The 72089-nt window shown below is 36.2% G+C and overlaps 1 pseudogene; it reads right to left on the bottom strand.

The window, feature by feature from the left end:
• Window positions 1-27787: 27787 nt before the first annotated feature.
• Window positions 27788-28687, bottom strand: LOC117072894 (annotated as a pseudogene).
• Window positions 28688-72089: the final 43402 nt, after the last annotated feature.

The following is a 72089-nucleotide window of genomic DNA, read 5'->3' as shown; positions in this document are numbered from 1 at the left end:
CAAAAATTAACCGGGGGGGGGGTGCGGTGGTGGTGGTGCATGCCTGTAGTCCTAGCTACTTGGGAGGCTGAGTCAGAAGAATCACTTGAACCCGGGAGGTGGAAGTTGCAGTGAGCCGAGACCATGCCATTGCACCTCAGCCTAGGTGACAGAGTGAGACTCCATCTCAAACAAACAAACGAAACAGAAGCCTGTAACCTATCTTTATTTTTACTTTTCTGAATAAATATCCATTTGCTTCCAAATTATTTACACTATACAACACACTTCCCCCGCTAATTTGGAATGCCATCTTTATAATTATGAAATTTTTATATTTATTCTTTTTTTCTCTCATTTTCCTTTATTTCCATCCATGCTCATTTATGTCAGCAGCACTTTTAATTATTGAAGCTATAAAATATGTGTTGTTATGAGAAACGGTTGTTTCCTCCCTATGTTCTTATTTTTCAGAGTTTTATTCTCTTACAGAATCTTCCATTTGTGACTTTAGCTTTATAGATATAAACACACATAAATGTGAGTTCATGGCATAATGTATTAATTAATTTTGGAAAATTGCATGTTTATAATTTCAAAATTTTAGGTATGAATGCAGCCAATAAATCGAGTTATTCAAAGTGTGTACATTCCTTTATGTTTCACAGGAAAGTTTTATAATTTTTGGTAACAGATGAGCCCAGTTAGCTTTATTGCTTGACTTGTAAAAGCTTTTTACTTGCTGCTATTAATGAGATTTGTTCCTTCGTTGCATTCTAATGCATTATTTTTGATATACAAAAATCTGGTTGTTAGTGTTCTCATTTTTGTTATTGTTGTTTTTCTGAATTTTTAAAACTTTAAAAAAATTCCATACATATATATATATATATATATATATATAATAACTTCAAAAGCATATAAAAATGCATGCTCATTGAAGGAATTTGAGGGAATTTTTAAATGTATAGAACACTCTAAATAAACATAAGCATATCCATTCCATGAAATGTCTGTGCAGTCAATATTTCCCTCTTGCCCTTTATCTATGTGTATACGTGTCTAAATACTCAAAGTGATATCATATTGGATATAAGATTTTGTGTCTTAATTTTCCAATTAACAAGAACTTTTACCCACATTAATCATTATTTATTACAAACATGATTTGTAAGGGCAAAATATATTCTAGATTATGACTGTAACAAGTTATTTTTGTTTGGACAGTTTAATTTCAAATTTAATATGATAATTAATATTTTAGTCTCATTGTACATACATTTTTATTTAGATTCCAAGTTTTCTTCAGTTTCACTTCATAGAAATGACATTACTAGATTAGAGGTTTGCAGATTAATTTTAGGCTGCGTGGAGAAATTAAGCCTGAGAGAGGTAAACTACCAGATTTTGTGAAGTAAAGGGAGAATCTCTCTGTAAGTCCTGGAAGAAGTCATAGAAACCAGCAGAAAGGATGCATAGAATTATCCAGAACCCATGCTAGAGTAGAACTTGGAGACAGAGAATAAGACAAACTTCATTTACCTAAAAATGTGGAAATAAGCATCTTAGCCTATACCAGACCTGAAAATCGGAAGTAGAGGGAGGAAGACGTGGTTGGGTCCTAATGATGATGAACATAGACAGTAACACCCAGAGTCTATCCGCAGTGGGAAAGAGCCTCTTCCTGAAGGAGAAACATTGGAAACCTGTGTAAGACTCGGTGACCCAGAGCACCGGCCCCCAAGGAATGGAAAGGCATGACTAGGAAGTGCAGCTGTGCAGGGTGGCAGCATTGACAAGGTGCATTGCTCAGGAAGAGGGAGGTGCGTTGGAGACAGGACAAGACACCTTCGGTGGCTTGGTCATAAAGCAAAGGAGGAAAGCAGGCCTTACTGAATAAAGTTAGTTTCAAATAATCAGAATAAAGCTGACCAAGTTAATAACAGCAAATCAGCATCCTTTAATTAAAGCAGGTGTACCTACTGCAGCAGCAGGAGAGAGCACTCTTGAACTAAGAAACCAAGGAAGCCACATAACCCCCACCCCCACCCCCACCCCAGCACGGCTTGCTGTTGCTAGTTCAGGAACATCTTACTTAGGAATCATGAAAAGATCATCATGAACACCCCTACAAAGTCAAAGTGCAACAACCACATCGGTTTTAAAAAGAGAACCATCAGATAGAGAAAAGTTGTAACACAGGATATAAAATTGAATCAAATTTAATTAAATAAAGCAGTTTCACATAAAAAAGAATATCATGTATCTAAAATGTCAAAACTCAGCATGGAAATGGACAACTAGAAGAGAGTGAAAAGTGAGTCAACAAAATTCTTTCTTTTTTTTTTTTTTTGAGACGGAGTCTTGCAGTCTTGCTCTGTCACTCAGGCTGGAGTGCAGTGGCCGGATCTCAGCTCACTGCAAGCTCCGCGTCCCGGGTTTACGCCATTCTCCTGCCTCAGCCTCCCAAGTAGCTGGGATTACAGGTGCCCGCCACCTCGCCCGGCTAGTTTTTTGTATTTTTTAGTAGAGACGGGGTTTCACCGGGTTAGCCAGGATGGTCTCGATCTCCTGACCTCGTGATCCGCCCGTCTCAGCCTCCCAAAGTGCTGGGATTACAGGCTTGAGCCACCACGCCCGGCCCAAAATTCTTGCTATAAACTAAAAAACAAAACAGACAAAATTATCTCAGAAATAATAACTCAACTGCAAGGACCCCAAAGTAGAGTAGATATTACCAAAAGTACCAAAGGGGGATGAAGAATAGTAATGTAAAGAATTAAGAAAATAAAAATATAGTAAATAGCAGTAAACAACACCTGATATAAATTTTGTGACAGAGATAGAATATGGGGGAAGATAGCTTAAAACACATGATTAGAGTCAATGAAGAGAAAACGTAAAACAATGAGAGAACTAATATTTAAAACTGTAACTGAAGAACAGTATCTGTTAAATAAGAGACTTAACTACATATGAGAAGAACCCACTATACACTCAAGGACATTGATTCAAAAAGGTCCTTTCAAAAAACTATCCTAGCAAAGTTAGTAGACATAAAGATAAAGGGAAAAATATCTCAAGGGCCTCCAGGCAAGAAGACACATTACAGAGAAGGGAAAGAAAATCAGCATGATACCAGCTGTTTCATTAGACAACCGTGGAACGCCACCACCAAGAAGCTCAAGGAAGAAAAATGCAAGTCAAGAATTCTATATCCAGTCAAATTTCTTTGAGATTCAAAGCAATAGAAAAACAATTTAAACGTGCAAGAGCTCTGGGAATCTTGTATTACGAAATACTTCCTGAGGATTATACTAGACAACAAGCTTTATGCAAACAAGAGACAACTGAAGAAACTTGGGCAAAAAAGAACAGCAGGGAAAATGGAATGTATTTCTCTGTCAATCTAAGACTAACTTACGGTGGAGATGCTTGTAATATGATCTTGTAATGTATTATGATGCTTGTAACATATGCTTGTAATATGATCTGTCATGTATTAGTAGCCAACTTAAAATGGAAGCTAAAAAGTAGGGAAATGGGAAAATAGAAAACGCTTACTGAGTAGGTTAGAGGTGAGAATCAAATGATATTTAAGCTTGTCAAACCAAATAGGAGAAGCTTATGAAAGAAAGGAATAATAAGAATAAACATAAATTAATTGGCATGAAGGTAATGCTAAAATAAAATATCATTCTTGCTAAAGACCAAACACAAACACAAAACAACCGCCAAAAACTTGAGTAGAATAATTTAGTGATTAATTCTCATAAGTCAATCGAATGAAATATCTACTCCTTTAATCTTGAAATAGGACTCAGTGGGAAAATATAGCATAAAATATTTTGAATCTTCATTCTTTCGCTCTTGGTTTAGGCCTCTAAATGAATGTTACTGATGACTGAAAGAATGCTAGTGACTCTTCCTGGACAGTAACTTATGGTGACAGTGCTCCCTACACAGATGCCTGCTCAAAGTAAGGAGGTATAGGTCAGAAAGTTCAGTGTGCTGTGCAGAAGCAGGAAGGGAGCCATGCCCACCACACAGTTTGACCTGGATTCACTCCTTTTACTGTATTCCCTGTTCTTGTTCTGACCATGGTCTACTCCGCACCAATCCATCTTCTAAAATGTGCTATACTAGAATTTTAATATTCTTTGAAATATTACTCCTCAGGCCGGTCTCTCATTACTATCGCCTTAACTGTTTTATATTATTTAGTAAGAACAATATAACTAATACTGTGATTATTATATTTTTGTGTCCGGGTATTTTTTTAAATAACATTTTGGTTCATAAAGAAACTTCATTACTTTTTCCTTTCTCATCCAACAAAAAAAGATAGTAAACACATTCTTGAAGAAATTTTTCATATAAAAATTATAAACAAGACTGTAATCCCAGCACTTTGGGAGGCCAAGGAGGGCGGATCACCAAGTCAGGAGATCAAGACCATCCTGGCTAACGCGGTGAAACCCTGTCTCTACTAAAAATACAAAAAATTAGCTGGGCGTGGTGGTGGGCGCCTGTAGTCCCAGCTACTCAGGAGGCTGAGGCAGGAGAATGGCGTTAACCCAGGAGGCGGAGCTTGCAGTGAGCTGGGATCACGCCACTGCACTCCAGAGCCTGGGCAATGAAGCAAGACTCCTCTCAAAAAAAAAAAAAAAAAAAAAAAAAAATATATATATATATATATATACATATATATAAACAAAGGGCCAAATTTACGGCTAAAAGTTTTTCACCATTTATATTTTCACTCCAGTAAGAATAGTTTAGTTACAACTATTCACTGCAACTAATATTGCCTTTTTACCTTCACTGCATTAAAGTGTCAAAAAAAGTATTTTTTCATTTTAATCTCCATTTTTAACTACCAGTGCGGCTTAAAATTTTTTAATGTTTGTTGGCCGTCGTATTTGTTTCTCTGTGATCTGTTTCTCTCTATCCTTTGCTCAGCATAGTATTTTTCTTTTGGCATAGGAACATTTTATGTTTTAAGTTTATGCATTTTTGTCTCTCCAATTTATTACAATTAATTTCTTTAGGTTTCAGTTCATTATTTTCTAAAGTAATTTTATAAAAATTACATAAAGGACTCAAATGTCTTTAGCCAACAGATTTTAGTCATTATTTATGGAACAATCTACCCAAGAACAGTAGAATACATATTCTTTTCAAGTACCCATGGGCTGTGAACCAAAATAGACCATATCCTAAATCATGGGGGGAAAAAAACCTCTAAACAAATTTAAAATATTTGAAACAATACAGACTTTGTTCTCTGACCACAATGCAATCAAACTAGAAATAAAAAATAGAAGAATAACAGGAAAATATCCAAATACTTAGAAGCTAAACAACAGACTACCAAGTAATCCATGGGCTACAGAGGAAGTCTTAAGAGAAATAAAAAAAAATATACATTGAATTGAATGAACACGAAAATGCAACATATCAGAGCTTATGGGATGCAGGTGATAGAGTTCTGAGAGAAAAGCTTATAAAAGTAAATTCTTATGTCACAAAATAAAAGAAGTCTCAGATCAATAATCTAAGCTCCCACATCAAGATATGAAAAAGAAAAAGGAGCAAAGGAAACCTATTGCAAGCAGCAGGAGGGAAATTATAAAGTAGAAGCTGGAATTAATACAACTGATGACAGAAAACCCAAGAATCAAAGAGTTGACTTTTGAAAAACGTCAATACAATCTGCAAACCTTTTACAAGACTAGCAAGAAAAGAGTGAAGAAAAAAATTACCAATAAAACAGAAATATCCCTATAGACATTGCAGAAATCAAAAGCATAGTAACCATTTACTAGGAACAACTCTACACACATAAATAGGAACACTTGGAATGGACTATTTCCTCAAAAAACTATCATAATTTGTCCATTATGAAGTAGATGATAGACTCACCTTATGTCTACTAAGGAAGATAAATTTGCAATTTAAAAGATCCCTCCAAAACTCTCCAGTCCACATGGTTTTACTGGAGAATTCAACCAGATATTTAAAGACAAATTAACAACGTTAATTTTATACAATGTTTTCCCTAAAATAAAAGAGGAGAGAACATGCCCAAAGTCAGGTCATATACAGTATTTGCTGATATCAAAACCAGGAAAAGTCAGTATAAAAGAAGAAAATTACAGACCAGTATTCCTCATGAATATGAATCCAAAACTCTTATTTGTAAAATAAAAAGTATGGAAGCAAAATATTAGCAAGTAGAATTCAGCAATACATACAAAGAATTATCTACCATGATGAATTGAATATGGCTGGTTCAATAGTCAAAAAACCAGTCAATGTAATCCACTCTATTTACAGGCTAAAGAAGAAAAATCACATGTTCAAATGAATTGATGCTGGAAAAGGCTTTGATACAATGGAACAACAACTCATGATAAAAACTCATAGAAAATTAGAACTAAGGGAAACTTCCTTAATTGAAAAATAGCATCTTCACAATCCCTACAGTTAGAATCACACTTAATAGTGAAAGGCTGAAATGCTTTCCTCTTTTTTTTTTTTTTTTGAGACGGAGTCTTACTGTGTTACCCAGGCTAGATGAAGTGCAGTGGTTGCGATCTTGGCTCACTGCAACCTCCACCTCCCTGGTTTAAGGAATTCCCCTGACTCAACCTCCAGAGTAGCTGGGATTACAGGCACGTGCCACCATGCCCAGCGAATTTTTTTTCTTTTGTATTTTTAGTAGAGATGGGGTTTCACCGTGTTGGCCAGACTGGTCTCGAGCTCCTGACCTCAGGCAGGAGGTCCTGACCGCCTTGGCCTCCCAAAGTGTTGGATTACAGGTGTGAGCCACTGTGCCCGGCCAAATGCTTTCCCCTTAAATTTGAGAACAAGTAGGGGATGTCCATGCTCATCACCTTTATTAAATATAGTCCTAGAAATGCTAGTCAATGTAATAAGGCAACAAAAGGGAATAAAAGCAAATAGATTGAAAAGAATGAAATAAAACTGTCCGTATATGCAGATGAACTCATTGTTTATGTAAAAATGCCAAAGAATCTATCAAAACCAAAACAAAAAAATACCTTCTAGGACTAAATAATATGTTTAGTGAGATCATAGACTACAAAAAAAAAAAAAAAAGCTAAAAAAATCTATGTTTCTGTATGCTAGCAATGAACACATACAAACCAAAATCAAAGATACAATCTCATTATAATCACTCAAAAAATGAAACATTTAGGTGTATATCTAATAAAATACATCTGGACTTGTATTCAGAAAACTACCAAAGGCTGCAGAAATGAATCACAGGTCTAAATAAATGGATCTAAACATACTATGTTTATGGATCGGGGATACAACAGAGTAAAGATGTTAATTCTTTACAAATTGATAAACAACATTAATGCAATATCTATCAAATTATCAGCAAAAGTCTTTTTTAAGAAATAAGATTATTCTAAAATTGTTAAGAAAAGACAAATGAACTTGAACAGCTAAAACAATTTTGAAAAAGAATAAAGTGTGAGAGATTACTTGATTTCAAAATTTATTATGTAACTATTGTAATTAATACTGTGGTATTGGCAGAGGAATAGGCAGATCAATGGAACAGAATAGAGAAACCCAAAATAGACCCACAATAGTGCAGCCAAGTTATTTTTGATAAATGTGCGAAAACAATTTAATGTACAAAGAATATTCTTCCTAATAAATGGCGTAGGAACAATTGGATATCTATAGGTAAAACAGGGAAACTTGAACTAAAGCTGACACTATACAAAAATTAACTCAAAGTGAATCATACATTTAAATGTAAAACCTAAAACTCTAAAACTTTTAGAAGAAGACATAGGAGAAAAATCTTTGGGACTTTCTTCAGTGCTTCATGAACAGTTCTTAGATATGACACCAAAAGCACAATTTCTAAAAAGAAAAATCAATAAATTGGGCTGCATCAAAACTAAAAATTTTTCTCTGTGAAAGACTTTGTAAAGAGACTATAAAGACAAGTTACAGGCTGGGAAAAAATATGCGTCAATCATAAATCTTACAAATAACTCATATCTAAAATGTATAAGGAAATCTCAACACTTAACAGTAAAACATATCTAATTAGAAAAGGGGTAAAAGAAATGAAGAGTTATTTCACAGAGATGATAAATGAATGGCAAATAAGCATATGAGAAGACGTTCAACATCAATAGTCATCATAGAAGTTCAGGGTAAGCCTGTGATGAGATGTACCCATACAGCTATCAGAACAGCCAAAATAAAATATAGCAATAGTGCCAAATGCTGGTAAGGATGCGAAAAATGGGATCTCTCATTTGTTGCTGGTCAAAACAGAAAATGGTACAGCCACTCTTGAAATTGTTTGGCAATTTCAGCTTTTGCACTCCTGGGGATTTATCCCAGAGAAATGAAGAATGAAGACTTAGGCTTAGCCAAAACCTGTATATGACTGTTTATAGCAGCTTTATTTGTAATAGCCAAAAGCTGGACATTGTAGATGTCCTACAATAGGTGAATGGTTAAACAAACTCTGATAAATTGACACAATGGAATGCTATTCAGGAATAAAAAGGAATGCGCTACTGACATACACGACTTGGGTGAATCTCAAGAGCATCATGCTAAGTGTTAAAAGCCCATTTCTGAAGGTCACATTCTGTGGATTCCACTTCTACAGCATTCCTTAAATGACACAATTATGGATATGCAAACAGATTAGTGGTTGCCATAAATTAGGGATGGGGTGGGGGGGATGAGAGTTTGATGATTAAGGGGTGACATGAGGGAAAAATCTTTGTGGCTGTGGACCAGCTCTGTCTGCTGAGGTGGGGCTTTCACTAATCTACACAAGGGGTTACATGACATGGAACTGCACACACACAATGCCAGTGTGAATGTGCTGACTGTGATATTGTACTATAGTTATGTTAGATGTAACCATCAGGAAAATGGGGTGAAGAGTACACAGGATCGCTTTGTAACATCTGTATAACTTCTTGTGAATCTATAGTTATTTCAAAATAAAAAGTTTAAAAAATCACTTGCTGTCTTTGTAAGTAAACATTTTATCTATTGTATAAAAATATGGTTAAATGTATAATAAAATAAATAATACGTAGAAATCACAAAGTGGCCCTTGATGATCTTAAATAATGACTACTCCATTCACATTCAGTGATCTCTCTGAATTTCATTCTTCGTGCCTACCACTTTGGCTTAGCCAGGGGCAGCTGTTTTAAGACCTTGCTTATTTCTGGTCAACAGAAATGTGTTACATTTAGATAATATTGGAGCCATGGTGTGTAGTTACCACCAGAGCAATTTGTCGTGTGTTAACCAATGACGTATTACCTCTTACTGGCCTCTAGGTGTTTATTAGTTTTCAATATCTTCCTCACTTTTTACCTGTTTCAGCATTTTCAGTTTGTGTTTTTACAATTGTCTGGCTTCTCTGTTTCTTTCTTTCTTTTTTTCAGTCTTTTTTTCTCTGTACATTTCATTTGGGATAGCTTCTATTGCTATACCTTCAAGTTGATTAATCATTTTTTGTGGAGTGTCCAATCTGCAGTTAATCCTATCTAGTATATTTTTCATCTCTAGAAGTTCACTTTGAGACTTTAAAAAATACCTTCCAAATGTCTGGTTAAAAAATGCCCAGGTATTTCTCCACCTTCCTGAATATTTGGATTATATTTATAATAACTGTTTTAATGTTTCTATCTACTAATTCTCTTATCTGTGTCTTGTCTAGTTCTATTTTGATGTATTGGGATTTCTCCTCCATATGGGTCATATTTTTATTCTTTGTATATCCAGTTATTTCAGTTGGATGCCAGACATCGTATTTTTACCTTGTTGGTACAGGGTATTTTTTTAGTCCTGTAAATATTCTGAGTTTAGCTCTGAGATGCAGTCAAGTGACTCGGAAATAGTTTGATCTTTTGAGAATGAGCTTAACAACATGGTGGGACAAAAGTAGATTTAATTTAGAGCTGGTGTTTCCCATGCTCAGCAAGATCCATCTGGGTGCTCCATCCCGTGTCTTGTGTCTGCTTTTCCTAATGGGAGCATAAAGTATTCTTGTTTCTGAGTGAGCTCAAGGAATTTCCTTCTCTGCTCCTTTCTAGTGATTTCTTCCCCAGCCTTGGGCTGTTTCCTTACACACGTGTGCTGATGAGACTCAGCTGAAGGCCAAGGGCGGGTCTCTGGGGATCTCCCTCTGCAAAACTGCTCCTTGCTGTTTACCTGTCTTGGCCTCTGTGGATCTCCAAGACTATCTCCTCAACTAAGATGAATGGAGGGCCCTGCCTCGGTTGCCCCTCCTGCAGTTATTATCTAGGCTCTCTCTGGGCAATGAGGCAGGGCAATTATAGGACTCACTGTTTTATTTCTCCTCTTTAGGGATTACTGTCCTGCACTATCTGGTGTTCAGTGTCGGAGAGCTGTTGCTTCTTCCGTTATGTCTGTTTAGTTGATTGAGGTGAGAGGGTTAATTCGTTTCTGCTCGTACAAGTTGAGTTCTACGAAGTCACTTCTATCCCTTGGTCTTCACGGTCAGTCTCCATTTTATTGGAGAGAAGCTCAATCTCAGAATGAAACCCTGTTGTAATACCATTCTCTTGAGTGTCTCATGACCTTACAAGTTGAAAATCACTGCCCAAAGCCTTCACAGGTGTCCTGAGCTCATATGGTGCCTCATGGAGGGCTGGACTCAGAAAGCCTCATCCACAAACTAGGATCTGAAACAGCCTCTGCAGAGCACTGTCTCTCCCAGTTTAGCCCCTTAGTAAGTCGACCAGTTACCAATGATCCAAAAACAAACCACCCAAAGATAAGGGCCATCCAACAACGATTTCATTGTGTTCCCAGACTGTGTGTCAGAAATTCAAGCAGGGCACAGCAGGGGCATCTTGTCTCTGCTTGGTGATTTCTGGTACCTTGGTGGGAATCCTCAGTGACTGATAGCTGAGGCTGGACTTACCGGGGTGTCCTCACCTGCAAGTCTGGCAGTGGATGCCTGTTGTCCACTGGCTCCTTGGCTGAGGCTGACCTGTGGGTAAGGACGGGAGCACTGCATGTAGCCTCTCCATATTTTCCAGACTTCCTCACAGTATATGTTTCTCACATGTGGCTCAGCTCTCCAAAAACAGTGATGGGCACCCAGGTGGGAGATGCATTATTTAAAAAAAATAATATAGACTTAAGTTTCAGAGCAGTTTTAGGTTCATGAGCAGTAAGTATGAAGAGTTTCCGTAAATCTCTGCCTCTCCATCAACATTCCTACCAGAGTGGCATATTTGTTATCAGTGATGTCTTACATTGCCACAGATGGGCTTCTTTCACTCAGCAATATCCATTTAAGATTGCTCCATGTCTTTTCATGGCTTGATAGCTCACTTCCTTTTAGTACTAATGAATGTTCCATTATCTGGATGTACCACAGTTTATTTATCCAGTCATCTGTTGGAAGACACCATGGTAGCTTCTAAATTATGACAATTACGAGTAAAGCAGCTATAAACATCATGTGCAGGTTTTGTGTGCCCATGCACTTTCAAATGCTGGATCATATTGGAGGAAGTATGCTTAGTTTTGTAAGAAACTGACAAATTGTCATCCGAAGTGGCTGCACTGCTTTGCATTCTAACCAGCAATGAATGACAGTTCCTGTTGCTCACCATTCTAGCATTCAGTGACGCCAGCATTTTGGATTTTTACCATTCTAATAGATGAGTTGTGTGTGGTGTCTCATTTCAGTTTTCCTGATGAAATGTGATGGAAGCGTCTTTTCATATGCTTAATTGTCATTTTAATAACTTCTTTGGTGAGACTGCACTGTTTTTTAAGGCCCAATCTTGGAAGTCACACAGTATCAAATCTATATTGAAGCTATCAAAAGCCTGACAACATTTGATGGAGGCAAATATAGATCCACCCTGCCTGAATATGTGGCAAGTCACATTGCGGAACAACATGTGGATGTGAGGACTGAGGAAGATGTCGCGGGGAAATACAATCTACTTTCGTATCTTCAATAAGATAGAACAATGCACGTACGAGAGTTTAGAGAAACTGGGGTCAGGGCATGGAAAGAACTAAACATATTTGGAAGACTTGATTAACGTGGTCTGGGTTCCTTGACAGATCATCACTTAGAATAGTGGCTGACAGCCACAGAATCATGTTACAGATCATTTACACAACACCCCCTCTCTGGCATCAAATTACATTTTTAAGTCCACAGCACCAAAAGTAATGTCTTGAGAAAGTCATACAATCTATGTGGGCTTCCATTATTTTATTCTTAAAAAGTGTAGTGTGAACTAGAATCCTTGAAAGACCTCTTTCCATTCTAAATCTCTACTTTTTTTTTTTTTTAGGTAGATCTAAGTTACCAGGAGGCTAATTTCTCCTTCCTGTAAAGATGAAATCCACCTAAGGGTGAAGGTTACTTAGAAGGTGATAGAAAGCATTAGCTGGCCCTTTTACTAATTTTGAGGGAAACTATGGGGAAAAGAAACAAATACCCCGAATTGCTAAGCATTGGCTTCATGTCTTGTCCTCTTGCCCTAATTCCGCCCTCAGAGTGCACAGATTCATCAGGTAAAGAGAAGAGACGATTCTTTCAGTCCTGGCTTGTTCAAAGCAGTCTCAGTGATAAACAGGTCTACAGATGAGCTTTACCCATAGAAAACCGTATTCAAAAGCTCCAAGATCTTCTTATAACCACAAGGTCAACGTTTAAAAAGAAGGGAAACAAGTAGGAAAAAATCTTAATGACATCATTTCCCTGTGTGGCTCTCATTTCTTACATTGCTTTACTTTTCTGTCATTTGCACCTACTTTTCAGGTCCAAATGTCAGGTATCAGAATTCAAAGGGAAACACTTTCTCTCACTTATCTGTGTTTCTGTTCCCCAGAGTCCCAGGCCTAAATTTCAGATTCTATTTTTATAGTCCTCACAGTGGAGAGTTATGTGGAACACATTGATTGTAGCCAGTTAGGTGTTGAGAAATTTCCTTTACTAAAAGCTTTGTATGACTTGAGAAAGGAGAGAGCTGGGCAAGCAGTAAGACTCAATATTCAGGAAAAGATTTTTTTTCCAGTGTGAGCCTGCAGTTGTTACTTACAGCCTAGTGTTCTGTCTGCATCCAACAGTTTTAACAGGAGCTGCAGATGCTCCTGGAGAAAGTTCCTTACTTGATGCCTATCAGAAATTCAGACATTTCATTAGCGCTGGAGACCATTTACTCTTCTTGTAGCACAAAATAAGCAATTTTATACAATACCCACCTATTATCAGGTAACAGGTTTTCCTATTTTGTGTGTGTGTGTGTGTGATCTCAGCTTACATATCATGTCTTCAGAGAAAGCTTTCCTGCCCCTTATTCCACAGCCTCAATCCCAGTCTCGGCCCAGTTCCTCTTTTCTATGACTCTCATAGAATATTTTGAGCTTGTTTCAAGCATTTATCTGCTTATGAGTATTATTATTGGATGAATGTGTCTTCTGCACAGCCATGGAAAGCCTTGGAAAATGCCCATGCTGATGTTTGTAGCTCAGTGCATGCACAGTACATATACAAAATATAACTGTCAAATGAATGAAGAAATGATAATTTCTTCTTCCAATCTCCATTTCTTAAATCAGAAAACAGAAGTTAAAAATTTAAGACTCTTATTTTGTGATCTTGCGGTTGATGTGTGGTATAGATGGTAATGGACTTGAGGTCTCTAACAGCCCCCACCCTATTATATGCCAGTTGTACTCTGTTTCAATTGCCTTTTAACCCACTGGAAAAGGTTTGATTTTTGTTAAAGTCAAACAAGAAATAAATTGCTGCTTGTCACATATTAGTTGCAGTAGAACAAACTGAGACGTATCCCTTTGTTCAGAGTGGGACCTACTGTGCAAAGATGCCTCAGGAAAAATTGCAGTCCACACTTGCTGCAGTGTAGTGCATTCGTTTTGTTTTTTGAAACATCTTGTGACCTAGCCAGTCTCTTAATGACACAACAGATTGTCCTAGAAGTTAGCTTGCAAAGCATTTTAAGCTTTCTTCACTAGAAACTTCTAGGTATCTGTGCAGGGATAAGATAAAAACATGTTTGGATGAAGTTGTTATAAAACTTCAATAATTAACATACAAAGATATTACAGAAACAGTATGAAATACTCAAATATCTTGATATACCATTGGGTGTGTGTGTGTGTGTGTGTGTGTGTGTCTGTGAACGTTTCTCAATAAACTAACTTTTTTGGGGTAATTGTTATAATTTCCTTTTATAAAAAAGGCTTTTTGTATGTGTTTCAACTTTTGACATTCTCAGACTGATGAATATTTAATTATTACCAAATAATATTGAAAATAAATAGTTTTAAGCCTCTTCCACATGTATTTTTTGGTTCACATCTTTCATTTACACTATTAAAATAATCTACTTGGTTATTTTTAATATTTATTTTCTCTCATTTTTTAAATTAGAACATAGAGTAAACTTGACTTTGTGTGTGTGTGTGTGTGTAAAGTTCTGAGAGTTTGGCAAACATATGCAGCCATGGAACACCACAGCCATCAAGATTTAGAACAGCTCCATCTCCCTGTAAACTCTTTTGTAGTCAACCTCCAGCCTGCTCCCAGGCCTGGCCTGCATTCATGAATCTACTTTTTGCCCTGATATTTTGCTTCTGAAAGAATGACATACAAAGGAAATGATATAGTATGGAACATTTTGAGTCTAACTCCTTTTACCCAGCATAGTCCATTTGGGATTTATCCACGTTGTCGTGTGGATTGGTGTTTCATTCTTCATTACTGCTCAATTGTATTCATTGTATATATGCACCTCGGTTTGTTCATTTATTCTGCAGTTGAGGACTATAGGGGTTGCTTCTAGGTAATGAATAAAACCACCGTAACAATTTATGTACAGTTTGTTTTGTGTGTGTGAACAAAATCTTTTATTCCACCTGGATAAACACCTCACTATATTAAGTATAGTTCAATTTTGTAATGTATTGTCAAACTATTTTACAAAATATCTGTACTATCTTGCATAGTAATATGACATGATAGTGATTGCATTTCCCCAATGACTAATAATATTGAACACCTTTTTATATGCTTATTAGCTATTCATAAATCTTCTATTTGAAGTTTTAGATATTTGGACCATTGTTTAAAAAGCATTGCTTTCTTATTTCTGAGTTTTGAGGATCTTGATATATCAAATGGTTACAAGTCCTTTATCAGATATATAATTTGCAAACTTGTTTTCCCCGTCTATGGGTTTTCTGTCTTTTCAGTCTCTTAACACTGTCCTCCCAGGAAGAAATGTTCAGTTTAATGATGTCTAATTTATCACTTTTTTTTCTTTTATGGATTCTGCTTTTGGTGTTGTATCTTAAAAATCTTTGCCTAACTCAAGATCACAAATATTTTCACTCGTGTTTTCATTTAGAAGATTTAGAAGTTTACATTTTTACAGTTTATGATATATTTTAAGTTGATTGTTGTATAGGATATGAGTTAGAAATTGATGCTGTGTTTTTTGTTCGTTTGTCTTTGCATATGAGTATTCAATTGTCTCAGCACTTTTGTTGAAAAAAAAAAACTATTTTTTCTTTATTGAATTGCCTTGGCATTTTTACTGAAAAATCAATTGACTGTAAATACGTGGGTATATTTCTGGCCTTTATTTTCTGTTTTCTTTATCTACATGATTATTAATACTCTCTTACTGTATTGTCTTGACTAGAGAAATTTTATAATAGGTCTAGAAATCAAGTAGTGTGAGTCCTTCAAATTTGTTTTTATTTATTTATTTACTTATAGATGTGCCTTTTTATTTTCCTATAATTTTAAAGTTAAATCTTTGGTTTTTGTAAAAAATGCTGCTGGATTTTTTACTAAAATTGTGTTGAGTGTGTGGAGAGTTGCAGGTGAACTGATATCTTAGCAACAGTGACTTTTCCAGGTCATGGATATGGTACATCACTGTTAGGTCTTTTATTTCATTCATCAGGATTTTCGACATTTCAGTGTACAGATCCTACACATACTTTGTGATATTCATATCCAATTATTTCATGTGTTTCATGTTATTGTGAATGGTACGTTTTTAAAATTTCAACTTCTAATTATTCACTGATGGAAGGTAGAAGTACAATTCATTTTCCTGTATTCACTTGTATTCTGTGACCTGCTAAACTCACAGATTGGTTCTAGAATTTTTTCTGTAGATGCTTTACAATTTTCTGTGTAAACAGAATTTCTGGGAAAAGAAAATTTTATTTTATTTTAGTACTTATATATTATTTTAATATCTTGTCTTATTATATTGTCTAGAAATTTTAGTATTCTGCTGAATGGAGTTATAAAGGCAGATAGCCTGGCTTTATGTGATTCCTGATCATAGGAAGAAAACATTTGCTCTTTCATTACTAAGTATGGTGCTAGATGTAAGTTTTTTTTTTATAGATACCCATTTTCAGATGAGGATGGTCCTTTTTATTCTTAGTTTGTGTAAAGTTTTTCATGATAAATGAATATTTATCTTTTCTTAAGTTTCTTTCTGCATCTATTGAGATCATCATGTAGTTTTCTTATTTAGTTAGCTAATTTGATGTATTAATTTAGTTGATTTTTGAATGTTCAACCATCCTTGCCTTCCTGGAATAAACACTATTGATTTATATTTTTGTATATTGTTGGATTCAATTACCTAAAATTTTATTGTGATTTTGGCATTTGCTTTCATGAGGAAAATTGATCTGTACTTTTCTTTTAATATCTATGTCTGAATTTGATAGCAAGGTGATATTAACCTCTTTAAACAAATTTGGACATTTTCCTTCTTCTTTTAAATTTGAGGAGAGCTTATGTGAAATTGGCATTATTTCTTCTTTACACATTTGGTAGGATTTGTCAAGGAAATTATGTGGGCTTTGCATTTTCTTTCTTGGAGTATTTGTACTACAAATAGTTTTTATATATCAATTAAAATAAAAATAAAATTTTATATATCAATTAAAATAAAAATAGAATTTTATATATCAAATAAAATAAAAATAAAATTAAATACTAAGTATATTTTTATATAAGTAAAAACAAAATTATATATATGATTTATATATTTATGTCGTATGTACATAATTTCTTGAGTGAGTTTGGGAGTTTGTGTCATGAAATTTGTTCATTGAATATAATTTGTTAAATTGTTGCTTAATATATTTCCTTATTATTTCTATAACATCTATAGGGTCTATAGTGATGTCCCTTTTTTTATTCCTTACATTTGCAATCTACCTCTTTTTTCTTTTTTCTTAGTCAATATGGCTAGAGATTTAATTTCATTTCTTAGTCAACATGGCTAGAGATTTTATTTCATTGATCATTTCATTTTGAATCAAAACACATGGAAAGTGACAAAATCCTGCATTTACAACAATCCAGTCTTGTGGAAATTAAGTCTCACCAGGCAGAGAACTCACTACTGTGAGAACAGCACCAAGCCAATCATGAAGTATCTGCCCCATGGGTTAAATGCCTTTCATTAGGCTTCATCTTTCAGCATCACTAAACTGGGGTCAAATTTCCAAGTGACTTTTGGTAAGGAAAAGCAAACCATACTCAAACCAGATCACCTTACGATCTCAGCTCTCAGATATGTTCAATGACAGTTGATTTGTAGATTTTCACACATATTCTTTGTTGTGCAGGTGGAGTGATCCTTCTTTCATCTTTCTACATCCTAAACAGAAATTCTTATGAATTGTTCAAACTTATATGTATCAAATACCTATTATGTATTAAAAAGGAAACAGAACCCAAATGAGAAATCTAAATCAAAATAAACCCAAATGACACTTCCATGTTATCATGATCATTAATATTGTTTTATATTCTTAGAACACATTTTAAAAAAGGAGTTAAAAAGTCATGATAAATATTTTTTAAAAGCTTTTGTACTTTCTAGTTTATAGTTTCTGAATTTCTAGTTTCTTTCTCAACTGCTCTCCTTTGCAGGCCTTACATTTTGGAGTTGTTATTGTTGACACTGTTTTATTCTTTCCTATTTTAGTTTATCAAATTTTAAACCATTTTTAGAGCTATGGCAATATTCAGTAGGGTTTGATATTTAGTGTTGTTATAATCTTTTCAAATAAAGGGTTATAGCCTTATATGATAAAATACTACAGTGGTAAATGTCTATGTATGAAGGTAAATAGTCTTTTATTTGAAATGCAAGTTGAACTTTTATGTACATGTTTTCTGGAAAGATACTGCAAAGCCATCCACATAGTCTCAAAGGGCTAGGAAGTACTACAAAGGCACTGTCTTAAGTACATCTTTATTTCAAATACAACTCTTAAGTGTTACCTTTGCTCTTCTTTTATGATGCAAATTAAATAATAGGCATTAGTGCTTTTAAAAATATATGTCATCTATAGAAAAATAAGAGATATACCTTTGATTATAAAGTTACCCCACAGAAATATAGGTAGATCATACCTGGGTACCACTACTGCATATCTGAATACCGCCAGAGCCCTTTTTGTTTGTTTGTTTTCAGGATGATTATTGATTAGGGTAAGTTTTGATTACCAGGATTTTTTTTGTTAATTCTAGTGCCCCAAAGAATGGAGGCAGTTCATACATCAATACTTCCTCCAGTAATGGATTCTTGGTCCTGGACATTTTTTAAATTGTGTTTCCTGTAGTTACTTAGCTGTTGACTAGCTTTCCTTATCTAGCCTTTTTTCTAGGCCTGGACTCCACTGCTTCCATTTTGGCTTTACTCTTTGTCTCAGGAAAGAGACTATGTGCTCCATAGTGAACCATCACCAGGGAAAAGCCCAACTGCCTGCTTGTGTGGTCATTCATTCCTTTCAGCCTGTTCAGTGAAGCTGAATGTTGATGACAGAGGTTTCCAAATCATGGACAGAGTTAAAGAGGAATGCCATCTCTTCTCCAGGAACACACAATCACTTCTGCTATGGTTTGAAAGATGGTGTCCCCAGTGCAACAGTATTAAGGTGTGTGGCCTTTTGGAGGTGATAAGTTATAAAGGCTCCATCCTCCTGAATGGGAGTAACACCCTTATGAAAAGGCTGAAGACTGAAGTGAGTGCTCTCTTGCTCTTCCGTCATTTCTACCATGGGAGGATGGCATATTCCCCCTCTCTGGAACATGTAGCTACAAGGCACCACCTTGGAAGCAGAGAGCTGCCCTCATCAGACACTAGTCTGGTCAGTGCCTTGATCCTGGGCTTCCCAGACTTTAGAATCATGAGGAATAAATTATTATTGTTTATAAAATTACCAGTCTATTGCATTTTGTTATGGCAGCACAAATAGACAAAAGCAACTTTTTTTCTTTCCTCTTCAATACTACAGTCTTCAAGTGGAGTTCTAATTAAAGCTGCCCTACTTACTCCCTGGAACAACGAAGTACTAACTTTATTATTTTTTCTTGCTCTGCTGCCTCCCTGGTAGCTGGTAAACTGCTGCTTACCTTTTAGGATGCAAATTAAATCTCCTCATTCCCCTGTTCCAATAGCCTTACAATAAAATCCAGAAGCTTGACCTACATGATCACACCCTAGGACACCTTCCTAACCTCATTATCTTCCAACTGTCCCTTTGCGTTCTCTTCCGCAGATAGACTGCCTCCTCAGTGTCCACTGAGAATGCCAAGGAGATGCTTCTGATTCTTGTTCTCCTCTCTGCATGTCCCTGCAAAATCCATTTAGATAACTCTCTCTCTCTCTTTTAGGTTTCTGCTCACACGTCCCTGCTCAGATGTCTCTTATCGCTTTTCCTTTTCTCCCTCCTACTACCTTATTGAGCGTTACTTTCCCTTTTAGAGCCTAGTGCTACCTAATACCATCTCACAAATTATTTGTTTTCTAATGTCTTTCTCTCCCATCTAGAACATAAGTTTTGTGAGAGGAGAAACCTTGTTTTATTCACCGCCGTATCCAGGGAACCTGTAGTAAGTGTGGAGGTACTGATAAAATATTTGTTGGATGGGTAGATCAATAAATACATGAATGGCAGAAAAAGAATTTCCATGCAGTGGGTTGATTGGAAATTAGACAGAAGCATTCAGTTTGGTGTGACTGTTCCCTTATGCAGCCTAGCACATGCTACCCACTGACCACCAGCAGTGAGTGGGATTTCATGTGGACTAGCATCTTCCTTGCTCAAAGTGCAACACTTTCAACCCTTTCTTGCCAACTCTGCCCTTCTAATTCAGACTCTATGGAGGGTGTCTTGCCTAGATCTCCTCTACTGAGCCCTTGAAAGAAACCTGCACATTTTCTACAAGATAAAATCTGAGTTGGTCTTTTGTGTTCTTCAATCTCTTCCTTTTTATTCTATTTTAAGTATAATTAATCTCTATTCCCAATTTCTACTATTGCTGAAGGTAGTTTTCATATCAACTATTTTCTGAGAAGGGAGGTCTGAATGCTTAGAACATTTTTTTCCATTATTCCCAGAAATTTGGCTGTGTCATTGTGGCAGGCAGAGTAATGGTCCCCCAGAGATGTCCACCAGTCAATCCCCAGAACTGTGACTAGGTTACTTTATATGACAAAGATGATTTTGTAGACGTGATTAAGGATCCTGAAATGAGACAATTATCCTGGGCCTAGTGTCCTCACAAAGGTCTTTATAAGTAAAAGAAAGAGGCAGGACACACAGAAGGAGATGTAACAATAGAAGCAGAGGTCAAAGTGATGAGAGAACAGAGGCAGGAGCCAAAGAATGTGGGTAGCCCCCGGAAGCTGAAAAAGGCAAATACAACTATTTTCTCCTGAAGCCTCCAGAGGGAAAGTCTCCCTCGATTTTAACCCAGTGTCGCCATTTCAGATATTTTATCTCTGAGAACTGTAAGACAAATTTTCGTTGTGTTAAGCCACTAAGGGTGCAGTTATTTGTTACACCAGCAATAGGAACCAAAGTGCCATCATCTGGTATCCTGTAAATAATATTAGAATATCGACAGAAGGAAACACACTTCCAACTAATTCTTTCAGGAAGGAAAGGAAAATATCTTAAGTTTTTGTAGCAGTGTTTTGCCCTCCTATACCCCAGTGCCCCCCTCAATTTGTGCCCTGGTTTCCTACCAGGTTAAGAGTCATGCACAGCTCAGTCCACACTTTATTCTTGATCAATGTTCTTCCAATCCAATCTACTCTTTGCAAACCCTTACCCCAAGAAATTAATAGGTCGTGTTTTCCACATTCCCCTTCACTAACTTGGGCCTTGATTCCAGTGAACATGGCCTAGGATCCATATGCTTATCATACAATTAGTTTCAATATCAGGAATATAGATAAATAGTCCTGTTACCATATTTCATCTCTCAGATTAAAACACCATTGAATTTCACCTTGTAATTAAATTGAGCCTGGATTTGTCTTATTAGTTTGGTGCAAACCTAATTGTGGTTTTTGCCATTACTTTTAATGCAATGAGCCTTAGAAACTCACATGATTGAAGTTCTGCTTAGCTCTGCAACCTCATCTGGCTCCACTTTCTCTGTGGCTTTTGTGCCTCAACCACAGGGCCTCTCTTTCTTTTCCTTCAATATGTTAAGATCGCTCTCTACTCAGGGCCTTTGCTGATGCAATTTCCTGTGCCTAGAATGTCTTCTGCCCCATCCTTTCTCCTAGTGTATCCTTTAATACTTCAGCAGTCTCCTGAGGAAAGCCTTCCATTCCACTATTATTCAGAGGACATTAGGCCCTCTGTTACATTCTCTCTGCTCTCCATAACTTTCCTCTGAGGCACTGATCCCAGCTGTTATTTACCAACAATTAGGTTTCACTGCTTGCCTCCTCCGTTTGGTAAAGACAGGCACCTTATCTGTCCTTGCCTTTTATTTGCAGCAATTAGCAGAGGACCTGGCATCTGGAAGCATTACAAAAAATGATGATGATATGTTCTTGTGTTCCCTGCCACTGAAACTTTAAGTTACTATGGGCACAATCTAAGTTATGACATTTATTACTAAAAGATAGTACTTTACATTTCTTTTCATCTCAAGGTCTCAGATTCCTCTGTTAATGATTTCATCATGATATCCCATTATGCTAACCACTAAGCAATGTTCTCTTTTTATAATTATAAATTGAAATGACAGAAGAAATTTGAAGTAGAGGCAAAAATGTCTTTGAAAGATTCACAGGGAATGACCCAGCTCATACAGATTTAAAATACTTTCAAGTCATTCTTTTCCCCAGGACTAATTATTTTCTTCTCTATATTTGCATAATTAATAAATACGTTTTCCTCCATATATATACATATATACATGCATATGTTCTACATAAGAGAAATCCTTTATTTCAGCAATGGATTGGAATGAACACATCTATCATTTCCCCTTGTGTGGGCAATTGTGTCATTCCATAATTGGCTCTAGGCTATGGACTTCTCTGTTTAATGTTATAATACCTTACATGTGTACCATGTTTTCTTTATGCAAAAAGTATTACTTTAAACAGCCCTTTTTTTTTTTTCTTTAAACTCTTGCTTTCTAGAGGTATGTTAAATATTTGGAACTAAGTTGAAAAATCCTTAAGATGAGTTAATTTTAATATCAAGTCATATTTAACTAGATTATGATATCTTTTGTTGTACTACAAGGAATTCTCAAAGGTTATCTTTTACACGAGCTTGGCGAATTTATAAACAATGTCCTTTATAAAAGCTTTTTAAAAGAATTTCTTACTAGATCTAAAGCCAACTTTGACAGTGATGAAAGTAAATTTTCCTTGCCAACTGTTTCATTGCTTAATTTGTCTTATAATTAAAATATGTTCCCTTTTATTTAATCCATGCTTTCTCAACCACACATTCAGCCATTTTTATTTCTCTTATTTAATCTAATAATAATAATTGCTGTCTTTTCTCTGTATTAGACATTAATGGCAGTTTGGGGTAAATTTTTGTTGTAATAGCATGTCACTATTCTTCATCCAGCAAAAATTATTCTGAGTTTCCTTTCAATATTGAAATATGGCTCTATAGTTTATCTCATTCAATTTCATACATAGCTTGAAAAGACAGATTGTATTTTTAATGATTTATGTATATTCATATTGCAATTTCCTTCATATTCAAGATGTAATTTATGGCATCTGATTGAAGGGCACCTTCAAGTAGTTATGCCTTAAGTGGAATAATGTATATGTTTGCTACTTTTCCAATGAGTTGAGATATGTTTTGACACTCAAAGAGAATTCACATACATTCTATTTTTAAAGATAGCTAAGTTTAGTTTATCATATAAAGGATCTCAATAAGGTATATCTTTAATAGTTTTGATGTACCTTTTTTCTCCTTGAGAATGCCATGAATACTTAGTGCTTTGTTCTTAAGATCCAGTCTATTTTTTCTGAAAATGCATTGATGTTCCCAAATCAAAGTGGGCAAACTGAAATGGAAGAGGGTGTAGTAAAATATCTAGCCTTTATTCCTCCCAAATTCTTCTCAAATATGACGGTATCTCATATATTTGAGACTGTTTTAATGCCTAAACTTGATTTGTATTTCTAGCAGTTTCAAGGAATTATTTCACATTGGCAGCATGATCAAGTATTGCTGGAATGCAGTGTGGTTTTAAAAACTGCAAGTGAAAACCACAAACCCCTAGAAAAATAATTCTGGAATTTAACAGAACCACAGTTGGGGAATTCATTCATAAAATTCTCATTAATTCCAATGGAAGTTATTTTAAGAGATGTTGATTAGTAGTATATTCTCTTTCTAATCACTGCTGGTCACTATTAATATTGATCCTCTAACCACTAATTTACAGGTTGGTGCAAAAGTAATGGTGCTTTTTGCATCAACCTAATATAAGCAATTCGTTCCAAGTAGTATTAACCACACATATCAAAAAAGAAATAGACTGCATAAGTCAGTGATTTCTAAATGACGTTTATATACAAATTCTATTAATTTCACTAGTAATCAAATATATTTTTCTTTGTTTTTTCCTCCCTAGACATGGGAGTCTACTTCTTCTTAAGTGAACCTCCAGCAGTGCCCCCCAAAAAGCTGTTTTGTAAAGAATCAAGGATTACCTTCCAGCAACGCCTGCGTATCCGCTCCAGTCTTCTGCTCTCCACTCTCCACCAGCAGGAGAGGAGCTGACTTCCTGTCCTTGGAGCTGTCCGGTGTCACTGACCCAACCCTCTAACTTCCCTGGCTTTTCACTAATTCCTCCATCTGCTGGTGCCTCAATTTTTGACAGGAAATTTTTTATTTAATTAATATGAAGAAGAAAATAGATTTCAAAATTTCAAGCAAAATGTGTCTAATTTTTGAGGTCTATAAGAAAATTCATTTATACATAAAAAAGTGAGGAGGAATTTCATTCTATAAATTCTGTCCTACACTCAGATATTTCAGTGTAGGCTGCAGGTCTTCCTGAACTTCTCATTAATCTGATTTTGTGTTGAAAACTATTAGAGGGAATTTGCTGAGGAAAAGCATTTTTACAGGTAGTTCTGTGTCCATTTCCTTTGAATACCCCTCAGCACAGAGCAAGAAGCTCTGTAACATGCATTAGCACTATTTGAAGGGTTTATTACATGTATACTGGACTCTATGAAACTTTAGAGAAGACAGTTTTTAAGAATATTTTATTTAATGTCCTCTAAATTTACGATCAGCATCTTTTAATTGATGTTTACTTTGGTTTATGGCTTTTTTTTAAGTTTCATTGCAGATAAAGGATTATGAGCATGTTTAGTTGTAAACATGACAAGTATAGACTTTCTGAATTCAGCAAAGTGTGGAAGTAATAGGCCAATAAATTACTGCTAAGTAGCTGGGTTTTAAAAAAACAAACAAAACTAAACATGGCATTGCAGATTCCTACTGTGAGCTTTTCTTTTCTTTTTTTTTCTTTTTTTTTTTTGAATAATATATGTGCAATCATTCTCCCCAGAACTATCACAGCTTGAATTGAAATAATCGCTCTAATTTCTATGGCAAAAGAAAAAAATAATACCCTCATTTGTGCTGATAAAATGCAACTTGTGGCAACTCCAATCCTGTGGTTTTAATGTGATTCAGAAGGCTGTCTGCAATAAAGGAATGTATTAGAGATACTAAAAGCTGATACCATTTTGTTTGTTGTAAAGTTCTGGAACAATTTGGCTGATGAGGGAAAATGTGCTTTAGATTTTCTGATAAGTGATTTTCCATTCACCAACATTTATTTCCATATCCAGAAACTTTATTTTATGAAGTCTTCTCAATCCGTGGGGTTCCCATGGGCTTCTAGTATTATGTGCTGGATGTAATCGCAGTTTGCACAAACCTCTTACAAATGGCAACTAAAAGTTGTCAAAAGGTAAGAAACAAAGGGGCTGGTTGGTTTGACTAGAATAAAATATTTCTAGGGAATTGATTTCACTTTAGACTGTTTCAAAGGACACGCTAAGAACGGAAACCATGAAGATGTTTTATTTACCTGGCACTAATGTCCACAGAAAACAACCTGAGACAAGAGGTTACACAAAGTTGGGATTTCAAGTTGTCAGAGGAGTTGGAAGTGCCTTACCCCTTGTTATCCTCCCAGAACCTCTGGAGGTCAGGTAGGGTCCTTTCGACTTTCAGGGCTTTGAAAAGTTAAATGGTTCTAATCATCTTCTGGACAAGTTCTGTCCTGGCAACTCCATTTAAAAGATTTACATTTCCACTTTTCCTCCCACTCGTTCACTACATTCCTCTAAAGTTTCCCTACACCTCTAATCTCCTTATAGCATTGCATGAATGAATTACTTTAATCCATATTGTTGTTTCTCTGTCTAGCCCATTAGAACCTAAGTGCCACAGAACAGGGATATTTGTCTTTTTGCTCCCTAGTGCTGAAATCAGTAACTTGTGATACTCAATAAATAGTCTTTAGGTGACTGGGTTGTTCCTATAGCCACAGACCAGTACAGCTGCAGTGCTTTAATGGGTTTGTAGTACTCAAGAGTCCTTGGGAAATGAACCAGCAGCGGATTTGGGGTAGAAAAGGAATCTTGAGTGACAGGTTTATTCAATTCCTGTGCCAGAGGGACAAGATGGCCTATGAATAATGATGGCCCCCCGCTTGGCCCAGGCCATGGTCCTAGACACCCAGAAGATCCCCAAGTAGATGAAACCACCACCCCTCTCCACAAGGCCTCTTCTGATCTCCCATACAAGGTAAGTCAGGGGACAGCCCCTTCTCTTACGAGAAGGGAGAATCTCTGTTCCTATGAACTCATGGCTCTGTGAGCCATTCTAGCAAAATATTGAACTTAAGGAGGGGTTCATGGGAACCCTTGACTTGTAGCCAAGTTGGACAGAAATCTGGGTAACATAAGAACCCACTACTTGTGTTGAGTGTGTGAAGTGGGGTACAGTTTCGTTGGACTGATCCCTTTACCTATGGGGTCTGCATTAACTTCAGGTAGTCAGTATCATAACTGAATTTAAGATACCCAGTTGGTGTTTGGAGGATTGGAGAATTAGTCGGTGTGGGAAAAAACACACACACATACCACACACAGACAAGCACACACCACACATACCTCACACAGACAAGCACACACCACACATACCTCACATATGAGGTTTTACACATTTGACATTGGAGTGAAGTGCTGAGTGTGGTAAACAGGTTGTCTTTTCTATACAACCTTCAAGACTCCAATTTATGTATGTTAGATCTTCTGTTTTTCATCATTTTGTTCCTCTGTGCTTCATTCTAGATCTTAGGTGAGGAAAACTTATCTAGGCTACCTGGATAATAGGCTACACTTTGAAAAGTGCTTCCCTATGGTGCCACTCTTCAAAATTTCAACCTGTTCTCCCTTCTTAATTGGCTCTAAGTCTGGATTGTTTTTCTTCTTAGCAGCATGAGTCATTAGAATGCATTATTCACTTTCTCAGTCTCTCTGAACCTCCCCTAAATGAACAGATTCTGCCAGGAAATACCTAAAAAGCAGTGTTCCAATCTCTGAATTTTCTATTTCCTGGGAGTCTCAAATATATAATTCTTCACCATCTCTTTGACTTTACATTGCCTTAATATACATACTTAAAATACTTTCTTTAGCTTTCCCAGTTGTTCTTTTGGGAAAGGTTGTTCAAACCCTTGTGCCACTTATAACTGACAACAGATCTCTCTCCATTTTACACTGGACAAAGTTTTAGCTGTTATCCTCAATGCAAAAATAATCAGAAAGTTAAAATGTGATATTTTAGAATATTCTAATTAGCCCGGCATGGTGGCGCGTGCCTGTAGTCCCAGCTACTCGGGAGGCTGAGGCAGGAGAATACCTTGAATCCGGCAGGCGGAGGTTGTGGTGAGCAGAGATGGTGCCACTGCACTCCAGCCTGGGCAACAGAGAGAGACTTAGTCTTTAACATATGCATAACTTCACATACATAGAGAATTTTCATTCTGAATATTTGTGTAATGAAGGGTGCACATCACAGCCATGGTTAAATTTGTTAGTAAATAAAAAGCCATAGGTTTTTAAAAAATTTTTTTGTTTAGGTATTTTTATTTCTCCAAATTTGTTGTTTATCAGGAGTGACTGGAATAAAAAATATAATTGAGTCCCATCATCATGATCATCATGAAAATGGCTTTAAGAGAAAACTGGTCAGATGAATATTATTTTCAACCAATAAACAGTTGCCACTGATAAACTGACAGCCAGGGGTCTGTCAAGAATGCTCAAGATATGTTGTATAATACAACATGCCTGTTCACGGGGGGGGGGGGGGAAACACCGGAAATAACTTACGTGTACTTCTTGATTTCATCAAACAAGATAAGCACAAAAGCACCACCCATGCCTCTGAGAACACTGGACCATGCACCCTTGAAAAAAGCTTTGCCTCCTTCATCACCAGCAATCATCCTCCAGCAGTCAATGTGCCTGTGTATATGATGTCAGTTCCTTTGAGCCCCGACTGCATCGTAATGCGGGGCAAACGATGTCAAACGAATAGGAAGTCAACCCAGAAAAGGCAGTGACAGTCTATGTGGTCATCCAACTGATGACGATGTGAGTGTTCTTGGGATCCGGAAGCATTCCCTTTGCAGTGTCATAGATACCGAAGCAGGCAACTAGGATAATATCCTGAACAGACACGTTAAAGCCTTGGTACAGGCTCTGAATCCCGTCAGATTTGTAAATCTTAACCAGGCAGTCACCGAGGCCTCGGAATTCCCTTTCAGCTTCAGCTTTACCCATATTAGCTGCTAGACGGGTACGGGCAAAATCAAGAGGGTACACAAAACACAAGGATGTGGCCCCAGCGGCATCGCCTGATGCCAGATTCCCTGCAAAGTAGCTCCAAAACTGAGTCTCTTGTCCACATCACCCAGGATGATCTGCTTGTGTTTATCTTTGAAGGCAAAGTTAAAAGCCTGGGTGGGGAAGTATCTGATGACACTGACCGAGTTACTGCGCCAGGACAGGACTCCCTGCTTCTTGGGAATACGACCGCGCAGTCTATAATGCCCTTGTATTCCTTATCTGCGGTAATCTGCTTGCTGGCATGCTGCACCTGCAGCAGCAGCTTGACTCGCTCGATGGGCGCTACCGCTGTCTTGGAGATGGCTTGAGGCCACTCCACCTGCCAGGAAGTCCTTGGCGAAGGACACAAAGACATCTGTCATGATGAAAGGAAAGAGGAGGCAGGCTGCTGCGGGAGGGGACTGGGCCAGGAACCGGCTTTGACTCCGGGGCTTCCTAGCTTTTTGTATTAAGCAGTTCCTAGGATTCCCCTTCCACTGTGAAAAACACTCCAAACTGTTGAATTTTAACGTATTAAAAGAGGGCGTAGGGTTTGTGGGAATGTGCAGAGATGCTTTCCTTTTCTGTTTGAATAAACGTCTGTACCTTTTCCCAGGTCCTAAGAAAAGCAGACCATGTCAAATACACCAGAGGGAGGTAATCAGAGGTGTGTTTCTGTCGTCCTCTAGCTAAGGAGTGCTTTCACTTCCTCAGTTCACAGACGCCACTGAGATTCTGATAAAAACATCTGAGTTGTCTTCCTTAAAAGGGAAGAGAGAGAGAGAGAGAGAGAGAGAGAGAAGAGAGAGAGAGAGAGAGAGAGAGAAAGCAGAGAGAGAGACAAAGCAGAGAGACAGAGAGAAAGAAAAAAGGAAAGAAAGAAAGAAAGAAAGAAAGAAAGAAAGAAAGAAAGAAAAGAAAGAAAGGAAAGGAAGGAAAGAAGGAAGGAAGGAAGGAAAGAAGGAAGAAGGAAGGAAGGCAGAAGGAAGGAAGGAAGGAAGGAAAAAGAGAAAGAAAGAAAGAAGAAAGAAAGAAAGAGAAAGAAAGAAAGAAAGAAAGAAAGAACGAACGAACGAACGAACGAAAGAAAGAAAGAAAGAAAGAAAACCAAAAGATGAGTTACAGTTTCAGGGATTCCGAAGACAAAGCCTATTCATGGACCCCAGGGTAAAACTTCTGATCTGCTTGGAATAGTCTGGAGACTGTTCAGTCCAGATCCAGTTGTGAATGTGCCACCCACATGCCCTGTGTATTTACATGTTAGAAGGCAATGCTTGAAATTCTTTCCACTTGCTGCTGTAACCCAGCTAAATCCCCTGAATCCAGCTCATCAGAAACTCACTTTCATAATCAGAAAAGAAGCACATGGAGAGGCAAAACACATGCCTGAGAGTAGCTATTTTCATGTAAGATGGTGCTCAGTAACATCTAGTTTTAAAATTACATACACACATTTAAAAGTGAAATCATATAATTTATTAAAAACATTCTTGAAAGTTCACCCCCAAGACATTTTTGTTGTTGTTTTGTATGATCTTACATCACCACTACTTCATACCACTTTATATGATTAACACATATATAGAGAGAACATATGTATGTTCTCTATATGTATATGTTTAAGAAACGTGTATATGTTTAAGAAACATGTATATATGTTTCTTAAAGGCTAAGTTTAAGAAAATGTTTTTAAGCATTCCTTTATTTCATTATTTTGCACATTCATTTGAAAATGTTTTCCTGCTGAGAGGCAACAAAAAATAGAAAATTTCTGTCTAGAACAAAGAAGATATTCTGTTTTTATATTTTATATTTCTATCATAGTGCATAAAAAATCAGGAAAGTGATGCCCTAATATAGTTTACATTTTATTAATTTTTGCTATTTTTAGTTTTTTTAAACAACGAAAAGTCTTTAATTCTAAACTGACAAAAAATTGCCTGTTTAATTATGGAATAGCTGAAATAAAGCAAATCTTTATTAATTTAGAGTCTATTAGTAAAGTATTGAAATAATTTGAAAAGGAAGAATGCTATTTATGCAATTTAGAGATAAACCATGTTGGCAAGTGAGTTAAGTGTAAATAAGATTTTATAAGGGGTATTTGCTATTCTAAGAGAAGGAATTTTCCGTCACATTAACATTAATTTGGTGAGTCAATTCTGAAACCTGTTTTTTTTTTTTTTTTTTTTTCCTGTACTTTAGTGTAGATCCAGTGGGTCCTCTGTGCTGCTGAACATTTATTAGCATAGTTCATTATGCTATTCACATGTAAGAGACTGGCTCTTCTATTTAGCATTCTAGAATTTATTCTGTGCTTCATGTAGAGAACTCGCCATGCTCCTGTTAATCTAAATGAGTGTAGAAATCAGTGGGTTGTATGAATTGGGTGATAGTGTCTATAACATTACACCTAATGCTAAAAACAACAAAGGCCAAAATGATCAGTTAGACTATAAAAAATAGTATATTTGCAGTTATTTTCATCATATGGAAACCAAAATCAGATATATTTACTTATATGAATGAGGGAAGCAAAAGCAAGTGAACAGTGAGGTTCATTGCTGAACCTCACTGTCGAACAGAGTTGAGGTTTGAGGTTTGGGGTTTGCAGGGTCCTCTTGGGATTCCTTTTAAGCCATTATTAAGGATTTAAAAATCTCATTGATTTCATGTCCAGTATGTAATCAATTGACTATATAAAAATACATGGATCATTGAAGGTTTCAGCAAATGCAAAAGACAAGTAAAAATAAAATCTAAGCAAATTAAGAATAGTAAAGGAAAAAATAAGGTATTTATAAAATAATAGAATTGTCCACAAAGAAAATCTTAATATAGGAAAAGAGTATTGCCGGGCGCGGTGGCTCACGCCTGTAATCCCAGCACTTTGGGAGGCCGAGGCGGGCGGATCACAAGGTCAGGAGAGCGAGACCACGGTGAAACCTTGTCTCTACTAAAAATACAAAAAATTAGCCGGGCGCGGTGGCGGGCGCCTGTAGTCCCAGCTACTAGGGAGGCTGAGGCAGGAGAATGGCGTGAACCCAGGAGGCGGAGCTTGCAGTGAGCCGAGATCGCGCCACTGCACTCCAGCCTGGTGGACAGAGTGAGACTCCGTCTCAAAAAAAAAAAAAAAAAAGAGTATTAAGACTAATCATAGTGTTTTTAGCAGTTTTAGTGGATAGAGAAAGAAGTGTTTCTCTTTTTTGTCAGCTTTATTGAGGTTTTACAAATAAAAGTTGTATAAATTGAAGGTATATAATGTGATGTTTGATATGCATAGACATTGTGAAATGAGTACTACAACTAAGCTAATTAACATATTCATTACCTCACATAGTTACCCTTTTTTGTGTAGTGAGAACATTTAAAAATCTACTCTCAGCAAATTTCGAGTATACAATACAGTATTGTTAACTATAGTCACCATGGTATGCAGTAGATCTCCAGAACGTATTCATCCTGCATAACTACACTTTTGTATCCTTTGACTAATATCACCCTATTTTTCCCACCATTCCCAGTCTCTGGCAACCACCATTCTACTCTCTGCTTCCATGAGTTCTGCTTTTTTAGATTCCACATTTGAGTATTTGTCTTTCAGTGCCTGGCTTATGTCACTTAACATAAAGTGCTCCAGCTTTATCCCTATTGCCCAAATAATAGGATATCCTTTTTTAAAGACTAAATAACATTCCTGTATATATATACACACACACACACACACACACACACGCACACAATAGTCTATGACTACTATAGACTAGACTATATATATAAAATATTCTAATAGTCTGTATATAATAACATATGGTGTTACATATATATATAATAGTGTATGTACATAACATTGTCCATGAATACTTAGGTTGATCCATCTCTTGGCTATTGTAAAGAATGCTGCAGTTGACATGGGAATATGATATATTAATGATGTATTGATTTCATTTCCTCTGGATATATACCCAGAAATAGAATTGCTGGATCTTATAGTAATTCTATTTTTAATTTTTTGCAGAATCTACATGCTCTTTTCCATAATGACTCAACTAGCTTACATTTCCATCAACCATGTACATGGGTTTGTTTGCCACATCCTCACCAATACTTGTTTTTTTTATTTTTAAAATTTTTGATAACAACCATTCTAGCAGGTGGGAGGTGATATCTCATTGTGGTTCTGATTTCCATTTTTCTGTTAATTAGTAATGCTGAGCATTTTTCTGTCTACCTGGTGGCCATTTGTATGCCTTCTTTGTAGAAATGTCTATTCAGGTACTCTGCATATTTTTAATTGGGTTATTTGTTTTCTTGCTATAAAGTTGTTTGAGTTTCTTACGTGTTTTAGAGATAAACTCCTTATCAGTCATATGATTTGCAAATATTCTGTCTCTTATTTAGGTTGTCTGTACACTCTGTTGATTGTTTCCTTTGCTGTGCAGCAGAAGCTTGTTAGTATGATGTCATACCACTTCTCTATTTTTGCTTTTGTTTCCTGTGCTTTGGGGGTCATATCCCAAAAAATTGCCCAGACCAATGTCATAGAGCTTTCTCTCTGTTTTCTTCTAGTAGTTTTACAGTTTCAGGTCTTACATATGTCTTTAATCCATTTTGAGTTTTAATTTTGTGTATGGTATGAGACAAGGTCTAATTTCATTATTCTGTGTCTGAATATCCAGTTTTCCCAGCACGACTTATTGAAAAGGGTGTCCCTTACCCATTGTGTGTTCTTGGTGTCTTTGCTGCAAATCAATTGACCATAAATGTGTGGATTTATTTCTTGGCTCCCTATTCTGTTCCACTGGTCTATATGACTGTTTTTATACAAGTACTGTGCTGTTTTGATTGCTATAGCTTTGTAGTATATCTTGAAATCAGGTAGAGCAAATGCCTCCAGCTTTGTTCTTTTCACTCAAGATTGCTTTATCTATTCAGGGTCTTGTATGGTTCTATATAAATTTTAGGATTTTTTCTATGTCAGTGAAAAATATTGGAAAAGTTATAGGAATTCTACTGAGTCTGTGGATTGCCTTGGGTAATATGAACATTTCAATAATATTAATTCTTCCAATTAATGAGCACAGAATATCTTTCTATTTGTGTCTTCTTCAATTTCTTTCATTAACATTCTATAGTGTTTAGTATACAGACTTTTCACCTCCATAGCTAAATTTATTCCTAAATATTTTATTCCTTTATTATAAATGTGATTGATTTGTTGGCTTTTTTATATAATAGTTTTTTTTATTAGTATATAGAAATGCTACCGGTTTTTATATGTAGATTTTGTACCTTGCAACTTCACTGAAATAATTTGTTACTTCTAACAGTTTTTTTAAGTGGAATTCTAAAGTTTTCTATATATGTAAAATTATGTCATTTGCAAACAAAAACAGTTCACTTCTTCTTTTCTATTTTGTATACCTTTTATTTCTTTTTCTTGCCTAAATGCTCTTGTTGGGATTTTTAGTACTGTATTGAATAGAAGTGGCAAGAGTGAGCATCTTTGCCTTGCTCCAATTTTTTTTTTTTTTTGAGACAAAGTGCCTCTCTGTTGCCCAAGTGGAGTGCAGTGGTGCAATCTTGGCTCACTGCAACCTCCGCCTCCTGGGCTGAAGCGATTCTCCTGCCTCAGCCTCCCAAGTAGCTGGGACTACAGGTGTATGCCACCACGTCCAGCAAATTTTTGCATTTGTAGTAGAGACAGGGTTTTACCATGTTAGCCAGGATGGTCTCGATCTCCTGACCTTGTGATCCACCCTCCTCAGCCTCCCAAATATCTGGGATTACAGGCGTGAGCCACTGTGCCCAGCTGTCTTGCTCCAGATTTACAGAAAAAACTTTCAGCTTCCCACCATTGAGTATATTAGTTCTGGGTTTGTCACATATAGCCTGTGTTATAATGAGGTAAATACCTTATATACTTAATTTGTTGAGAGTTTTTACCATAGAAGGTATTTGAATTTTGTGATGATTTTTCTGAATCTATTGAGATGGTCATAGGATCCTTATCCCTTATTTTGTTAATATGATATGCCACATTTATTGATTTGTGTATGTTGAATTATTCCTGCATCCCTGATAGAAACATGGTGTATGATCCTTTACTGCACTGTTGAATTCAGTTTGCTAGTATTTTGTTGAGGATTCTTGCATGTATCTTTATCCAGGATATTGACCTGTAATTCTCTTTTCTTGTAGTATCCTTGTCTGGCTTTGGTATTGGGGTAATTATGGTCATGTAAAATGAATTTGGAAGTCTTCCTTTGTCTTCAATATTTTGGAAGAGCTTGAGAAGAATTGGCATTTATTCTTCATTAAGTGTTTGGTAGGATTCACCAGGAGGCCATCAGGTCCTGAGCTTTTCATGTTGAGAGGTTATTGATTACTGATTCAACGTCCCTACTCATTATTGATCTGTTCACATTCTCTCTTCCTTCATGATTTAGCTTTTGCAAGTTGTATGCACCTATGAATTTATCCATTTCTTCTAGGTTATCAAATTTGTTGGTGTATGATTGTTCATAACAGTTTCTTATAATCCTCTGTACTTCCGTAATATCGGTTGTAATGTCTCCTCTTTCATTTTACTTATTTGGGTCTTCTCTGGTTTTTTTTTTTTTTGTAAGTCTAGCTAAATATTTGTCTCTTTTATTTATCTTTTCAAAAAAACACCTCCTACTTTAACTGGTCCTTTCTATTGTTTTACTAGTTTCACTTTTATTTATTGCTGCTCTAATCTTTATTTTTTTTCTTTTTCTGATTTTGAGCTTAGGCTGTTCTTCATTTCTATTTTCTTAAAGAGTAAAATTTAGTTGTTTTTTTGAGATCTTTTTTAATGTAGGCATGTATTGCTTTATATTTGCCTTTTAGAACTGCTTTGCTATATTTCATAATCTTTGGCATATTGTATTTACATATTCATTTGTGTGAAGATATTTTTGATAGATTTCCCTTTTGATTTCTTCTTTCGGCCATTTATTTTTCAGGTGTCTGTTGATTTATTTCCACCTATTTGTGCATTTTTCAATGTTTCTCTTGCCATTAAGTTCTAATTTAATACTACTGTGGTCAGAAAAGATACTTGATATTATTTAAATCTTCTTAAATTTCTAAGATTTACTTTGTGGTCTAACATATGTTCTGTCCTGGAGACTGTTCAATGTGACTTGAAAAGAATGTGTATTCTTCTGTTTCTGGATAGAATGTTCTGTATATGTCTTTTGGACTTACTTGGTATAAAGTGTAGTTCAAATTCAAAGTTTCCTTATTGACTATCTGAATAATTTATTTGTTATTGAAAGTAGGGCATTGTATTACCCTAGTATTGTTGCATTGCTATTTCTCCCTTCAGTTCTGTTAATATGCACTTTATGTATTTAGGGACTCTGATGTTGGGTGCATATATATTTACAATTGCTATATGCTCTTGATGAACCGATCACTTTATTATTGTATAATAATTTTCTTTGTCTCTTTTTACAGCTTTGACTTATAACCATAAATTAAGAAGAAAAATCTCAAACAATCTAACTATACACCTCAAGGAACTAGAAAATGAAGAACAAACTAAGTCAGAAAAAGGAAGGAACTGATAAAGATTGGGGCCAAAATAAATAAAATAGGAACTAGTAAAGCAGTAGAAAACATTTAAGTATAGCTACACCTGCCGTCATTTTCCTTTCATTTGCATATGCTTTTCCATCACTTCACTTTCAGCCTATATGTGTCCTTAAAGCTAAGTGACTGTTATGTAGGCAACATATAGTTGGATCTTGTGTTTTTATTCATTCAGTTACCTATGTCTTTTGATTGAAGAATTTAATTCATTTACATTTAAAATAATTATTTTAAATGATTATTATTTAAGGACTTACTACTGCCATTTTAATAGTTTTCTAACTATTTTATAGTTCCTTTGTTTCTTTCTTTCTCATTTGCTTTTTCCCTTTATGATTTGATTTTTTTGCAGTGTTAGTTATTTTTATATATCTACTATAGGTTTTGGGATGGTTTGTGATTATCATCAGGCTTACATAAAGCATCTTATAGTTACGAGTTTATTTGAAGCCGATAACAACTTAACTTCAACACAATGAAAACTCTAAACATCAACTTTTCTTCCCAATATTTTATGATACCAGTTTTATAATTTACATTCTTCATATATTGTGTATCCACTAATGAATTATTATAGCTATATTCATTTTAACACTTTTCTCTTTCAATTATCATTCTAGAGTTACAAGTGATTTATGCAACACCATTACAGTATTAGAGAATTCTAAATTTGACTACATTCTTACCTTTACAATAGGCTTTTCACACTCCTATACTCTCATTACCTTTTCTCATTAGGCAGGTTCAGTGGTGATGAACTCCCACAGATTTGTCTGGGTATCCTTATTTCTCCTTCATTTGTGAAGAACATCTTTGCTGACTGTAGTATTGTTGTTTGGTAAGTTTGCTTTTTCTTCTTTTAACACTTTGAGTATGTCATTCCACTTTCTCTTGTCTCCTGGCCTGTAAATTTCTGCTGAGAAATCTGTTGATAGCTTTATAGAGGTTTGTTTGAATTCGTTTCTTTTCTCTTATTAGTTTCAAAATTCTCTTTTTGTCTTTGACTTAAGAATTTGATTGTAAAGTATCTCAGATGTCTTTAACCAAGATTGTTTAACTTATGGCCTGTGGGTTATATATGGCCCAGGATGGCTTTGAATGTGGTCCAACACAAATTTGTAAGCTTTTTATAAACATTATGAGATTTTTTTGTGATTTTTTTGTTGTTGTTGTTAGCTCATCAGCTATTGTTAGTGCTAGTGTATTTTACATATGGCTCAAGACAATTCTTCTTCCAATGTGGCCCAGGGAATTCAAATGATTGGATACCCCTGTCTTTATCTTTATTTGGGATTCTTTGAACTTTATGGATTTTGATGTTCATTTCCCTCTCCAGATTTGGGAAGTTTTCTGTCATGATTTCTTTAAATAAAGTTTCTTCCTTTTTCTCTTTTTTTGTTCCACCAGGACTCCTGTAATGCCTATGTTTGTCTCCTTGTTGGTGTCCCATACATAAGTCTTGTAGCCTTTCTTTACTCATTTTCATTATTTTTTCTTTATGTGCCTCTGAGTAGGTTATCTCAAATGACCTTTGTTTGAGCCCACTGCTTTTTCTCTTCTGTTTGATTAAGTCTGCTATCAAAATTCTCCATGGAACTTTTTAAATCAGTCATTGTGGTTTTTAGCTCCATAATTTTGGTTTGGTTCTTTTTATGATTTACATCTATTGGTTGAACTTCTAATTTTGTTTGTATATTGTTTTTATGATATCTTTTATTGTCTATCTCTGTTTTGTTATAACTCACTGAGGTTCTTTAAATTAAAATTCTTTTCAGGCAACGCATAGACTTTCATTTCTTTAGGGTCTGTCATTTCTTTATGGTCTATTACTGAAGTTCCCTATTAGTGGTGTTATATTTCCCGACTATTTGTGTAACTTATGAATATGTGTTGGTGTCCATGCATTTGAAGGAGACATCTATTTCAGTTTTCACAGACTAGCTTCTGCAGTAAAAGCCCTTTACCAGTTAGTTTATGCAGATTATGGGCAGGTGGGCAGGTAATCTGGTGAATTCTGTCAGCTGACTTGGTTCTGATATACTTTGTGTGGCCTGGTATAGTGCTTAGGTCAGGCTGGGTCCACAGGGGTTATTCTGGTTCCTGATTCCAGAGGGGTCAGGCAGAATTTAGAGTCCATGGTCCTGGCATCTGGGGCCACAAGGATGGCCTGCAGCTTGGGTTTGCAAAATTGACTTGAATGCTTGGTCTTTAAGTGTTGGCCTAAGACTAAGTCCCCTGAGGAATAGTCTGAGATCTGGGGCCATGTGTGTGAGCCTGATGCTGGGATTGACCTGGAGGCTGGGTCTGTAGAGATTGGCCTGGGCAGTCTCTTAGGCAATGGAAACATGCCTGGGGCCTGTATCTATAGGAGTAATCTTGAAGCCTGGATCCTTGGAGGCTGGTCCAGTACCATGGTCTACCAAGTTGGCATTGAACCCTGGGTCTGCTGGAGTGGGCCTGGACCTGGTTCTCCTGGAGGATGGAGCAGCAGATGTCTGCTTGGTGTCTGGGACCACAAAATATAGCCTGACCTATGGGTGCTGACCTGGTTCTGGGGTGGGCCTGGAGGCTGAGTCTGTAGATGCTGTCCTACAAACTGGGGCTGAATGTGTGGTGGAGCAGACCTGGACCCTGAGGCTGAGGCAATGACCTCGGTGCTCTGGCAAGCCTGGAGGCTAGATCTGTGGAGTACTAACCTAGCACAGAAGCCTGCTTAGAGCCTCAGGCATGTCTGGAGCCTGAGGCTGTAGGGACCATTCAGGAACCCGGAGCATTGGTGTTTGGCCTGGGGTCAGATGTTACTGGGGCTTGCATCTACAGCAAAGCTGGGTTCTCACTTTACTTGCTTTTGACCACATGAAGAGTATCTCTATTTGCATTGCCCTCTTCAATGTGTCTTTTTTGTGCTATACCTAGGTGCTGTAATCTCTTGCCTGGATTTCTTAACTCTTATGAAGACATTTTTCTGCATATATAGTTATTCAAATGGACATTTCTATAGTGGGACAAGCCCTGGAAAATCTTATTTCACAATGTTTCTGGTATTATTCTTACAAACAGTTTTTAGGTACTATACTAAGGTAACAATCCATGAAGGGAAAAAATGTAAAAATGACCTTTATCAAAACTTTAAAAAATGTTCTGTGCTGAAAACCTTGTTAAGAACTTAAAAAGACAAGACTCAGATTGAAAGAAAAGTTTGCAAATCAAATTACTAACCCAAAGATAATTGTGTCTAGGATATATAAAGAACTTCTGACACTCAATAATAGGTAAATAGGTAAATAATAGGTAAATCACCCAATTTTGAAAATGGCAGAAGATCTAAACAAACACGTACCCCCAAAATATACAAATGAAAATTTGGCATATTAAAAGATGTCCAACATTATTATTCATCAAGGAAACATAAATTAAACCTCAATGAGATGCCACTATAAACCTACTAAAATGATTACAGTTCTAAAAAACAATGATAGTACCAAGCATTAGTGAGCATGCTGAGCAATTGAAAATATTTTTGTTCAGTGATTGTAGGAAAAAAAATGGTACACACACCATGGAAAATAGTTTGGTAATTTATTATCAAGTTAAATATATGTACTCTACGTTCCAATGCCCATGGTTTCCACAAGCTTGCTGGTCAACTGTTGATCAGAACACGACTTAGTAATAAATGCAGAATTAGTACTAAAGTCAGCTATGAGATAATGCAATTTATCTTGAGATTGGCATATGATGACTGAATGTTACTAGGTCTTGACACCTCCTGACAATGCATCTTCGGATAAGTTATTTAACCTTATTGAGTCTATCTGTGATTCATGGGTTAAATGGAGACACACCAGTCTTGCAATCATACACTAGTATGAATACTTTAAAGTTGTTAAATATTCTCCACTTTACAAGATAGATAAATTTATGGAATGTTATTATGATCATTATCATGATCACTATCATCTATATTTCCTCATTACCAATCTGAAACTCTTCAAACACATTGTTCCTTAAGAATAGACTGAAAGTTTACAAGGATGTTGTAAAAAGATGCCATATTCTTCTTTTTGGCTACAGGGTGGTCCTTTTTCCTTACAGAACACAGATGTCATAAGGACAAGAGCATGAATCAGGGCTGCGTATTAATACGAATAACTTTCTCTGTTTAACCAAAACATCTTTCCCCCCATAATTATAACTACCCACTTAATTTTTGCAAACAGATGAGAGTACATTGGGTTAAGTCAGTAGTGTATTTTAAATCATCACCTTCTTCCATTTCTATATCAATTCGGTTATAGGAGTTAATCGTAAGATATTACAAATACAGTTGGTGGTAGATAAGCCCACAAAGATTAGAAAGAATCGATAAAAAAACACTGAAAACTCAAAAAGCCAGTGTGCCTCTTCTCCTCCAAATGATCTCAACACTTCTCCAGCAAGGGCACAGAACTGGGCTGAGGCTGACATGGCTGCATTGACAGATATAAGCTTCAGAAGGTAGGTAGTAATGAACTTTGCTGAGCTAAAGGAGCATATTGTAGCCTGATGCAAAGAAGTTAAGAATCATGATAAAACAATACAGGAGCTGATAGCCAGAATAGCTAGTATAGAGAGGAACATACTTGACCTGATGGAGCTGAAAAACACAATATGAGGACAGCACAATGCAATCACGAATATCAGTAGAAGAGTAGACCAAGCACAGGAAAGAATCTCCAAGTGTGAAGACTATCTTTCTGAAATAAGACAAGCAAACAATAATAAAGAAAAAATAGAAAGAATTGAGCAAAACCTCTGAGAAATATGGGATTATGTAAAGAGACCAAACCTATAACTGATTGGGGTACCTGAAAGAGATTGGGAGAACAGAACCAAGTTGGAAAATATACTTCAGGATATCATCCAGGAGAACTCCCCCAACTTAGCAAGAGGAGCCAACATTCAAATTCAGGAAATGCAGAGAACCCCAACACAATACTCCACAAGAAGATAAACTGCAAGATACATAATCATCAAATTCTTCAAGGTTGAAGTGAAAAAAAGAAAAAAAAGCATGTTAAAGTCAGCCAGAAAGAAAGACCTGGTCACCATCAGACTAACAACAGACCTCTCAATAGAAACCCTACAACCCAGAAGAGATGGAGGGCCAATATTCAACATTCTTAAAGAAAAGAATTTCCCACCCATCTGGCCAAACTAAGCTTCATAAGTGGAGAAATAAGATCCTTTTCAGACAAGTAAATGCTTAGGGAATTCATTACCAACAGGCCTGCCTTGCAGGAGCTCCTGAAGGAAGCACTAAATATGGAAAGGAAAAACACACTACCAGCCACTTCAAAAACACACTGAAATACACAAACAAGTGACACTTTGAAACAACCACATAAGCAAGTTTGCAAAATAACCAGCTAGCATCATGATTACAGGATCGAATTCGCGCATAACAATGCTAACCTTAAATGTAAGTGAGCTAAATGCCCCAATTAAAAGACATGCAATGGCAAGCTGGATAAAGAGCCAAAACCCATAGGTATGCTGTCTTCAAAAGGCGCATCTCACATGCAAAGACACATATAGGCTTAAAATAAAGGGTTGGAGGGAAATTGACCAAGCAAATGGAAAACACAACAAAGCAGGGATTGCAATCCTAGTTTCTGACACAACAGACTTTAACCTGACAATGATCAAAAATGACAAAGAAGGGCATTATATAATGGTAAAGGGATCAATTTAACAAGAAGAGCTAACTGTCTTAAATATGTATGCACCCAATACAGGAGCACCCAGATTCGTAAAGCAACTTCTTAGAGACCTACAAAGAGACTTAGACTCCCACACAATAATAGAAGAGACTTTAACACCCCACTGACAATATTAGACAAATTATCAAGACAGAAAATTAACAAAGATATACAGGACCTGAACTCAGCTCTGAATCAAGTGCACTTGGTAGATATCTACAGAACTCTCCACACAAATTCAATAGGATATATACTCTTCTCATCACTACATGGCACTTACTCTAAAATTGATCACATAATCAGAAGTAAAACACTCCTCAGTAAATGCAAAAGAATTAAAATAATCACAAACAGTCTCTCAGACCAGAGAGCAATCAAATTAGAAATCAAGAGTAAGAAATCACTCAAAACCACACAGTTACATGAAAATTGAACAACTTGCTCCTGAATGACTCTTGGATAAATAATGAAATTAAGGCAGAAATCAATAACTTATTTGAAACTAATGAGAACAAAGAGACAATGTACCAGAATCTCTGAGATGCAGCTAAAGCAATGTTAAGCAGGAAATTTATAACACTGAATGTCCACATCAAAATGCTAGAAAAATCTCAAGTTAACAATCTAACATCTCAACTAAAAGAACTAGACAACTAAGAGCAAACAAACCCCCAATCTAGCAGAAGACAAGAAATAACCAAAATCAGAGCTGAACTGAAGGAGATAGAGACATGAAAAATACTTCAAAAAACTCAACAAATTCAGGAGCTGGTCTTTTGAAAAAGTTAATAAAATAGACTGCTAGCTAGACTAATAAAGAAGAAAACATAGAAGAATAAAATAAATACAATCAGAAATGATAAGGGGGATATCATCACTGACCCCACAGTAATAAAAACAACCATCAGAGAATACTATAAACACCTATATGTACATAAACTAGAAAATCTAGAAGAAATGGATAAATTTCTGGACATATACACCTTCACAAGACTGAACCAGGAAGAAATTGAATCCCTGAATACACCAATAACGAGTTCTGAAATTAAGGCAGTAATAAATAGCCTACCAACCAAAAAAAAAAAAAAAAAAAAAGGCTTAGGACTAGATGGATTCACAGATGAATTCTGTTAGAGGTACAAAGAAGGGCTGATACAATTTCTACTGAAACTATTCCAAGAAATTGAAAAGGAGGGCCTCCTCCCTAAGTCATTCTATGAGGTCAGCATCATCCTGATACCAAAACCTTGTGGAGATACAACAAAAGAAAATTTTCGTCCATTATCCTTGATGAACACTGATGCCAAAATCCTCAATAAGATGCTGGTGAACCGAATCTAGCAGCACATCAAAAAGCTTATCCACCTTGATCAAGTTGGCTTCACCCCTGGGATGCAAGGTTGTTGGTTCAACATACACAAATCAATAAATGTGATTCATCACATAAATAGAACTAAAGACAAAAACCACGTGATTATCTTTTTTTTTTTTGAGACGGAGTCTTGCTCTGTCACCCAGGCTGGAGTGCAGTGGCCGGATCTCAGCTCACGGCAAGCTCCGCCTCCCGGGTTCACGCCATTCTCCTGCCTCAGCCTCCCGAGCAGCTGGGACTACAGGCGCCTGCCACCTCGCCCGGCTAGTTTTTTTTTTGTATTTTTTAGTAGAGACGGGGTTTCACCGTGTTCGCCAGGATGGTCTCGATCTCCTGACCTCGTGATCCGCCCGTCTCGGCCTCCCAAAGTGCTGGGATTACAGGCTTGAGCCACCGCGCCCGGCCGTGATTATCTTACCAGGTGAAGAAAAGGCCTTCAATAAAATGTAAAATCTCTTTATGTTAAAAACTTTCAATAAACTAGGTATTGAAGGAACATACCTCAAAATAAGAGCCATATATGATAAACCCACAGCCAATATCATACTGAGTGGGCAAAAGCTGGAAGTATTCCCTTGAAAACCAGCCCAAGACAAGATGCCCTCTCTCACCACTCCTGTTCAACTTCGTATTGCAAGTTCTGGCCAGAGCAATCAGGCAAGAGAAAGAAATAAAAGGTATTCAAATAGGAGGAGAGGAAGTCAAACAAACTGTCAGTGTTTGCAGATGACATGATTTTATATCTAAAAAACTCAATCATTTCAGCACAAAAGCTTCTTAAGCTGATAAACAACTTTAGCAAAATCTCAGGATATGAAATTAATGTGCAAAAATCCTTAGCATTTCTATGCACCAACAACAGGCAAGCAGAGAGCCAAACCATGAATGAACTCTTATTAACAATTGCTACAAAAGAAATAAAATACCTCGGAATACAGCTAATGAGGGAAGTGAAGAACCTCTTCAAAGAGAATTATAAGCCACTGCTCAAAGAAATAACAGATGACACAAACAAATGGAAAAACATTCCATGGTCATGGATAGGAAAAATCAAATCATGAAAATGGTCATACTGCCCAAAATAATTTATAAATTCAACACTATTCCTATTAAACTACCATTTACATTCTTCACAGAATTAGAAAAAAACTATTTAAAAATTCACCTGGAACAAAAAAGGGCCCAAATAGCCAAGGCAATTCTAAACAAAAAGAGCAAACCTGGAAGCATCACACTACCTGGCTTCAATCTGTACTGTGAGGCTACAGTAAACAAAACAGCATGGTACTGGTACAACAATAAACATATAGACCAGTAGAACAGAATAGAGAATTCAGAAATAAGACGACACACTTAAAACCATCTGATCGTCAATGAACTTGACAAACACAAGCAATGGAGAAAGGACTCCCTATTTAGTAAATGGTGCGGGGAGTACCGGCTAGCCATACGTAGAAAATGGAAGCTGGACCCCTTCCTTACACAATATACAAAAATTAACTCAAGGTGGATTAAAAACTTAAATATAAAACCCCAAATTCTAAAACCCTAGAGGAAAATCTTGGCAATACCATTCAGGACATAGGCATGAGCAAAGACTTCATGATGAAAACGTCAAAAGCAATTGTACCAAAAGCAAAAATTGACAAATGGGATCTAATTAAACTAAAGAACCTCACACCAAAAGAACTTATCATCAGAGTGAATTGACAACCTACAGAATGAGATAAAAAATTTTGTAATCTATCCATCTGACAAGAGTCTAATATCCAGTGTACACAGAACTTAAACAAATTAAACAAATTAACTTAACCCTATTAAAAAGTGGGCAAAGGACATGAAGAGACTAATTCTCAGAAGAAGACATTTATGCAGCCAACAAACGTGAAAAAATGTTCAACATTACTGATCATTAGAAAAATGTAAATGTAAACCACAATGATACACCATCTTACATCAGTCAGAATGCCAATTATTAAAAACTCAAAAAACAACAGATGCTGGCAAGGTTGTGTAGAAAAAGGAGTGCTTTCACACTGTTGGGAGTGTAAATTAGTTCAAACATTCTGGAAGACAGTCTAATGATTCCTCAAAGACCTAGAGGCAAAAATAGCATTTGACCCAACAATCCCATTACTGCGTATATAACCAAAGAAAGAGAAATCATTTTATTATAAAGATACATCATGTGTATGTTCATTGCAGCACTATTCACAAGAACAAAAACATATAATCAACCTAAACACCCATTAATGATAGACTGTATAAAGAAAATGTGGTACTTATACACCATGGAATACTATGCAGCCATAAAAAGGAACAAGATCATGTTCTTTGCAGGGACGTGGATGGAGTTGGAAGCCGTTATTCTCAGCAAATTAATGCAGAAACAAAAAACCGAACACTGCATGTTGTGGGAGTTGTATGATGAGAACACATGGACATATGGGGGGAACCACACACACTGGAGCCTTTTAGGGGTGGGGGAAGAGAGAGCATCAGGAAGAATAGCTAATGAATGCTGAGCTTAATACATAGGTGATGGCATGATCTGTGCAGCAAACCACCATAGCACATGTTTACCTATATAACAAATCTGCACATACTGCACTTGTACCCCGAACTTAAAAGAAAAGTTTAAGGAAAAAAAAATTGATGATTAGGGATATTTTTATTGCTCAAAATATTATTTTATTTAGCATTTTATTGAACTGATTGATTTAAGAATTTCAATTTTTTTCACATAATTTTTGACTGTAAATTTGTCCTTATAATTATAAAAAAAAATGAGTATAATATCACATTTAGGAGCTGTGCAATTTGATGGACTATTATGTCTACTTTTATATTTCTGCTATTATTTTAATGATAAATCTCTTAGTTTAAATATTGGAATTGTATGCATTTGTATTTGTTAAAATATAAAAACTGATTTTTTTCTTGGTTTTGCATTTTACTTATTAGTTATAAAACTATTAAGTACTGTATTTGAATTCTTTAACATAGATTTTTAAATTTGACAAAATATAACACAAATGAATATTAAAATGTTATAAAATATAATACTAAAATAACATTTTATTTTAATATAAATGTCTCATATAATCATAGCATGTGGGATGTTATGCTTATAGATTTAAATATAAATGCACATTAAATGGAGTTATTTTTTCACAAGCCCTACTCTATTCTAGATTGACCAGAATAAACTCCCTGAATTCCACAATTTGGTTTAGAATCATTTTATGAAATTTCTTTTTATAACGTTTCCAGAAGTATTCTTTAATTTGGATAACAGTTAGCTGTAATTGAAATGTAGATAATTGGAGAAAATAGAGACCTGACAAAGAGGTAAGAATTCTATTAGTGCTTCTGGCACATTATAAATAATCAACTAAAGAAAATTCTAAAAAAAATACCAACCTTAGTAGTGTATTGATTTTTTCAATGCACTTCAGCCTCTCTATAAGTAGTTTTCTTAAACATACAAATTAAGTGTATTAGAAAAAAAAGCAATCCGTGGTTTATTAAAAAGGATTAGAAAGAGTTGTATAATCATTTTCTTCCTAATCTTTAATAGATACCAGAAAAATGTATTTGTGATGACCAAGACAACTCGAATACTTCTTTACAGTTCATTAACTTCAATATTTAATTTCCAGAAATTAACCAATAAATCAACTTTATATCAATAGTTCCTTAATTTTTAAAGCTCTTTTTAGGTCAATACACTTATTTGGATGTCTTCAGACTGTTGCTTTAATTAAATTAATTCAATTAAATTAACTAGATTTTTAGAAGAAAGAAATTCCTTTTTTTTCAGTATTTCCAAATAAATTTTATTAGAAAATAACCATTGTATTAGTCTAACATTACATGAACTACTCTACTGATATGTATAGTTTGTAAAAAATCTGCCACACCTGATTTCTGTGTTTTATTCTCTGACTGCTTTCTCAGACCTAAATGCTGTTTTTCCTCTTTTGGTAGAAAATTCTTCCATCTTTCAACTTTCATCTCAAGCATTATTGTTTCTCTAAAGTTTTCTGATATCCCCTTCCAAAGTAAGCTCGACTAGTCTATTCACTATATTCCAACTGTGTAAATATTCCATCACTGTACTGAGAACATGAAGATGTACCTATTTTAAATATCTGCTTATATTTTGCTTTATGATATGCCTGATTAAAAAAGCAGGGGCTGGGATCTTATTTATGTTATGGCCTTCGTGCCCTCTATACTTTTTGAAACACAGTAAATGCTCAGTACCTATTTATTGAATATGTGAAATGTGAAAATAATGCTAATGCACTTTTAACATTTATGTTTATTTAGTTCTTTTTTAATTAAAAATTCTACTGAGGTCCCTGTAACCAGTTCAGCAGTGCATACTTTAGCAATTTTATTCCTTTATAAAATGTATCACTGCATAGTGTTTTATTTTTTTATTTTTTTATTTTTTTGATGTCTACAACATGTATTTTTATTTCTTTATTTTTATTTTTTAGATTGTTTGAATGTTTTATTTGTAACCAATTATTTTTTTATTTTTATTTTTTATTATACTTTAAGTTCTAGGGTACGTGTGCATAATGTGCAGGTTTGTTACATATGTATACTTGTGCCATGTTGGTGTGCTGCACCCATCAACTCGTCAGCACCCATCAATTCATCATTTATATCATGTATAACTCCCAATGGAATCCCTCCCCCCTCCCCCATCCCTATGATAGGCCCCGGTGTGTGATGTTCCCCTTCCCGAGTCCAAGTGATCTCATTGTTCAGTTCCCACCTATGAGTGAGAACATGTGGTGTTTGGTTTTCTCTTCTTGTGATAGTTTGCTAAGAATGATGGTTTCCAGCTGCATCCATGTCCCTACAAAGGATGCAAACTCATCCTTTTTTATGCCTGCATAGTATTCCATGGTGTATATGTGACACATTTTCTTAATCCAGTCTGTCACTGATGGACATTTGGGTTGATTCCAAGTCTTTGCTATTGTGAATAGTGCCGCAATAAACATACGTGTGCATGTGTCTTTATAGCAGCATGATTTATAATCCTTTGGGTATATACCCAGTAGTGGGATGCCTGGGTCATATGGAACATCTAGTTCTAGATCCTTGAGGAATTGCCATACTGTTTTCCATAATGGTTGAACTAGTTTACAATCCCACCAACAGTGTAAAAGTGTTCCTATTTCTCCACATCCTCTCCAACACCTGTTGTTTCCTGACTTTTTAGTGATTGCCATTCTAACTGGTGTGAGATGGTATCTCATTGTGGTTTTGATTTGCATTTCTCTGATGGCGAGTGATGATGAGCATTTTTTCATGTGTCTGTTGGCTGTATGAATGTCTTCTTTTGAGAAATGTCTGTTCATATCCTTTGCCCACTTTTTGATGGGGTTGTTTGTTTTTTTCTTGTATATTTGTTTGAGTTCTTTGTAGATTCTGGATATTAGCCCTTTGTCAGATGAGTAGATTGCAAAAATTTTCTCCCATTCTGTAGGTTGCCTGTTCACTCTGATGGTAGTTTCTTTTGCTGTGCAGAAGCTCTTTAGTTTAATGAGATCCCATTTGTCAATTTTGGCTTTTGCTGCCGTTGCTTTTGGTGTTTTAGACATGAAGTCCTTGCCCATGCCTATGTCCTGAATGGTACTACCTAGGTTTTCTTCTAGGGTTTTTATGGTGTTAGGTCTAACATTTAAGTCTCTAATCCATCTTGAATTAATCTTTGTATAAGGAGTAAGAAAAGGATCCAGTTTCAGCTTTCTACTTATGGCTAGCTGATTTTCCCAGCACCATTTATTAAATAGGGAATCCTTTCCCCATTTCTTGTTTCTCTCAGGTTTGTCAAAGATCAGATGGCTGTAGATGTGTGGTATTATTTCTGAGGACCCTGTTCTGTTCCATTGGTCTATATCTCTGTTGTGGTACCAGTACCATGCTGTTTTGGTTACTGTAGCCTTGTAGTATAGTTTGAAGTCAGGTAGCATGACACCTCCAGCTTTGTCCTTTTGACTTAGGATTGTCTTAGCAATGCGGGCTCTTTTTTGGTTCCATATGAACTTTAAAGCCGTTTTTTCCAATTCTGTGAAGAAAGTCATTGGTAGCTTGATGGGGATGGCATTGAATCTATAAATTACTTTGGGCAGTATGGCCATTTTCACGATATTGATTCTTCCTATCCATGAGCATGGTATGTTGTGTCCTCTTTGATTTCACTGAGCAGTGGTTTGTAGTTCTCCTTGAAGAGGTCCTTTACATCCCTTGTAAGTTGGATTCCTAGGTATTTTATTCTCTTTGAAGCAATTGTGAATAGAAGTTTATTCATGATTTGGCTCTCTGTTTGTCTGTTACTGGTGTATAAGAATGCTTGTGATTTTTGCATTTTAATTTTGTATCCTGAGACTTTGCTGAAGTTGCTTATCAGCTTAAGGAGATTTTGGGCTGAGACAATGGGGTTTTCTAAATATACAATCATGTCATCTGCAAACAGAGACAATTTGACTTCTTCTTTTCCTAATTGAATACCCTTTATTTCTTTCTCTTGCCTGATTGCCCTAGCCAGAACTTCCAACACTATGTTGAATAGGAGTGGTGAGAGAGGGCATCCCTGTCTTGTGCCAGTTTTCAAAGGGAATTTTTCCAGTTTTTGCTCATTCAGTATGATATTGGCTGTGGGTTTGTCATAAATAGCTCTTATTATTTTGAGGTACGTTCCATCAATACCAAATTTATTGAGCGTTTTTAGCATGAAGGGCTGTTGAATTTTGTCAAAAGCCTTTTCTGCATCTATTGAGATAATCATGTGGTTCTTGTCTTTGGTTCTGTTTATATGCTGGATTACATTTATTGATTTGCGAATGTTGAACCAGCCTTGCATCCCAGGGATGAAGCTGACTTGATCATGGTGGATAAGCTTTTTGATGTGCTGCTGAATCCGGTTTGCCAGTATTTTATTGAGGATTTTTGCTTCGATGTTCATCAGGGATCTTGGTCTAAAATTTTCTTCTTTTGTTATGTCTCTGCCAGGCTTTGGTATCAGGATGATGTTGGCCTCATAAAATGAGTTAAGGAGGATTCCCTCTTTTTCTATTGATTGGAATAGTTTCAGAAGGAATGGTACCAGCTCCTCCTTGTACCTCTGGTAGAATTCAGCTGTGAATCCATCTGGTCCTGGACTTTTTTTGGTTGGTAGGCTATTAATTGTTGCCTCAATTTCAGAGCCTGCTATTGGTCTATTCAGGGATTCAACTTCTTCCTGGTTTAGTCTTGGAAGAGTGTAAGTGTCCAGGAAATTATCCATTTCTTCTAGATTTTCCAGTTGATTTGCATAGAGGTGTTTATAGTATTCTCTGATGGTAGTTTGTATTTCTGTGGGGTCGGTGGTGATATCCCCTTTATCACTTTTTATTGCGTCTATTTGATTCCTCTCTCTTTTCTTCTTTATTAGTCTTGCTAGCGGTCTGTCAATTTTGTTGATCTTTTCAAAAAACCAACTCCTGGATTCATTGATTTTTTGGAGGGTTTTTTGTGTCTCTATCTCCTTCAGTTCTGCTCTGATCTTAGTTATTGCTTGCCTTCTGCTAGCTTTTGAATGTGTTTGCTCTTGCCACTCTAGTTCTTTTAATTGTGATGTTAGAGTGTCAATTTTAGATCTTTCTTGCTTTCTCTTGTGGGCATTTAGTGCTATAAATTTCCCTCTACACACTGCTTTATATGTGTCCCAGAGATTCTGGTATGTTGTATCTTTGTTCTCATTGGTTTCAAAGAACATCTTTATTTCTGCCTTCATTTCTTTATGTACCCAGTAGTCGTTCAGGAGCAGGTTGTTCAGTTTCCATATAGTTGAGCGGTTTTGATTGAGTTTCTTAGTCCTGAGTTCTAGTTCGATTGCACTGTGTTCTGAGAGACAGTTTATTATAATTTCTGTTCTTGTACATTTGCTGAGGAGTGCTTTACTTCCAATTATGTGGTCAATTTTGGAATAAGTGCGATGTGGTGCTGAGAAGAATGTATATTCTGTTGATTTGGGGTGGAGAGTTCTATAGATGTCTATTAGGTCCGCTTGGTGCAGAGATGAGTTCAATTCCTGGATATCCTTGTTAACTTTCTGTCTCGTTGATCTGTCTAATGTTGACAGTGGGGTGTTGAAATCTCCCATTATTATTGTATGGGAGTCTAAGTCTCTTTGTAAGTCTCTAAGGACTTGTTTTATGAATCTGGGTGCTCCTGTATTGGGTGCATATATATTTAGGAGAGTTAGCTCTTCCTGTTGAATTGATCCCTTTACCATTATGTACCATTCTTTGTCTCTTTTGATCTTTGATGGTTTAAAGTCTGTTTTATCAGAGACTAGGATTGCAACCCTTGCTTTTTTTTGTTCTCCATTTGCTTGGTAGATCTTCCTCCATCCCTTTATTTTGAGCCTATGTATGTCTCTGCATGTGAGATGGGTCTCCTGAATACAGCAGACTGATGGGTCTTGACTCTTTATCCAATTTGCCAGTCTGTGTCTTTTAATTGGAGCATTTAGTCCATTTACATTTAAGGTTAATATTGTTATGTGTGAACTTGATCCTACCATTATGATATTAACTGGTTATTTTGCTCATTAGTTGATGCAGTTTCTTCCTAGCCTCGATGGTCTTTACATTTCGGCATGTTTTTGCAATGGCTGGTACTGGTTGTTCCTTTCCATATTTAGTGCTTCCTTCAGGGTCTCTTGTAAGGCAGGCCTGGTGGTGACAAAATCTCTAAGCATTTGCTTATCTGTAAAGGATTTTATTTCTCCTTCACTGATGAAACTTAGTTTGGCTGGATATGAAATTCTGGGTTTAAAATTCTTTTCTTTAAGAACGTTGAATATTGGCCTCCACTCTCTTCTGGCTTGTAGAGTTTCTGCCGAGAGATCTGCTGTTAGTCTGATGGGCTTCCCTTTGTGGGTAACCCGACCTTTCTCTCTGGCTGCCCTTAAGATTTTTTCCTTCATTTCAACTTTGGTGAATCTGGCAATTATGTGTCTTGGAGCTGCTCTTCTGGAGGAGTATCTTTGTGGCGTTCTCTGTATTTCCTGAATTTGAATGTTGGCCTGCCCTACTAGGTTGGGGAAGTTCTCCTGGATGATATCCTGAAGAGTGTTTTCCAACTTGGTTCCATTTTCCCCCTCACTTTCAGGCCCCCAATCAGACGTAGATTTGGTCTTTTTACATAACCCCATACTTCTTGCAGGCTTTTTTCATTTCTTTTTCTTCTTTTTTCTTTTGGTTTCTCTTCTCACTTCATTTCATTCATTTGATCCTCAATCGCTGATACTCTTTCTTCCAGTTGATCGAGTCAGTTACTGAAGCTTGTGCATTTGTCACGTATTTCTCGTGTCATGGTTTTCATCTCTGTCATTTCTTTATGACCTTCTCTGCATTAATTAGTCTAGCTGTCAATTCTTCCACTCTTTTTTCAAGATTTTTAGTTTCTTTGCACTGGGTACGTCATTCCTCCTTTAGCTCTGAGAGGTTTGATGGTCTGAAGCCTTCTTCTCTCACCTCGTCAAAGTCATTCTCTGACCAGCTTTGATCTGTTGCTGGCGATGGGCTGTGCTCCTTTGCAGGAGGAGATGCGCTCTTATTTTTTGAATTTCCAGCTTTTCTGCCCCGCTTTTTCCCCATCTTTGTGGTTTTATCTGCCTCTGGTCATTGATGATGGTGATGTACTGATGGAATTTTGGTATAGGTGTCCTTCCTGTTTGATAGTTTTCCTTCTAACAGTCAGGACCCTCAGCTGCAGGTCTGTTGGAGATTGCTTGAGGTCCACTCCAGACTCTGTTTGCCTGGGTATCAGCAGCAGAGGTTGCAGAAGATAGAATATTGCTGAACAGCGAGTGTATCTGTCTGATTCTTACTTTGGAAGCTTCCTCTCAGGGGTGTACTCCACCCTGTGAGGTGTGGTGTGTCAGACTGCCCCTAGTGGGGGATGTCTCCCAGTTAGGCTACTCAGGGGTCAGGGACCCACTTGAGCAGGCAGTCTGTCCCTTCTCAGATCTCAACCTCCGTGTTGGGAGATCCACTGTTCTCTTCAAAGCTGTCAGACAGAGTCGTTTGTGTCTGCAGAGGTTCTGCTGCTTTTTTGTTGTTGTTGTTTAGCTGTGCCCTGTCCCCAGAGGTGGAGTCTCAGTTGAAAATGCAGAAATCACCGGTCTTCTGTGTCGCTCACGCTGGGAGTTGGAGACTGGAGCTGTTCCTATTAGGCCGTCTTGCTCCGCCCCCTAGAAGAAAGAAATTCTTACATAAAACATGAAGTGGCCAAATAGTCACATTTTACATTTTTTAGTAAGTATTAAATTAAAAGAAGAAACTACTCTAACAATTCTCAATATTAATTCTCAACATTTTAAAGGGTTATGTTACATTGTGTGTGGTAATTAGCAATTCAAATAATTCACTATCTGTCTTCATCAAGACTTGAAAATGGTCAGACAAAACAGATTGTACACATTATATCTTTTTCAATTGACACAAGCTACAGAAAACATTGATGTTGATTACAGATGTAAATGTCTCTTACTTTTATATGGTTTATATTGAAACTAAGAATTATTACATATTTATTTATTAGTTATATCTTTTCTTAAAGGCCAGAGGACTTTTGAAGAAGTGTTGCTGTATATTTAGTTCTCTATAATCTAAAGTGATTTAAAAAATCGATGTGTTCAATAGAAGTGAGATAAAACCAGACATCTTTGGTTTACATGCCTGCTTAGCAATCAAACCGTGAGCCTGGTTAGAGACTTGACCTCTCCACTTCTCAGTGTTCTCATCTTTAGAGTTAAAAAGAGTATTCTTCTGGTTTGATTGTTGTGTTAAATTAGACAAAGTATATGAAGTCTTTGAACAATGCAAAAGACATAGTGTATGTTGAACAGGTGCTTACTACCTTTGCAATTGCAGTAGATAATTTTCCAGGTCATTCTAGCCAATAGTGCAGTCATGACTCTAGATAACGAAAAACCTGAATTATCCAATAACCAGGCTCACAAAAACATTTATAAGAAAGGTTGGGTCAGGCGCAGTAGCTCACACCTGTAATCCCAGCACTTTGGAAGGCCGAAGTGGATGGATATCTTGAGGTCATGTGTTCGAGACCAGCCTGGCCAACATGGTGAAACCCCATCTCCACTATAAACACAAAAATTAGTCAAGTGTGGTGGTCGGAGCCTGTAATCCCAGCGACTCTGGAGTCTGTGGCAGGGGAATCACTTGAACCTGGGAGGGCAGAGGTTGCAGTGAGCCGAGATCGCGCCACTACATTCCAGCCTGGGCACAGAGTGAGTGAGATTCCATCTAAAAAAATAAAAAATAAAAAAAATAAAGGTTGTCAGCCTAAGCCCTTGTCTCTTCAAGGTTAAGGTAATTTTTATTGCATTTCATTAAGAGCCATTTTTTTTTTTATACATTTGCTACTTGATTTCTTTGTCTTGTGACCACCAGTCCCATCATCTCTCTCTGTAGAGCCACAGCCTATTACCTATTTAGAAGTGTTACAGCCTTGAACCGAGATGGGGTTGTGAGCTTTACCACATAATCTATGTTCAGAGATGGGCCATAGTTGACATTTTCTCCTTTAATTTCTCCTCATATTGCCAAAACCCTTACCAGATGTCTCCTATCTGGTCCAGGAATCAGGCAAAATAAGATCCTGGTGTTCTTGTGTATCCATTCTGTCTAAAGCTTCACCCCAGATAAGAAAGTCAGTTCATTTTGTGCCTCCTCTGACTTCAATGTACCCTAATTTTCTCCATATTTTCTAATTTCTCTTATCAGACCTCAGCATCTCATAGGTTATTGTCTCATAATTTGATAAACTATATGACCTAAAGTTTAATAGGTTTTGTTAACTTAAGTCAAGACTTACATTTGAAATTTCTATTTCTTTATATTTCACAGTGACCTAAATATTAGAGCCATCAATTGCTAATGTAAATATATTTTGGATGGCCTATTCTTGGCTAGCTTCACTTGGTCCAAGTGGAATGAATGTCAGTCAAGGAGAATCAAATTTCATGTATAACACCTGAACTTTAACACACTACACAACCATTTTTGGTCCATGGCATAGCAATTTGAATCAGGGAGTCACAAATGAATGACAGGGATGTTATGGTGTTCTCGTCAGGTGTTCTGTCAAATAAGATAATTTTTATTCTAATTTTATTTATTCATAATGTTATACAAAGCATAAATGTAATTTTGACTAGCAATATATCTCCACTGCTATGCAGAGTAAATGATCTCTGTCTTTATCAAGAAAAAAATGCATCCTCATAAGTTAGTATAGTATTCTATCCAGGTGGAATGTTGTCTAGGCATTAAATGACAATTGCAGAGTGACAAAGGCAATTTTCTGGAAAATGTGCTTATACAATGATAAATATTGAGATAAACATACAAAATACAGTATATTAACTGAATATTTTTTTAATTGAATTCAACCACATTTGGAATAATTGTTGGATTTTTTGTTTTATTATAAATTATTGGCACTATTTGGATATAGATTTTGTTTACATTGCAACACAGTATTATGTCACTGATAATTTTAAACATTTTTAGTGATTAGTGCATAGCTCTAGAATATATTTAGTTCCAGTATACCCAAATTGTAGCTATTAGCAGTTAACAATTAATAAGAGGGGACACCACGAATAAGGTGTACAGAACCCTCTCCATTTTCATTCATGAAAACAATACTAAATTGTTTCAAAGTGTATTATGTAGTAAATCGAATAATAAATGATATTCATCAGGACATTCTTGCTTCAAAAACATTTGTTTCTTATTTCAAACAGCCTACTCTTGCATTCTATGTTGATCAAACACCTTAAGCAATTCCCCTTTTACACTTTATTTTACTGCATTTTGTATGAACTTCTAAAATTCAATTTAACATTAATGTCATTTTGTGTACTGTGTTATTTATATTAGATGTCTGCATTGATCTTGCTCACTAGGTATTTGATAAAGTTCTACTTTACTGTGCAACTCAAATATAAGGTTGACGAAATTCTTTCCCCATTAACAGTTCTTCAAACATGAGAGGAAACTTTAGAATATGCAAACCCACCATAAAACGTTTCCCTTTAAACAGAGTTGTGATAAAACAGAGCAACCAGAAGGCATCCTGAGCTTTGCACAAGCATGAACTGTCAGTGTATTTAGTATCTCAAGAGAAAAACTGCTCATCTAGAAGTAACATAATAGTCAAAACATTCAAGAAAATGGTTCATAAATGATGCATCCTAAGAGGTGACAGAGAAAAGCCTGAATAGAGAGCATGCGAATAATGTGTGAATATAGCAAGGTGATATAAATAGTTCAATCACAAGGGAATAGCAAGCAGAAACTGACTGTCAAACAGGATTACTTTTCGTAAGTCTCAAGGATGCTAAAATAAATATTGAAAGATAGAGGGTAGAAAGTAATGAGAGAAAAGAAAAATGCCGCAAATAAAAATCAGACCAAAGTTTCAAAAAACCTATTTAAAAACACCTAATGCCATAATAGGAAGAGACAGGAGGGAGAGGGAGGGAGGGAGAGAGGGAAAGAGGGAGAGAGAGAGAGAGAGAGAGAGAGAGAGAGAGAGAGAGAGAGGACAGAGAGTGTGTGAGAGAGGAATGGAATCATTTTGTCACAGCATTATTTTGAACTTTTTTTTTTTTTTTGAGGTAGGGTCTTATTCTGTCACCCAAGCTGAAGTGCAATGTTGTGATCATGGCTCACTGCAGCATCAAAATCCTGGGCTCAAATAATCCTCCCACCTCAGCCTCCCAAGTAGCTGGGACTACAGGCATGTGCCACCACACCTGGCTAATTTTTGTAGAGACAGGATCTTGCCATGTTGCCCAGGCTGGTCTCAAACTCCTAGACTCAAGTGATCCTCCTGCCTTAGCCTCTAAAGAACTGGGATTACAGGCAGGAGTCATCATGACTGGCCTATTTAAAACATTTTGTGCATATGTTCTCTTATAAGCTGTTCCATAATACTGCAGTAGGCAGAATCATGACCCAGAGAAACATCCAAATTCTAATTCCTGAGATGTCTGAATATGTTAGTTTATATGGCACAAGGGAATTTGCAGATATTTTTAAGCTAAAAGTCTTGCAATAGGGAGATTGTGCTGGATTATTTGGGTGGCCTCAATGTAATCGCAGGGGTGAGAGTGAAAGAGGGAAGCAGGAGAGTGGGTGTCAGAGTGATTCAGCACGGGCAAGTATTGGCCAAGCCATTGCTTATATTGAGACAGAGGAAGGAGCCAAGAGCCAAGGAATGTGGGCCGAGGGATGCAGGCAGCCTCTAGAACTAGAAAGGTAGGGAACGTGTTCTCCCCAGAACCTCCAGAAAGAAGGAAACCCTGCTGACACCTTGGATTTTAGCCAATTAGAACTCATTTCAGACTCATGACCTTCAGAACTGTAATACAGTATATTTGTGTTGCTTCAAGTCACTAAATTTATGGCAATTTGTTACAGCAGCCAGAGGAATCTAATAATTTTTAAAAAAACTATTAAGACAGCATTGAATCCTCATTAGAAATAAGAAAACTGACTTCTAAACATGTTATGCTATTAAATATTTAACCAGTATTTCAATGTGTAGCCAGGACTGAAATGCAGACCTTTCCTACTCTAAAACCTAACCTCGTGGCACTATCTCTAACTGCACGTCACTGTAGATGTAAAATATTTAATATTATAATATATTATAATATAATTATAATTATATGTTTATTATATATATCATATATTATATATATATATATATATATATATATATATAATATACTGTTTTAATATTATATAATATATATTATATGTTACATATTATATTAGTCTTAATTTTGTATATTATAATATATCTTAATATTATATGTTCTAATATTATAATAATATTAAGAATTTTTTTTTAAACTAGGTGTCTTGATATAACTGATAAGGGTAGAACAACTTTCTTGCCAAATATGAGGATGTACATGTTTGCACGCATTCACATGCAGTTAAAACGATAGGTTCCTGTCTCTCAGTGAGCTTGTGCCCCTGTGCTATGACTTTTAAAAGTGCTTCTCTGGTTTTATTGTCTCTAGGTGAGACAATAAAGCCTGGTGCCTGATGTCAGGTATTTTTCTTCACCCACATCAAGGAAGAGAAGTGGTTTAATTTGAATACATCCATTTTCCTGGATCCGTTAGGCGCTGGTAAATTAGTTACTTTTGAGGGCAGTACTTTGTTGACAGAACTGAGAGCTCAGGCATATTTTAAAATGGCGAGCTTTTTGCTCTCCTGATGAAATCACAGGGGATTTTTCTGTAGTTTTTTTTACAAAACCTGGTGGGGCTGCTGGAGATAAACCTCTCAAAAATTTGAGGCCCCATAAAACTCATCCCCACCTGGAGTTTTAACTGTCAGAGTTGTCCGTGTTGAGCCATCAGTAATTCTTTAATAATAGTTTATGTCTTTTCAACACTACAGCCATAGTAGTGGACTTCTGCCTCTGAACTTCTGTTCTTCATAAGCTGTGATTCTCAGCCTCTGCTTGTCTCTCCAGTGTTCAGGTCAGTGGTTTGCCCTGTGACTTTAATTCTTTGCTGTATCTAAATAAAGTTGTTGATTTTCAGTTTGTTCAGCTTTTTCCTTGCTGAGAGGATGAGGGTGATGACTTCCAAGCGTTTTTTAATGTTGGATCAGAAATGGGATTCTGCTGTGTCTTTTTGCATGACTGCATTTGATCATCTCATTGCTTTCTCATGGTCTTCTTGTTCATTTCTTGCTCATTCTTAGAATCACACATTTTCCCGAAGTTGTGTTTTAGTGGAATTGCTTATTTGAAGATCACGCTTAGAGTATTAGGGATATTTATTGCTACTCGGTTGTCTTTGCTTCTCAACCTTTTGAGAAAATAGAGCTGGATAATTGTATGATTTTGGAAAGAAGTCAATTTTGAATTTGTATCAGTATTTTGAATTTGTTCCTAATGACATGAAAACATTTCTTATTTACTCTATTTCCACAATGCACATTTACTAGTTTCAAGATGTCAAAGAAAATGTTACCACTAACAACAATATTATTGAATGCCAGTTAGGATCTCTTTCAGTTCTTTTTGTCTTTATTTCAGTAGTAATTTTTGAAGTCACTTTTGGTGGGGATTGTGGCAGGCCAGGTCTCACTAACGCAGGCCTCCATAACAACTGTTTCAGTGCTGACCAAGTGGTTAAGCTAAACATTAAAAGCCAGTGCCCCCGTACAAAGGCTGAGCTATAACAAAAGCCCACCAAGAGTTTTGCCTAGGCCTTTCCTGGGCCTTAAATCATGATAAAATAATGAAGGAATTATTTACAGGACCCATTTAGGATTAAACAAGTTTTATTGTGGGTCTGAAGAGACTCCCCAGGCCTCCACAGACAAGTTTACTGGGAGTCTGAAGGAACTCCCCAAACCTTTGTGATTTAGCAGGAGACAAGATAAGGGTGACCACCCCAGCACCGGGACCTGTTTAAGTAAATTTACTGAGGCTCCAGCGGGAGTTCTTTAGGACTCAGACCTGAAGACCTTAGTTATAGGTTAAAAAAGTTAATCACTTATGTCTCTAGATGAATGCACACTTACATGAAGACATATAGCTTAGAAGGTATGTAAGCTCTGGAAAACTTTGTAATTTTGAGTTGGTCTGGTGATAATTTCCAGGCCTTCTCCCTGTAACTGGTTGCAGAAATAAAAACTCTCTTCCTCCCCAGTTCATCAGCATCTCATTATTGGGCCATGAGAAATGGCAGCCCAATTCTCAGTTTGGTCTGGGAACAAAATTTGGCGTAGCAGCCAGAAGAGACTGGGACAGTGCTGTCTGTGTTCAGTGGCAGTGGCTTTTAACGAGACAGTCTTCAGGAGGATCCCAGCAGCTGCCAGTGAGATTTTCCCCAGGCACTCTCCCAAGGGGTGTTCTGTGCACAAAATTGTACATCCCTTTCACTACTGGGGAAGAACAGAGATCAGGAGCAGACTCGCTCAAAGGATGAGGTAATCGGGCATATGCTGAGAGCCTATTGTTTTCCTATCTAGGCTAAGCCATTTGTCCAGTACCACCAAGGGAAGCAATAGGGCTCGCTCATACACTTGCTTTGCATTTTGGTTGAAATCAGGTTTTGAGTTGGTTTTGAGTCTGTTTTGCCTGAGTGCACTCCCCATTGTGTTGTCCAAAATTTGTCTCCACTTGTTTGTGTATCTGTTGAAAGAACACATTCCTCAACACATCACATCCCCCATATGCCTCCACTTCCTGGGCCCGACACAAACACATCACAGCCTTGAGCACGTCACATCCCCCCATATGCCTGCCCGACACAAACACATGAAGAAAAACAACACCTGGAGAAGCTCCAATAAGGTTACAACCGTTTGTAAAAGCGCAGGAACCGATAAGAAGGCTGCTAAAAGCATAACTTGACATTAACATGTAAACCAATTGTAATGCTGTAGCCTAGAGAAATGCCTTGTTCCTCTGTAACCTGACAAGTCGTGTTTACCTCGAGCTATAAAAAGCAAGCGCACGCATTGTTTGGGGCCCTCTTGAATGCTGTGTTACGGAGGGACCAAGTTCGAACTTGCATTAAAGATCCTTGCCGCTTGGCTTTGACTCTGGACTCTGGTGGTCTTCTTCGGGGAATAAACGGTCTGGGCATAACACTGTCTTATTCCTTTTGATACCATGTAAACTTGAAAATGGGAGGTATTGGGCTCATCCCTGTTGAGAGGCCTCTGCGAAGGAAAAATATCTTTTTTTTTTTTTTAGTAGATCAGTGATTAAAAGTCAGCTTCATTAAAAGCTAACATCCAAGATGTGTATATTTATGTGTGCAGGTTTGTATTTAAAAGACCTTCACGTTTTTGTTTTGTTTATTTCTCTCCTAGAACTTTGTCTTTTTTGAGCAAAAGTTTTTTTTTTCTTCTCAGCTGACTGGATTCTGTTTTCTTCATTAATAGCTATTACAACAGAAGCTCCTCTGGCGTATCTAAAAAAAGTGTAATTTAGACACTTAGAAATGTCTTTGTTTGGAAAAAAAATTTTTTAAGTGTACTGCAAAAGCATCACATCGTCCAGCCTCATAATAATTCTCCCTTTTTGAAAACCCAGGATTCAGTGTGGGCTTTGCCCAGTGCTTGAAGATCCAGTTAAAGGGTAGGTAGTTAACATCAAAATAAAGTTAGTCTCCTTACAAAGTCCTATGATAAATTTCTGTAATTTTATGTTTGATTTGGTGTCCATCTTTAACCTCCCTCTAGCACCACCCAGACTTTTTCTCTGTGTACCTTAAGATGTAAATCTTGCCATTTGATTTTTCACCTAATCCTTTAATATGCAGATTTAGTGCTATTTAGCTGAGAATTTCCACAGTAATAAACCAGGTTATCAAGAGTTTGCAAGTCTAAGATAGGAAAAAGGAGGTCTTATGAACCTGTAAAATGTACTTCTATTGGCATGCCTAATACGTCTATGTATTTGTGTCTTGTGTAGACCTTGTTTTGGTATGGAAAATATATAAAAGAGTTCTAATTAATTGACTCAAATAAAAATAAAAGCGCTTAAATACTTTAACAGAAAAAGAAAAACTAGTCAAATCCTTTTTCAACTTTATGTGACTTAAGTAAAGTCTTTAATAAGTAAGCTAGCTTTAAAATCATTGGTAAAGTAATATTAGACGTGTCTTAAAATTACCAGCATACATTTTTGTTTGCATTTATTGATCAGGCAATTTCATACTTATCCCTGCCAAATACTTTAAGGTGTCAAAATTGGGCACTATAACTATAACTCAGCCCAAAACAGAATGATCTTTGCTTGTGTAATTTTTAATAAGTAAAATATTAATATTGGTTTAATGATGATAACTACGTCTCTAATAATTAGTAAAATACCCTAACTTCTAATCTTGTGGCCTTAGGAAGTCTAGTCTAAAGACATAAAGAAAGTTTTTCTGGGAAAGGACTATTATTTTTGTTCCACAGCTAAACTATAAACTAAGTTAATGAACAAGAATAGCTTGGAGGTTAGAAACAAGACGGAGTCAGTTAGGTCGGATCATTTTCACTGTCTCAGTTTTAATATTATAATGGTGGCTTCATAACTTTAAATAATGACTATCATGGTTTTCATAAATCATCTAGGTAAATGATTAAAATAAATAATTAGATAAATGTAATGGGACACTCATAAACAAATTTGTCATAATTTAGAATCTAAAGCTATATTCAATTAAACAACAGATATTTCATTATTTGGGTATTTTCCGAGAAAAATATATTTTAGGAAAATAGTCTTTCTAAAAATTGCGTCTTTTTGGAAGGGAACTAACTTTTGTCTAATTCAAAACTTATTTAAAAGCTATATATAAAACAATGTAAAAGAAAGTTATAAAAATAAAGAGAGTTTCAAAGATTATTGATAAAATAAAAATATCTTTAAAAATGTAAACATTTGGTCTAAATTATGCAGGTCAAATATTAGGTTTGTTGATGCTTTAGGCCATAAACTGCTTCTTTGACTTAAAAATTGTTCAATTTATTTTGGAGTGTTAAATTCTAGATAAGGCCTGGGGACATATGAAATTAACCATGCCCCTAGCTATGCACAAAGGTATTAAAGAAAAGAGATTTTATATAAGAAAGGATCTTGTATGGTAATTTCTTTTCCTAAAGTAAAATAACTGGTTGTTTAAAAAGAGGCATGTTGTCAGAAGTCAGAAAGTCAAGGCATGTCATAGCTTGTCTGTGTAGCCATGAAAGAATTTATGAAAGGGGATTTATGCAAGAATTGTTTTACAATTTAAAGGTAATTAGATCTCCTAAATGCCTTATAAAATACCACTATGACTCTTAGCTGTACAACTTGCCTGCTTTACTGCTAGGTAAGGCCTGGAACACATAGAGCTAAACACTAGAATAAGTCAGACCTTATTTGCACTTCTGTGTAGGTCCCGGGCCCCACATCTAGTACATAATTAAAGCCCCAAACTTAACAAGGTTTTCACCAAAATAAAGGTTGCTGAGAGTTAACAGTGTAACATGTATTTAAGAATTACTGGGCTGGGTGCAGCGGCTCATGCCTGTAATCCCAGCACTTTGAGAGGCCGAGGTGGGCTGATTACCTGAGGTCTGGAGTTTGAGACTAGCCTTACCAACACGGTGAAACCTCGCCTCTACTAAAAATACAAGAAAATTTAGCTGGGCGTGGTGATGGGCGCCTGTAGTTCCAACTACTCAGGAGGCTGAGGTAGGAGCATAACTTGAATCCAAGAGCCTGAGGTTGCAGTGAGCTGAGATCGCATCATTGGACTCCAGTTTGGGCAACAGAGTGAGACTCCGTTTCAAATAAAAAAAAAAAAAAACTATTGAAGAAACAGTTTACATGCAAGGTGTGTAAAGAAAGCAAAATATACTTTTGGTAAAAAGATTATAAGGAGGTATGAGAATGTGGATTTTTGCCTAGATTAAAGGTTAAAGGTTTATTTTAAGTTGGATAAAATAAAGGTGAAGGTTTAAGCAAATTGTGGAAGTTTGATTGTAAAGGAAGTTCTGTGTGTAAACATATTGGCTAAAGTTAAAGGGTTATCATCCATTTTTTTTTCCTGTAAATTGAGCATTAAAATAAAAACACACCAAGTTTTTCTTAGAGCACTAACATGCTCTTTAAAAAAATTGTAAAGGGTTATAAAAGGCCTATGAAAATCTTACTTATGGTCAAACATTAAAATTGGGTAAATATGTCTGTAAGGTTTTATTAAGAATTGGGTTTAACATTAATAGCACACTAATGTAAAGATGAAATTTGGCTTATTTGGTATAAAAATTATACAGGAAGCATTGCCAAATATGAAATCATATTTGGCTTTCTTTGGGCTATATTTGTGCAAGTATGTTACTGATATGTGTCCCAAAATCATGTGAAACTCTTATAATTCTGATATATCTTAGTGTATGTTACCAGTAATAATTATAATTGTTATGTTAAATTATTGTGTGCCACAGAGGTAACATCCTTGTCAATTGTGTCTTTAAATATGGCTACCCTAAAACTTTTTGTCATTCATAAACAGTTGTCTTATTTTGGTCCTCTTTAGAAGGTGGCTTTATAATCAGCTATAAAGCTCTCACAGGTGCTCCTGAATGCAGATTTCTGATAATTTTGGATTTTGTGACATAAGAATAGAGGAAAAATGTTCAGGACTCTTGAAGAGCTAAAATGTTCATTAATATCAAGTAAGACAGGAATTAAATGCATGAACTGAACTAATAGGAGACTGAAATGATCATTTTGATTTTTTGCTTAAATGTTGCTCATCCTGTTTTGCTTTTCAGAGTCAAAGAAACTTTTCTGGCCGGGCGCGGTGGCTCAAGCCTGTAATCCCAGCACTTTGGGAGGCTGAGACGGGCGGATCACGAGGTCAGGAGATCAAGACCATCCTGGCTAACATGGTGAAACCCCGTCTCTACTAAAAAATACAAAAAACGAGCCGGGCGAGGTGGGTGGCGCCTGTAGTCCCAGCTACTCGGGAGGCTGAGGCAGGAGAATGGCGTGAACCCGGGAGGCGGAGCTTGCAGTGAGCTGAGATCCGGCCACTGCAGTCCAGCCCGGGCGACAGAGCAAGACTCCGTCTCAAAAAAAAAAAAAAAAAAAAGAAACTTTTCTTTTGAGCTAGTAACTGCTTTTAAAAAGTATACACCTATGAATAAAATTTGAAGCATATTTGTTTATCTCTAACTATCTTTGGTAGAATTTGGAAATTATTTGTGAGTATTCTTAATTTATGGCAATACAGTTATTTGCATAAGTGCAATAAGGATCTGTTTTCTTCTGAAAGAGGACACAATTGGAAAAACTGGTTATTTTGCCAAGGCTTTGACAGGAATGGTACGGTCTCCTTTAAGGAACGAAACTAGACTTATGAAACCAAGAAAGTCCTTGTAAAACTGGCCTTGTATTTTGTGTACCCAGTCCCGGTACAGGGTTTCTGATCTGTGATAAGTAAAGAATATCACTTTCTGACAGGCCAGGAACCCCAAGTTATCTTGGAACCTCAAGAAGAGAGGAATTCACCCAACTCGTAGGTATTTGATGGTACAAATCCATGGCTGGGATCAAAGTGAATTTAAAAGGCCTATGTGAAAAATAATTATTCTTGGTGCACTATATACAAATAATGAGGCCAAGTATAATAAAGCAAACTAGTCCTACCATGATTTGTCTTTTAATAAAAATGGGAAACTGGGGAGGGGAAAATTATGTTTCAAAAACTATAGTACACCTATTGTTAAATTCTAGTCTTGCCTGATGTTTTTCAATTTTTATTATTTTCTACAGTTTGGGTTAAATTCTAACTTTTCTGGTTACAAATCTCCAAAATAATGTTTTCATTTCTTTTTCTTTTCCTTTTTCCACATTTATCCTAATTTGAAATTACTGAAACCTAAGCTGTGCTGTCTTAAATCCCTGTGAACTGAAGACTAGACAACTTAAACTTCAGAAGAAAACAGCAGCAAGCTATGTATATGTGTTGCTGTTGCATGCTATTGTGTTTCAGCAGGTGCTGTCTCTAAGTCCTGGAAACAGAGAGTTATACTGGAAACAAATCGACCTCTCCCACTCCAGCGATGTGTTTGGTGCCTCATAACGACGACCCCCACTCTTAGCAGGAAGTAGCCAGAAAGATTATGATTCCCTATCTCTTAACAATTCTCATGACAAATAAATACACAAACCTGAAAGAAATGCACAGATTGACAGTGGGGATTGTGGCAGGCCAGGTCTCACTAACGCAAGCCTCCATAACAATGGTTTCAGTGCTGACCGAGTGGTTAAGTTAAATATTAAAAGCCAGTGCCCTTATACAAAGCCTGTGCTGTAACAAAAGCCAACCAAGGGTTTTGCCTAGGGCTTTCCTGGGCCTTAATCATGACAAAATAACAAAAGAATTCTTAACAGAACCCATTTAGGATTAAATACGCTTTATTGTGGGTCTGAAGAAACTCCCCAGGACTCCACAAACAAAGCTTACTGGGAGTCTGAAGGAACTCCCCAAACCTTCATGATTTAGCAGGAGACAAGATAAGGGTGATCTCCCCAGCACCTGGACACATTTAGATTAAGTAAGTTTACTGAGGTTCCAGAGGAAGTTCTTCAGGACTCAGACCTTAGTTATAGATTAAAAGAAGTTAATTACCTATGTCTTTAGAGAATGCACACTTACAGGTAGACATATAGCTTAGAAGGTATATAAGCTCTGGAAAACTTTGTAATTTTGAGTTAGTCTGGTGATAATTTCCAGGCCTTCTCCCTGTAACCAGTTGCAGAAATAAAGACTCTTTTCCTCCCTGGTTCATCTGCATCTCATTATTGGGCCATGAGAAATAGCAGCCCAACCTCAGTTTGGTCTGGGAACAGTATGACACTCATTTGACATAGTTATGCTCTTTTACATGACATCATATGCTTATTTTTTGATTACTTCTTACAGGGAACCCTGTTTCTCCTTGCTTCTTTAGTCATATTAACTAAGTTGTGGAAAGTAAGAATCAGTGTCTTACCCTGCTGTTAAATAATGAAGACAAATCAGTTAAGTAGCAGGAATCGAAAACTAACATCTGAATATTTGAACCTAGACTGTGATTCGGTAGTAAGAATACACTTCATTAGAACAGGTGATTTATATAGGGCTGTCCTTTATATCTTTTCACAGATCAACGCTCTGAGAATTCCAACTACATTGAAATCACATGTTATTCTCACTAGTGCCTTTTCAGGACAAGATTACAGAAAGAGGTATAAAGAATATAATCAATGTCTAGTCATTAAAACTTCAATTTAGCATTAGGTAAGTCTTACAGATTGTAGTTGGGAATTGAAGAGCAAATCCTATTTTACACATCCATTACTTTACCAACATTATAAGCCTTGAGCCTATTTTTCAAAGGACGTTCCATCTGCCCTACTAACATTCTATAGCACATGCTCTCAGCCTCTTGTTTGCTAGGTGATTACTCTGTTATATTGTACTTCTTGTTTGTTCTTTGCCATCAATTGTATACGCTCTTTATTTATGTTGAAACTTTATTAATGTTTAGCACACCATTTTAAAGAAACTTGGCCAATTGATCTTTGACAAAGGAGCAAAGACAATATAATAAAAAAAAGGATAGTCTTTTCAACAAATGATGCTGGACAGGCCCAGTGGCTCATGCCAGAAATCCCAACACTTTGGGAGGCCGAGGAGGGCGGATCACTTGAGGTCAGAGGTTCGACACCAGCCTGACCAACATGGTGAAACCTCATCTCTACTAAAAATACAAGAATTAGTCAGACGTGGAGGCGTGTGCCTGTAATCCCAGATACTCAGGAGGCTAAGGCAAGAGAATTGCTTGAACCCAATGGGTGGAAGTTCAGTGAGCCAAGATCCTGCCATTGCACTCCAGCTTGGGCAACAGAACGAGACTCCATCTCAAAAAAAAAAAAAAAGAAGAAGAAGAAGAAGAAGAAAAGATGCTGAAACAACTAGATGTCCATGCTAAAAAAAAAAAAAAAAAGATAAAAAAACTCAAAAGAATCTAGATACAGACCTTATACCTTCCCCCCGATTTATCCGGAAATAAATGATAAACCTAAAAGTAAACCAGAAAACTAGAAAACACCTAGAAAATAACACAGAAGAAAATCTAGATGACCTTAGGTTTCATAGGATAACTTTTTAGATACAACACCAGAGTCAAAATCCATGAAAGTAATAATTGACAAGCTGGATTTTATTAAAATTAACAACTTCTACTCTGTGAGAGATAGTGTCAAGAGAATGAAAAGACAGTCTGGGAAAAAACATTTTCGAAAGGCAGCTCTAGTAAAGGACTGTTGTCCAAAATGTACAAAGAACTCTTAAACCTCAACAATAAGAAAATAAACAACATAGCTTTAAAAAATGGGCAAAATACTCAAACAAACACCTCATCATAGAAGACATCTGGATGGCAAATGAGCATATGAAGAGATGCTCAAATTCATATGTCATCAGAGAAATTCAAATTAAAACAACAGTGGGATCCCACTACTCACCTATGAGAATGGCCCCCATCCAAAACACTGACAATACCAAATGCTGACAAGGATGTAGAACAACGGGAACACTCATTCAGGGCTGGTGGGGATGCGAATGGTACAGCCACTTTGGAAGACAGTTTGGCAGTTTCTTACAAAACTAAACATACTCTTACCATGTGATCCTGCAATCGGGCTTCTTTGTGTTTGCCAAAATGAATTGAATATCTATGTCCACATAAAGACCTGCACACAGATGTTTATAGCAATTTTATTCATAATTGTCAAAATTTGGAAGCAATAAAGAAGCAAACTTCAGTAAGTGAAAAGATAAATAAACTGTGTTACTTCCAGACAATTGAATATTATTCAGGACTAAAAAGTAATTAGCTACCAGGCCATGAAAAGATGTGGAGAAACCTTAAATGCCTATTGCTAAGTGTAAGAAGCCAATTTGAAAAGGCTACATACCATATGATTCTAACTACATGGAATTGTGGAAAGGCAAGACGATGGAGATAGTAAAAAGATCAGTTGTTGCCAGAGGCTAGGGAAGATAGAGGGATAAATAAGTAGGTGACATAGGATTTTAGGGCAGTAGAACTATTCTGTATGATACTCTTATGGTGGATTCATGTCATCATACATTTGTCCAATCTTATAGAATGCACAATGCCATTATTGAACCCTACCATAAAGTATGTACTTTAGGTGATAATGATATATCAACATAAGGTTGTTGATTGTGACAAATGCACCACACCCATCTAGGATGTGTTCAGTGGGGAGCCTAGACTTGTGTTGAAGCAAGGGATATAGGGAAATTTTCTATACTTGTTGTTCAATTGTGCTTTAAACCTAAAACTATTCTAAAAAAATAAAGTTTGTTTAAAAAAAGGTAACAGAATTTAAAATAACAAAGAAAGAAAAAATACAGTAAGTAAAAACCAGAGCAACTAATTTTTAACACCTCTGTTATTTTTTCCTTGTTTTCTCCAAAGTGAGAAATTGATGATTTTTTTGATATAACTTAGAACAGAACATTTCTATATCTCTTTATTTTTGTAGGTTGATGAAAGTTTTAGAATTAGTTATATGTAGGCATAGTCCAACATCCCAATTTACAGAAGAATAAACTGAGGGACCAAGTAACAAAATATCAATGATGATGCTGATGTTCACCAGAGTAAAAGACATTAGTGGAATATTGGAACTAATGTGTACATAAATCTGTAGGAAAGAGATAACATTGTGTCTATATGATGGTAATCATCTAGACAAAATACAAAATCGTAGGTAATATTTCAAGATATCATCAAGAGAACATTTTTGAGGTAAATGGCAATGTGAGGACAGGTGTCTTATATTGAATCAACTCATTGCTTATAAAATAGGACAAAAACAAATCATTTTTTTTTTTTTTTTATCTCTGGTAACTAGGGAGGCTCATCATCTACCACTCTGATGAATTTTTGAGCTGCTGCCATCACCAGATAGAAGCATGACAGGCTAACTTGCAAACCACTCCTCCTGAGAACATGAGCATCTATGGTAGAGTGGAAGCAAACTGAGTAGTGTCCCTTAATGTATTAGGATTAAGTAAAATTTGGGGCACACAACCCACAGATCCCATTTCAGATTGAGAAAGCAATGCAACTCTTCTTTCAAGTTATTTTAGGTTCATGGGGTATATAAGCAAATTTGTTAAGTGGGTATATTGCATAGTGCTGGAGTTTGCCTTCTACTGAACCCCCTATCCAAATAATGAACCTAGTATGCAATAGGTAGTTTTTCAGCCTTTCCCCTCTTTATTTCTCCCTCCCACTTTTGTGATCTCCAGTGTCTATTATTTCCTTTTTTTTTTGAGATAGAGTTTCACTCTTGTTGCCCAGGCTGGAGTGCAATGGCGCAATCTCGGCTCACTGCAGCCACCACCTCCCGGGTTCAAGCAATTCTCCTGCCTCAGCCTCCAGAGTAGCTGGGATTACAGGTGCCCACCACCATGCCTGGCTAATTTTGTATATTTTTAGTAGAGATCGGTTTTAGCCATATTGGTCAGGCTAGTCTTGAACTTCTGACCTCAGATGATCCACACTCCTTGGCCTTCCAAAGTGCTGGAATTACAGGTATAAACCATCATGCCCAGCCTATTTCCATTTTTATGTTCATTTGCACCAATTATTTAGCTCCCACTTGTAAGTAAAAACATGTGGCATTTTATTTTCTGTTTCTGTATTAATTCACCTATATAGCCTCCAGCTGCATCCATATTGCTGCAAAGGACATGATTTCATCCCTTTGTACAGTTGCAGAGTATTCCAGTGTGTACATGCACGATTTTCTTTATCCAACCCCAAATTGATGGCACTTGAGTTGATTCCATGACTTGGTTATTGTCAATAGTGCTGAGATAAACTTAGAAGTGCAGGTGTCTTTTTGATAGAACAACTTCTTTTCCTTTTGGAAGATATCCAGCAATGAGATTGCTGGGTCAAGTGTTAGTTCTGGTTTTAGTTCTTTGGGGAATCTCCATTCTGTTTTCAGAGGGGTTGAACTGATTTACATTCACACCAACAGTGTATAAACATCCTCTTTTCTCTGCATCCTCACTAATACCTGTTATTTTTTGACTTTTTAATAATAACCATTCTGACTGGTATGAGATGGTATCTCATTTAGTTTTAATTTGCATTTCTCTGATGATTAGTGATATTAAGCATTTTTTTCATATATTTGTTGGCCTAAAGCAACACAACTCCTATGACATTTGAGCTTTGTTATGTTTAAAATAATGAATTAACTGGTGATAAAAAACTGGACTTAATTCAAAGGACATGCATATTTAAGATTGTCAAATTGCCCTCAAACTGGCTGGACTCATTTCTGTTTGTCAACAGTATATGAGATGCTCTCATTTTCCATTTTATATAGCATTCCCTTTTGTCTAATATATATAAATACAAAGATTATTCCTGTTCATTGTTTTCTTTCAGGCATGTTTTCGCAATACAAAAAGTCCTCAAGTTATTTCTTTGGAATTTATATTATACCTAGAATATTTTCATTTTACTGCTATTTTACTATATTGTGTGTAGTGGTATTGTATTCCCATTTTTAATGTGTATGCATGCTATCTCTTTTTTTATTTTAGTTATCTCAGAGATTAATATTTTAAATTTTGTAGCATGTTATATTATTTGTTTATCTTCTGAAACACAATATTTTTGTGTTATTAATTATTTCAGCTATTATTACTCAGATTTTTCCCTCATTCTATTGTACCATTTGTTAGATTATCACATTATGTGCTTTTAACATTTATTAAATTGAAAAATTAAAATTATTAATTGTCCTCTTTGTTCCTACCACTTTATAATTAAATAATGTGATCAACATGAGTTTGGATCTTTGAAATTTTGTTGGGCTTACTTTATTGTTTTACAAATACTTGAAATGCACATGTATGTATATAATATCTCATGAGGTCTCTATATATTTATCAGATCATGCTTGTTGATTTTAGCTTTCATATTTTTGTGCCCTTATTTATATTTGTGAGCTTAATTTTGTAGCTTCTGATGAAACTAGATATTTTATAATATCCAGTTTAAATCCAGGTATTTTATAATATTTAGTTTAGTTTTTACTGTAGTTTCAGTTGGTTACTGGGTACACACAAAATCATTATTTTATATATTTTCAGCAGATTGCTTTTTCAAAATTTTAAATGACTTATCCAGCGAGATTTCTGACTTAAATTTTGTCTGATATTAATATTGCCACACAATTGTTGTTTTGTATTTGAATGTAAATTTTCATCCACTTATTTTCAATATTTCTATGTGACATTATTGTACGATGTTTTTATAAACAGTTTATGACTTGATTTTTAACCCAATCAATATCTCTACCTCTTACTTTTGTTGTGTAAGTAAATTT

This window comes from Trachypithecus francoisi, unplaced genomic scaffold (assembly GCF_009764315.1).
Source record: "Trachypithecus francoisi isolate TF-2019V2 unplaced genomic scaffold, Tfra_2.0 Lachesis_group4, whole genome shotgun sequence".
NCBI classification, from domain to species: domain Eukaryota; kingdom Metazoa; phylum Chordata; class Mammalia; order Primates; family Cercopithecidae; genus Trachypithecus; species Trachypithecus francoisi.
This window is presented reverse-complemented; position numbering and strand designations above follow the sequence as displayed.